This window comes from Polyodon spathula, chromosome 26, assembly GCF_017654505.1.
Source record: "Polyodon spathula isolate WHYD16114869_AA chromosome 26, ASM1765450v1, whole genome shotgun sequence".
NCBI lineage: Eukaryota > Metazoa > Chordata > Actinopteri > Acipenseriformes > Polyodontidae > Polyodon > Polyodon spathula.
Window position 1 is genome coordinate 1 of NC_054559.1, and position 72089 is coordinate 72089.

The window sequence follows — 72089 nt, forward strand, 5'->3', positions numbered from 1 at the left end:
ATCTTAATCTTTATTTTGGGAGCACCAATACTTTACATGCACATAAAGTTTATACATTTGACACTTTTAATTAAATTATAAAAATCTACTCACACAATGTCTTGCTTTTGTAGCCAACAATTGAGACAAGTAGCAACAATAAATGCAAACATTCATATTGAGGAATTCAGTGGCAAAAACAAAAAGCCGCTACAATAAAGTCTTTTACCTTCCCATGGAAATCACATAGCGAGGCTCTGGCATCTGGTCATACACCTGCAGAAAACCAAGACCACCACAATAACACTGAAGTGAGAGCAATGTTCAAGATAGAAGATTCTTCTCAAAGACCAGAGGGCACTGACAGAAGTTAAATACAAAACCTAATTCAACTAAAGTAGCGTTTACACCTGATATAAAACATTAAAGAAGCATGACTCAGCTAGAACTAACCAGTCCACTGTAAGATCCATTGCTTTCTAATGCACTACCCAATACATTGCATGCTGCCAGCCAGAATTTTCATTTTGTGTTTGGCACGAGGAATGGGGTCTAGTTTTAGCATAATCTTTCTCCATACAACATACTTGGGCATTACACGGTTTAAATGGGCAGTTTCTTAGTCAAGTTGCCTCTGTCATCAAGGAGATGTTAACACAGATTTTCCTGGACTTGGTTTCTACGTTTGGAAACATATCCGGAATCCCATAAGTGACGTACCTTCCTCAGAGCGGGGGCCATCTTGTTGGTGAGGGTCCCGGCGACGATCATGACGTCAGACTGGCGGGGGCTGGCTCGGAACACCACGCCAAAGCGGTCCATGTCATAGCGCGGAGCGGCCATGTGCATCATCTCCACCGCGCAACACGCCAGCCCGAAGGTCATGGGCCACAGTGAGCTCTGCAGAGACACACATAGGCCTAGCACCTTGCTCTACTGACCCTTGATCCTTTGAGCACTGTTCCAGGATTAGACACTGACACTAACCTCATTACTACCCTACTCACACTCACTAAACAGTGAATGCAGCGAATGGCAATCATGTGGTGTCAATGCATTTTCAATTATTAAGGATGTGTGGATGGCTCTTCGATAAACTGTAAATGACCTGATTTCTGGAATTTAAGCAATCCGGCCCCTGCAGAATCTGCCCAGCACAGATCCCTCTTATCACAGGGATGATAGTAGCGTCTCTGTAGGTCATTAAGTGGTAAATCATTAAGGAGGAGTCTGTCATACCCTGCGGGCCCAGTTGACGAGGTCATCGAGCTTGGTGATCACGTACTCTCCTTTGCTGCTCGGCAGGGACGGATTCTTTGCAGCCACGGCTGTGCTCTTCTGTCTGGCAGGAACCACGCTGGGAGGACAGCACATGCACTCATTAACATTAACATGCGCAGTTTCATTAGAACCACCTTCCTCTGAACAGAACAAAAAGCAGAACCCTGCTCAAACTGAGCAAAGTGACATTTCTGATACAAGAGACACACAATGTAATAACACAGTGTAAGAGCCTGTCCTGACCTATTGAAAACACCAGACCTAAACACAGTGTGAGGGTAAAGTCCAGGTTGGGCACTTTCTCCTTTTCTTTACCTGTTGCCATCGTCAGCGGCTGAGCTCTGATGGAGGGTCCGAGTCTGGATTGCGAGTGCTGAGCTGGTCCTGCGAGTGCAAAAACACCCAATTAAAAAATACACACAAGGAGCTGCTCATCTCCAGCGACTTCACAATGTTTAAACACACACTGGTGTTGGACACCATCTACTTACAGAAAAAGAACTTACAACTGCCATATTCCTTCAAATTTAAGACATTAAGATGCAGCCCAAATTTCCCAACCACAATTTGACGAAAAAAATAAAAGATATGAAATAAATATGAATTTACAAAGATACAACTTCAATTATGCGTACTGAGGCAGTTTGTGGTCGTCTGCTATCATGCAGAGCATTACCATTATGTGCTGCTTCTCATTTCTAGTTGTGATTACTCTCACCTGTTTTTCTCTCAATTTTCTGGACTGTGGTATTGCTTGGTATGTCAAAAAATACAGGGGTCTGATCAGCAGTTCTAATCTGTCCAAGCTGGTCCTGTTTCTTAGAAATGTAAATACTTCTCTTTGAATTCCTCAGGAAGCTAATGACGCTTCTTTGAAAACAGCTGCCTGTGTGTCATGAATGATTCGAGATCGGGCAGTAATGTTTTGGTTTGTCTTTTCTCGGTAGTCAGTCACGTTGCTGTCTGTATACTCGGGAAGTCACGTCTTTTGTTGGCGTTTTTAATACACACATCACTAATGCACTGGAATTTAAGACGCTGGATCTTTTTGAGAAGAAAAAACAGTTTAAAAAGTGCGTCTTAAATTCAAAGGAATACGTTCGTTTACTCCAACAAACCATGAGCGATCTTACCCCCTTTATCATGCTCTTTCTGTAGTAATGTAATGTTTAAGATTAGTTTCCATGAATTGGAAATACGATTGGATGGTTTCACAGACCCCAATTAGCAATAGCCTTGGGCTTCTTTACCTAAAATAACAATAGCTGGTCCAAGAATAGTTATGATCAGGGTCTGTGAAACCAGCCATGAAAGGGCATGGTTAAATATACTGGAAATGAGCAGCAAAAAAGAAATACAGTGTTTTTCCCAAATAGAATTTACTTGCAAAGTACACACCCCTCCAAGCTTTAAATTCAGGTTTGCATTTTTCTTACCTTAGAGACAAGGCACCAAACCTAGCCAAGCGGGGAACTGAAATGAAAAAGACGAGCAATTTAGGATTTCCTGGAGAATTACTTTGGGGTCTAGGTTGCATAGAGAGCGAAGTCCTTCACCTCTGAGTCAAATAAGATTGGATATCTTCCGGGGACGTCACACAACTGATCTCAACCAACAATCTCTGCTAAAGAGAAGCAGGTTGCATACAATACTTCCAGTGCTAAGTAAATAACACTTAGGGAGACATTTTCCCTCATGTTAAGCCCCTTTCACACTGGCATGCTCTGTCCGGGTCGGAACCTATCTGGGCCAGGACTCTGTGTCATGTGGATCGGCTACGCGATCTCACACTGCTTTTGATAAAGCAGGGTTGACCTGGGTGACAGACGCAAGAACACAACCCGCGTATCAATGCCCCGGAAGCAGCTTGTTACAGACGCTTCCATCCAAACTTCTCCGGATTGAACCATCTGCCCAAATGTTGATTAGAGCAAATGTTTCTTCATCCCTGCTGCAATCTGGCTCCTGGTGTGTCTCAAGCAACAAAAATCTGGCTAAACAGAAAAAACAAAAACATTCCTTATGGAAGTGAAACCTTCACGCAGGCGTGGCTGTTTGCTATTTCATTGGCTTACGAACGGCCGTCATGCATTTTGTCTCTCGCAACCCGGGTCAAGGTACGACCCAGCTACGTGGTTTCACACTAAGCGGGATTGTGACCTGGGTAGCCAGAACCCGGGTCCGGACACGGGTAAGAGTTCCAGTGTGAAAGGGGCTTAAGGTAGTGACTTCAATGCTTTAGGTTTTTTATTCAATTGCACCCATGAACTCAAATAACACTTACAAGGAATTTTAACTCAATGTTTTTTTTTTTATTTGTTTTATATGCAACTAGTGACTAAACTGATTTGCGGGACTGCTGTGCTCTTGCATGTAGAGATGTGGCGAGAAGCTCTCATGATGCCTGAAACTTACCAGCAAGTTACCCTTCAGCAAATTCACAAGCATGAAGAAAAAAAAAAAAACAGTAAATGACCGTCTTGAAATAAGAATAGTACAGAACGTGTGACTTCACAAAACGGAAATAACATAATATCTTTATTTTTATATAGCGCCTTTCATAGTGGACCACCACCACAAAGCACTTTACAGAGGTTATACACAGAGAGTCAGTCAGTGGCAGAGATGGGTTGTGAACCGATGACCTTCTGGTGCAAGCCCTAGACTGTAACCACTGGACGACAGTTGTATTTAGATAACGTCAACATACTTGCTTCTAAAAGGTCATCTGATTTGTCTCCTATAGACAGACATCAGTATGCATACGACTGTGTAGCAGGTTTAGCTACCATCCTACCGAAACGATGTCAGAAGTTGTGTTGTTACGTAACCCCTTGTTGTGTGAGTTGTATATCTGTGTTTATCAAGGCACTGTTTCAATTGTACCGTGCTGTTTCATAAGCCATGCATGCATAACAGTATCGAAGACATCTGACAACAAACGCACATACATTAATTACCACTCCGGTGTTTACCCGAATCCCAGGCCTCATTGTTGTATAACCCCAGCTTATAACCAGACCGCGTTCATGTTGTGCAAGGTCAGAGACAACATGATGTACTTTTATGAAATAAAACAGAAATGGTGCTGCCTCAAAGAAAAAAAATATAGTACAATGTCATAAAATGAATTACATTGGCACCATAGGGAATTGTATATCTTATCGATTGACATTTGAAAACAAATAGTATCGCATTCGACTCACAACTTACCCATTAGCGCCGCCATCTTGGTAAGGGACTGGAAAAGCTTCCTGGAAGTGTGTCACATACAACGCAGTCCTCCCTTTTTGCCCCCAAAAGAAAGATCCGAAAAGATGCCAAGAATAAATGCTTAACCGTCTTAAAATAAAAATAAACTTAATTTCCCAATATGCAAACAACGATAGGACAATTTTTAAATATTGTAATATTTACATAAAAAAATTACTCCGTCCCTGGGTGGGCTTGAACCACCAACCTTTCGGTTAACAGCCGAACGCGCTAACCGATTGCGCCACAGAGACTCACAGATACAGCACTTCATTTAAAAAGAGTAGAGGCTGTCAATGAATAGCGCTTCGGTGTTGGTGTGTTATGTGTATAACTGCCTTAATAAAGACGTTTGATTGTGTACGGTTCCCTTTGTCAATATAATCTGAACGCAATAAAAATATGTAGTTTGACTACATTCTTTTAAATATGAATATAGTGTCGTAAGTGCCGAAATAGCTCAGTTGGGAGAGCGTTAGACTGAAGATCTAAAGGTCCCTGGTTCGATCCCGGGTTTCGGCAATTTTTGTGTATTTTGCTGTATAATTTTAAGAGAATATCTTTAATAATCCATTATTTATTTTAGAAAGCAAATAAATAAATAAATAAATAAATACCAATTCGACTACGTCACCAAGTCGTCTATTTGTATGAAAATTTGGTGTTCAATTTAAACAGTTTTACTAAATCATATCTTACTAACCTAATACAACACAAACCGCTATTGTTGTATATCATTAAGGATTCACTGAAATATAAATCTTGATTTAGCCTACAAAAAGCCATCACTTGTATTCTTTTAACTCGATATCCACCTGGGGGAAAGCTGTATGAAGAGGCTTTTGGTTGTAGGGTAATCTGGTCAATACATATGGACGTGATCCCATGAAAAAACGGTATTTTGAAGGCAAAGGTAATTTTACAAATACAGTAATATTATTTTATATATATATATATATATATATATATATATATATATATATATATATATATATACACACACACACACACACACACACACACATACTTTCAGATAAATACAGAGGCCCATCCTAAGACCCCAATATATATAAGTAAAACTGTCCTTAAAGATTGTAGTCTATACTACAACTGCATGTACATTCCCATATACACCAATTAGGACACAGATAGTATTCTGGCAGTTCTTATTATCTATGCATTGCACTTAATTAGCTTGATTAAATATGATTCTTTTTTTTTCTGACAAACTTCTAATCAGCTCTTTCATTAAACCTAATAATCTGTTAAATGATTCCAATGTAGACTATTGTATTACTAATTGTGGGACATCTACGATTGCTGACCAAAAACTGTCATTCAGGTACGTATATAACTGATATCAAGGACAATTGTGAGATGTTCTGATAAATTATGAATTTGCACACTACTGTGTTTCCACGCATAAGCATGTTTTACCAAACTGCACACTGATTAATCCTCTTAATGGATGTAGTTTAATTTTGTCCCAATCACAATCTAGTCTGCAATCCAGTCTGAACCCACACACTACAAGTAACTAAAAGATCATGGATCACATGTTTTTTGCAATTTAAAATTGCCATTAAAATACCCTTTTCATTGAACCACCATTAGGTAACTTCCCCCCTCAGTGTGGAGAGATGGAGTCCTGCCAGCCTGCAATCCTAACTGGGACTGATTGAAATGCATTTGATCTTGACCTGCTGTTGGAAATTGTCAAGTCAATCGGGGCAGAACTTAACACGATTGCACCCACCTTAGACTTACACTCTGCACAAAGGAATCAAAGTGGGGTAGTGTTATCTGTGACAGGAAGTGAATGGGGGGAAAAAACAAAACAAAAAACACATGCTTACAGCTGTGTCAGAGTAAATAGGACAATAAACACTCACAATATAACAGGGTTGTTACTTTAAACCAAACAAAAACAAATCTCACATCATGTTTGCAATTACATTTATTACAAAAATAATGAAAGAAAGAAAACCCCCCAGAAGCCCAGACCCATATACTTGCATATTTACATTTTTCACCTGAACCAATCCTTTAAGAGAGATAGGGGGTTTCTTGATTTAAAAACGAAAATATTTACAAAAGAATGAAGCACCATTACTCCCTGAAGTAAAACGTGCAGAGATTTGGTGTCATTTCAACCACTGCTGGAACATTCCCTGCCAGTCGGCGGGGTCATTCGGAGCCTGATTTACTTCAGTTCAGTGGAGCCCCACACTTGGAACCTGGGCTTAGCTGATTAATCATATTCAAATCTTGGCTCACAGCAGAGAGGTACAGCTCTCTCATTATTGGTTGACACGTACACTCAATAACAATATCCATGCGTCTCTAAAAATACAGCAGAGGCTCATTAAGTGCTGGTTTGAATGAATGCAAGATTGATTTAAAAAAAATAATAAATCAAGGAAAAAATTAAAGCAAACCACTCAGCACTGTTAAACAGAAGTGTAGTTAACAGTAAGCAATCATATGTATTTCATTCACTTATGTCACAAGAATATCCCCTTGTTAGGCACAACTTTTATTGTCTACGTATCGTTTCTTACCTCTTCCCAAACACTGCACGAGCTTGCTAATAAAACATCATTGTAATACTATTGTAGCAGTAGGCTGTGCAATTCATTTTTTTCAGTGGATGCGTTAGGAAGGACATAAAACGGTCTTTGACTAGGGGAGCGATGAAAAAGAACATTCCGACTACACAACACACAATTAAAACAGAGATCAGAAAATATTCCCAAATTAAGGCTGTAGATCCGCACTCACCGATTAAACGTTTAAAGCTGTGCGTTTACTGTCTACACTGTTCATTTCCAATATTAAACACAGACTTGATTTACTGTTCAGTCATAACCTTTATATTTCTTTTGCATTTCAAATTTTACACTTAATTTCACGTTTCCATTACAGTGTTTTACAACGTATCATGACTATATAAATATATATGTTTCTCTTCGTAAAAAGCCTGCCGCCAACTACACCAGCTTTATTTAATGATAAAATAGTAACATGTCTATTTTTACACTGTGAAGTGCTGTGAAAAAAGGCATTTTTTACCATTAAAAAAACCACAGCCCAGATGACCAGTACATCTATTTCAGCGGCTCATTCGAGAAGAAAACTTTTCAGTGACAGTACGAGGTCAATGAAATGAACTGTACTACCCAACACTGACGGAAGCATTTGAAGAAAACCAAAATGTGTGATAATAGTAGTTTCAGGGTTTACTTTGTATCACTGCTGGATGTAATAATTGCTGTTGTGATGGAATATTAAAACAGGCCAACAACATGCATCATATGTTTTATATTTAGGTTATTGAAGCTTTGCACCCACAAGCTACAAATGGGTTCTGAAAGCCGCTCGGTAACAATACAAAAGGCAGAGGATACACTCTGAACAGCCATGGAGTTATGTATTTATTCCATGAGCACAACCTAATATGTTCACACAGCAGCAGTATGTACAGAAAAATTACCTAGTTTCTGATAAGCGATTCTTCAGATAAATGCTAAATAAATGTTCACAATGACTGGATAAGCAGTTTTCTAGATAGATGCTGAAAACGTGGCATACAGATTGACGTCTGTACGGACAGACACCCCCCTATATGCAGAGAATGATAAACAACTTATGCTAAAGAATGCGAATACCAAGTTTCATGACAATGGGATAAATCGCCTTTTCAGATACGTCGAGAACCCTGTCAAGTGTGACATACGTATGTATCGACGTACCACTGCCTCCGCGTCACGGGGGATGAAATATACAACAAACATCTGAAATGTGCGATTGCCTTGACTCGTTCCAGCTATCACAACTGCAGGGCACTGATACCGAGTTTTGTCTATTTTAACACTCCTCTCTCAAACTCGACTGTATGGTGTGTATACTTAGAGTTGAACTTTCAGCTGCACTACAACGTCATTTTCCAGTAGGACTCTGGGAAGGTTTAATGCTGTTCATACATTTACACAAACCAACAGAATGAAATGTGGAATAAAAAGTCTAGAGTTAACCAGGGGTGTAGAATTCTGGTAAGACCAATACAATTTGAATGAGACCCCCTCTCCCGCTATTAGGAATGAATACTTTGACACAATAATCCCAGGTGTCAGGACAGGGTCCCTTGTGCATGAAGGGTGGTGCTCGGTCTTTCTCTCCTCAGTCTCCCAAGCAGATAGATGCCAGTAAGAGAAAGGCACTCCTCCATTCACTGCGGTGTGACTAGTGTTGCTGGACGCCAAGCGATCGGTTCTTCACCTTGACCTCCTTCTCAATCTGCCTGTTGAATTCTTCTATTTCCCTGAAAAGGAGGACAGCAGCATGACAAGCTGGAACCATTTGGTTTTATTTAACCCACTCTCATGTCCTGTTCACAATTAATACACATTTTCACCACATTTAGAAAAACAAATATATACCGCTAGAATACTTTTTAATGGTAACATTAAGCAAAAGTTGAAATCCCACAAAAGAACCTGAAATCGTGGTATATCAGGTTGTTACAGGACAGCCCTCAATTTGATAGAGACAATATTAGATTGTTATAAAAAAGTGGTGGTACGCTACCCAAAACCAACATCCATTTGCCTACATTATAAGCTCTATGAACATATTATTGGTCCCCCTTTCATTGTACCGAGAACCTTCAGTAGCCCAAGCTTTTAAAAATTCTCTTAAGAGAGTTTTTCAACCCAAGATCTATTGTGAATGTTACACAATGCTCCCTGTTAAAGTGTTTTCTGTTTGATCTGTTTCCTTACCGTTCACTGAAGACAGGGCCCTTCATATACTTCTCCTCGGCCTTTTCCAGCGAGATCTTGTCAACAGCAGCAATGGCTCCAATCACAGCCTGAGAAAGGGAGACAGTTCACAGTAACAACACTGCTGTGCAGGTTGAGAGACAACTCACAGCAACAAAACAAAAAAAAGCCTTATTTAGATGGCTGTCAGAAACTAACGTGATTACCGCTGGCGGTTTTCAGTTCAATCAGTAAACAAGGCCCACCTCTGGCAGCAGCACGTCCAGTATGAAGCGGATGCGGTCCAGCTCGACTGAGAGTTGTGTGTTCTGCACGCTCTTGCAGACGGACTGCAGGTAGTTCACCAACACCTCCAGCTGGGCGTCGTCCTCCAGGTAGGTGTCCACCCACTTGAGGAAGCGGCTGCGATGCAGGAACTCCGTCAGCCAGCGCGACGGCTTCCTGCCCGCGATGATCTCCTGCAGGAGGGAAGGAGGCAGAGCGCACCGGTCAGTAAAGCTCACACAGCCACAATATGATCAAATGAACTGAATCATTTTAAACTAGAACAAAAACAAAGCATCCCCGGGAATATTACAAAGCGGACTGAGCTCGCCGATAGAGAACGGTTTGGAAGAATGCGTAGCGGAGGCCTGCTTTACTTTGCTCTTACATGGCTTCGCTGTATATGATGCAAGGGATACTCACAAGCCCATAAAACAGATTGTTAGCAATGTACCGGCAAGAATGCCCGAATGCCTTGATCTACAGAAAAACAAAGGCGCGAGTACGCCAAGTGGTGTTTTACCTTCATTGCTCTTTGCCTGCACCGTCTTCATTATTTTGTTTAGTTCATTTTCTAATAATGATTTTGCTTCTACAAGGTTATTTTGTTATCTGCAGACAAAACTCCTTAACAGAACTTGCTTTAACTGCTTGGGTCAGCTGGTCACACTATTCATTTGAAGATATGCTTGTATCGTTCTGCATCTGCAAGAGTTCACGTGGCTTCAGATTACACTAAATGTTGCCAGAAAGGGATTAAATTTATTGGCAATAGGGGAATTTTATTTACAATACAACTCAAGGTACGCAATACATTTAAGAGAACACATCTACTCATTTGATCTATATTATCAAACTAGAAGACAACTGTGTATCACTTTCAAAGACACTATATAGCCAAAAGTGAAAACAAGACAGATGGAAAACTAATTTTATTGGACAAAACCAGTAATAGAACTTACCTGAGAAAACCACAGTACAAAACAGTGTACCAAATAAGCGCAGAACCCAAAGTGTGCTATCTTTATACAATGTAAACCTAAAAAGACACAAGCCCTCAACTAGTCAGGCAATGTTCAGCATGCAGTATTTATATAAATCGTGCAAAGACACAGTCACTTCCTCAAATGGTTTCTGAGATAAGAGGCTTTATACTTTATAATAGCGGCAGCTGCAGTTTTATAAAAAAAAAAAAAATACTGCTCCATAGCTCCCCTAACGCAGACACCAGCCAGGACAGAGTTGATTCTTGCTAGTTGTAGACAGTTAAAATGGTTTAAGTCACAATACTGCTCTCTCAAAGTGCATTCCTTCAGCTTTAACACTTGAGGGGATGGCACAGATTACTTTTCTACGTTGTCCCTGGGATCCTTTAAGACTTCGCCTGCTTGGTAAATACTCTCCTGCTCCTATGTCCGCTATGGGCTCTGGCTCCCGCTCACCTGCAGGTGCTTCTCCACGCCGCGGGTCTTGACGATGTACTGCACCAGCTTCTCGTTGGCCTTGTCCCGGGCCGCACGAGAGCGGTCGGGCAGCAGCTTCTTGGAGGCGGCTGGGCGACAGTGGGGGCTGTCAATCTGGCAGTCCAGGGTGTCCTTCTCCAGCATCAGCAGGTTACTGGGGAACGTCATTCTGGAGGGGCCCTGGAGGAACTCCCTTCTGACTGGGTAGCCTGGAGCAAGCAAAAGGACTCCATCACAGGGAAGGGCAGAAGGATTCTCCGTTGGTGAAATCAATTCCAGCCCACCTAATAGCTGAAGCCACCTCTAGGGGTGCAATCAGCAAGCCGTTTCCTGATCGGATATCCGCCAGGTATCATCAGCAAATCGATGCACTGACAACAGTACTGTTCAAAAAGCTAATTGTGCACACTATTTACAACACCCTTCCAATACAACTGAAAGCATGCAGGTGCAGAATAGGATTATACAAACACAGGTGCATTAACTGCATCACAGTGACAGAGTTGGTTGCTAAGCACAAGATTTAAATGTCAGTTATTGCTGGCTGCAGTGTAACTACTTGTATAAAATGCTATTACATTTTTTTTTTTTTTTTTTTTTTTTTAATTCTAAATTAATTTCCAGTTTCACATGATATTTACTGTAGATACAATGTCGTAGATTGAAAGTTGTTGGGGATTCCTATGCTGCACTCAGACCATGTGACCAACAGCAAAGAAACTCATTCGATACCAAGCAGCTCATGTATTACTCTATTTTAACACTGCACATGGAACATCTGTGTCACCCAAATTTAAAGTAGAAAAACAAATACATCATAATGGGGGGAAAAAAAAAAAAAAAAAAAAAAAACACGGATCGACAAAACTCAACCTCTGCCTCCAAACAATAAAATGGCTTACTGATATCGTCCACACAGTATTCCACAAGAGAGCCAGAGAAGGAACCACAGGCTGTTTAAAAAGAAAAATCGGAACAGGAATCAAAACATGCTCTTTTACATTTAATTTCATTCTAGAGTCAACTGATCGAAGCAGTGTCTGAGCTAAACACTGTCCCTGTTTCAATCTCAAAATAGGACTAAACCTGGTAATTTACTGACTTTAAAGTCAAAACTACATAAACAGAGTCCCACATTATCGTATCATCTTAGTCGCAAATATTTTTAAGATGTCAAATTGCATGTAAGTAAATATGTATACTAAACAATATCAGACATTATGAAACATCTGCAGTAAATAGCATTACGATAATACTTTACATTCTTTGCAATTGTCTTTTTAATATCACTAGCAAACAGGTGTGATTAATCAATCGGCTGATTAAATAGATGAATAGAAAATGTGAGGATTAAACCCTAGTTTAAATTGAGAGACAGCACACAGCACAAAATCTGACATTGAAAGACATGCCCACCTATTCGAATGCTGTAGTCGTCAATCAACGCCACACACCAGTCAATGGCACGGTGATAGGTTTCTCGAGCAGTTGTCTACAGACAGAAAGAAAAAACCATTGACATTCACACAGGTGAACCATTACAAGCATAATTTTCCACCATTCAAAGGAGCCGCGCCGGGGTGGTACCAAGCCCTCATGGTGTGGTGAAGGGGAGCCTGGGTTGTTTATTCACTGCAGAGCAGAGCAGTGCTACTGACGTCACACGCAATGGGAGACAGTTGTTAATTATTGTTTTTAATTCACTGTTTGCCAAAAGATGCGGAAACAAATGGTGTTCAAAAATGAATAGACCAACGGTACAGCTGTATCTTGTATTTTATTTCTAGTTGTTTTTGTTTGGGTGCTTAAAAAAATAAGTTGCTAAAGCCTCAGTTATACACATGGTACAGCATGTCGTTTGTCTTTGTGGTGTATTGACTGACGCAACGTAATGATGAAAATCCTTAACCCCGCCCCTGGCCGGACTCGCAGATTCAGATGTGAGGCTGGAGTTTCACGGTTTGGTTCTCGCTTGGCTTGACAAATAGCCAGTGGAGAACCCCCCATACCTGAAGCCGAAAAAAAAAAGGCGTATCCGATAGCCCCATGCACCACATAGATAACACGGACATAAACAAAGGAGACCGCTGCTTCTGCATCCAGCGCTCAAAGAATATCAAGGGCATTTGCAGAGCTTTTTGAGATGTTATAATAATAAAATAATCAATTGAGGAGTTTGGTGATAAAATGAGTGATCAAGAGAGGATTTATCAGTATGCACGTCTATAAAGAGGCATGTGAAAAACACAGCGAACAAGGGGTTTGACTTGGCTGGAGATACAGTACTGAGTGTCCTTTTGCAATTCAATGCCTTTTAAACCTCTTTTACTCTTGGGGGGGAAAAATAAATAAAATTAAAACAGCGTGTGTGAAAATAAGTTGGACCTGATGCGCCTGACAAGTGTTGAATAAATGGACTGCAAAGGTTTAATATTAAAAGTGCTTTGATTACAAGTTTGTTTGTTGTGGTTGTTTTGTTTTAATATTGCTATTTTACGCATTGGACCCTATTCTATTAAATCCCGCTAATAATTGTTGGTCCTAGCTTACTGGTGGACTGCAGAGCCCGTTGAGATCCACCAGAATGGATGGCAGTGTTTGGTGTACTGGTCACCACTGCAGGAATGCAAAATTAGGAAAACAATTCTCCAAGGCAAACCAGATTGTGGTTTGATTCAGCATGCAAAACAGCATGCTGCAGTCCAAGGATTGTTTCACTGGCTTTATGTAGTGATCCCATTGTCTTGGAGGACAGAGTATGCATGCTGAGCAAACCACAGAAACAAGGAGAACACTGTGCAAAAACATAGAGAGGAAATAAATGCACTTACTATATACTGCTCCCTCTCTTCACAATCAAAAGGTTTCAGTGTTCTTAAAGACACACACATGCTGAAAAAGACCAAAATATACGATGTAACTCAGAACAATAAAGGTGGATCCTACATTCAAACTCTCCCCGTTCAGAGGTGTGGGTCAAGCACACCCCCTTTCAACTCACACCCCCTTTCACAAACAGTAACACCCTTACCCCTTTCGAAACTTGTTCTTGTCCAACAGAAAATCATCAACAAAGATAATGCTCGCCTTCTTATTCTTGTGGTTCACACTTTTTACCTTGTTAATGACAGGGAAACAAAAGCTCATAAGATGCAGACTCATCAAAACACTGATGCATTCAGTGTGGAGTAATGCAAGGCTGTATTGGTGAACCAACTAGCAATAATAAACAAAACATGCCTACCTGCGCAGTACCTGCTTAATGATCACAAATCCAATGTGTACTCACCAGCGCTGGCCAGAAGGGGTACTTCTGGAACTTACACCACACACACATTCCTTCTGTTATGGAACATGGCTCTGCAGACAGATAGACCCTGTTACAGATGGCTCTTTTTCAGATGGATTCCTGTTATTTATGCATTGCCTTAGTATTCTTCTAACCCACTTTCTCTTCTGACTGCTAGGCTTTACTGCCCTCTCCCTCAGTTCAATCAATTATGCCACATTGCCTCCTCCCAGTCCCTTCGCTCTAACCACTATGCCACACTGCCTCCTAGCCCTAACCATAAAGCCACATTGTTTTTGTAAACCTACACAATCATAGACCACAGAAGAAATCATACAAAGCAAAAACAGGACTTTGCATTTCGATCTGCTGCTGCTGAGCTATTTCCGGTAAGACAGTCAAACCAGCAAGCCCATTCTCAGTATCCACCCTTTCTGCGAGCCTGTGTGCTAGGGCTGATCCTCACCCTTGTCCTTCATGAAGCTGGGCAGCTCTAGCTCGTCGTCCTCCTCCTCCTCCTCCTCCTCCTGCAGAGAGCTCTCCAGGGTGGACTCGTTCAGTAAACTCATCTCTATGGACAGGTCCGAGGACAGCGACCCCCTCCCTGCCAACACCACACAATGGCACATTATACATGTGGATAGCACACAACGTACTTGTTTAAATGTAAAGTGTGAAATGCAAACTACAGAGATGTCTTGATTACTGGGGGAAATCAACTGCCACTTATTCAAGATGGGCATCAGCCAACAAAAAAAATAAGAAAGTGAAAGTGGAAGCTACTTGTTCATTGCCATCCGGTTTTATAAAGAAAGCAAACATTTCTTTCACCTGCAACCAACTTGAAAAACTTCTCCATACAGATGGCAAAACAATAAGATGTAAGATGTAACAGAGATGTACAGCGAGTGTGCAACTCAGCATTCACAGCCACACTGCTGCCATACCATTTTCTTCCAGTTCGAACTGCGGCAGCTCAAATGTGACTGTGCGGCGTGGCGGCTCCTCTGTACGGTCTGCTTCCTTCTGCAGTGCTTGTGGGATGAGGGTCCGCCCCTGTCCTCTCTCTGAGTTTACAGCCAGGTCCGGGCAGCTCCTGTTCAATCTGCGTGGATTTACCACTGGGGGCTGCTCCAGAGCCACGCCGACACAGCCACGGTCCGTCTCTAGCACCCCACGCTGTGTGTTCAAACCAGCACCAGTCACCTGACCCGTCTCCTGTCTCTTCCTGCTTATTATGGAGGCTTGTCCTTGTTCACACTTGGACTGCAGGTGTTTCAGACAAAACAATGTCAGCCTGGTGCTTCTCAACACCCATTTCTATTATGAAAAACAAGCGCTATAATGCCTATTTTAAAATTAAATAAGGGGCAAGAAACCATGCTATAAATCATACTGCTATTACACCCGCTTCATATTTTCATATCACTTACATCCACAAACCGACAGCCTGGGAACAATCCCACATTGTCTTTATTTTCACCAATGCTGGCCAGTTGTAAACATTCCCTCGTTAACCAGACTGCTTGTTGATTATTCCATATACAGGGTGATTAGTAAGTAAGTTTACCACATCAACACACCCTATCATTGATGTGGTAAGCTTACTTACTAATCACCCTGTATATTGCACCTGTAACCATATGTATATTTTTTCAAAAAGGCGAAAATTCCACACACACGTACCAAGTCACCATTACAATAAGACAACAAGATGGTCGGTTTCATTCCTACCTTTGGACCACAACTCTCCCAGGAAAGTTTCCGCAAGTGTCTAGACGGCGGCCTTCCTACTTTCCTCTTGGGCGTTCCCTGTGGAGATTTCCAAGGGCTCCCAATTGCACTGCATCCCAAATCTGTTCTCAAGAGGTTGTCTGGCGTGGAACTGTGAATTGGAGGGTGAAAACCAGGAGTCTGCTCCAATTCTATTTCTCCAGAGTCTGTCTGGGGAGAGCCAAGCAAACAGTTTCTCTTGCTGTTCTGCTTTTTAGATGATATGGCTTTTACTCTTGGTGCACATGGGCTTAGTGTCTCTGGAGGGGTCTGGGTAACATCTTTGGGGTCTGTCTCGCTCCTGCCCCTTAGAATCCCTCTTTCCTCTTTCAAACTACTTGTGGTTTGTAGTTCTGTTGTCGAGTCACTGGGGCCCTTGATCTTCTTCGGCCTACCCCTCTTTCTTGGTGTCACGGCTTCACAGTGCTGTAGAGTGCCACTCCCACCAGGAGGCAGTGCCGAGGGACATCTCCTGTCCCTCGGAATCCCTTTCTCCTCTTTCAAACTACTTCTGGTTTTAAGTTCTGTTGTCGAGTCACTGGGCCCCTTCACCTTCTTCGGTTTGCCCCTCTTTTCTGGTGTAACGGCTTCACAGTGCTGTTGCGTGTCACTACCACCAGGGGGCAGTGTTAGGGGACAGCCCCTTGTTTTGATGTCAAAATCAGGTTCTAAGGGGCCGGTAGCCGTTTGTTGTTTTGGTCTTCCTCGTTTTCTCTTCCCAGGGCTGACCGGAGAGGGGCAGGAAGCGATTTCGGATAAAACATTCAGCGCTAGGCGGAGAGCTTTCCTGTACAGCAACTCTTTTACAGGGTCAGGTTGGCTGGTTTCCAGTTTTTGATCTGGCACACAAATAAAAAGCAAACATTAACCACAGTTTTTGTACTTTTCATTTTCAACAACATGAAATATGTGCTACGGTATTGCCATGGATATAGGAATATTCCTATTTCCACATTAGTTTTTTGGAGGGGTTAGTGGGATAGTAACAGAAGTTAATGTGAAACAAAAAAAAGGCTATATCTGTTGCTTGACTTGTGAACCGTATCGCAGTGTGAATGATCGATTTCAGGTTTAATATCTCACAAGACTATGTGAAAATGAAATTCTCAACACTACTGCTGGAAATAATGTACCGTCTGTTCTTAACACTGTCATATTTAACCAAAACAGGAATTGCCAAATTTCAGCCACCTTCTAAGAAAAGAAAGCCTCTGTGTCACAAATACAATCCAGAATATTTAGCACAGGTATTTACATCTACTGGATCGGAGGATAACCCAAAACCCAGTGTGTTATTTGTCAGGAGGTTTTGTCAAATGAAGCTCTTAAACCTGCAAAACTGAGACGGCATTTATCTACAAAGCATTCAGAATGTGAAAGAAAAAAAAACATCTTTTTTTAACAAAAGAAACTGAAACTTTACCATCACTTCAATGTGCAAAATGCCAACCTTGCTTGATGAACTGGTAGTGGTAGCGAAGATTCCATCCCAGGGATCTCATTAAGTTAGGGGAGTTATAGAAATAACTTAGTTTCTAAATGTACTTACACATATACACATAAAAATGTGTTTAAAAATGCTGTTGTAAAAAAATGCATGGCAAGCGGTCTGTGGGAAAAATCCAAACATCACAGTGGTCCCTACATTGAAAAGGTTTCAGAATCACTGCTCTACAGATGGAAGTGTAGCTCTAGTGTTTGCTGTTTTCATACATACCAGTCCTGTGGTTCTCACTGGGGAAACCCCAAAACTCTTCATCGCTGTCATCTTCGTTAGTAAATATGTCTAAAACATGCTGCCGATTGGAATCCAAGTCTGTAAAGCCAGAAGCACGAGAAGAGTGACACCCCATTCTAACCAGCATGCAAGTGCATGCAGCCCCATTCTAACCAGCATGTGAATGCATTCACTCCCGCCACAGCTGTCTATGAAACAGCTGATTACTATTAGGGGTGGGAATGTCAAATAAGATATTCAAGTACATCAAGAATAAAAGTTTTGAATACCCGAATACTCCTCTATTTACTCAAAAGAGTGACAGGTCCTTCAAAAGTATCAGCAGCAACCACACATAGGGATGCATAGATAAATACATCAACAGTAACAGTGAAGAAACATCTAAGGCATCTAATGTACTAGAAGTAAAAAAAAATGATTTAAACTAGAAGCAAGAAATAAGAATACACAGCAGAGGGGTTTTAATTATAAAAATGACCTTCAAAACTTTCAACTGCATTTAACACCCTTTGACAACTCATATAAAACACAACATGACTGTTTACTAACAAAGCACAACAAAATATACTTGCTTGATAACATCTATTAACATAACAAAAAAAGACACGTACTGTACCCGTACTTGCTGATTCTATCATATAATAATGTTAACTTTTAACAAACAAGAAACTAAAAACGAAAAACATGAAATGCTTTTTGTTTCCTGCCCGAGACACATCACATCGCCCACCACTGCGCACAGTAAAAGATGCAACGCTTGTTTGTAAGCAGATGGGCGATTGCATTTTAGATGATTGAAAATTGAGGTCGTTGAATTATGATACGAAATTACACTGCACGGTGGTCTTGTTTTTCAAAATACTTCCATGTGTTGCTTTTTTAAAAACTTTTTTTTTTTTTTTTTTTTACTGCTCATGTACTCTCTTAGCCAATAGCGGATCTAGGCAATGAAGAACCCCACCTCCCTGCAGTGAGGTGACAATTGTAGTGGCTTATAACTTAACTTCCTCTTCTCTTAAAAGGTGTGTAGTTGGTTCATTTCTCCATTTGTTTTAAAAATGGAATAGAGTATTCAAAACTTGAGTATTAGAGTGGTAATTTTATTTAGAATACTTGATTACTCGAATATTTGGTTTCACCCCTAATCACTACATGACCTCTGTCCACGGTATGTACATTTAAAAATGTAAGTTTGACATCACACAGACAGACAGACACGGTGTCCCCATTAGGGATGAGTCGGTATAGCGGTTTAGGTACGTTACGTTACTGACACCATTCTTTTTGTGCTATACTGCAAGTATCGCAATTTCAATGCACAGTTAAAGCTATGTTTGTGTTCCTATGAACACAGTGAAGTAAGCTTTAATTTTAAATCTTGTGTATACCATGATATTAAGGTTACCGTGGTATTTGTTTTATTTTTACAGTTATCATACCATGGACCTTTTTGACCGGCCCAGCCCTAGTTCCCATAGACACCTAGATTCTGATTCTAAATAACCAGAACAATACAAAAGGTAAGATAACTAATACTTAAGACCAGTGCTGAGTTGCTCTTTAGAACCAGCATTGCTTCCTCCTGGGTCTCAATCATTCCAACAGAAGCCAGTATCTTGGATGTACTGGAAAGCACACCAAGGAGCAGATTAACAGCGAGTTCCTGATTCTACTCACCAAGATGTCGGGAGATGTCTTCAATATTTTGTCGGGACAGTGGGGCCGTGTCAGCCTGACTTATCAACACCCTGGCGAAACAAAGGTTACATCTCATTCGTCATTCATGAGATTTATCTGTTTCCTGACGAAACAGTCCAGTCCCTGTCCCATCCCATCCCGTCCCCCAGACACACTCCAGGAGGGCTCCTATACTTGAAGACAAACACTGCAACCTTAACCTTAATCAGACTTCTAGAATATTTTAAAGGAAAATACCACAATCCAGGGATGAGTGATAAATGATGAAAAAATATCAACTTTAAATTACCAAAAACAAAATGGGAAACAATGTAGCGTTTATCTTTGTACTGCTATACTGATTGCCACATTCAGAAATAGTGTTCACGCTCACTAGCCATACCGAGAAAACACAGCGAAGTGAGTACTAACACTCAAAAGGTTGTTTCTGAACATGCCTGTAAACCACTTACAAGCAGATGGCATAGTTACCGTTTTTCCTTGCAAAATATTTCCACTTCAATATTATCTTTGCTGGTTTTTGAGCAGACAGCAGCCCGTTGCAAAAGCTAGAGAAAAAAAAAAAACATGTATTTAGGACTTGAATCTGTGAATCCATGACTATGACATACTACAGAAAAGCAGACCATTCCATTCATTTAGGAGATACTGCTACATCAGTACCAGTTCAAATGAAAAGTAAAACTAACAGTCAAGAGTATGTGTGATTATAGTCTACACTGCTGCACCTATCCCATTTAGCAGCAATAAAGAACGTACAAAAAATATGCTTTGAATGGACTGAGCAAGGCTTCATCTCAGCACTTCTCCAGTCAAGCTCAAAGCAGAGTAAAGGCAGATAGAGAAAAAAAATTGTAACTTTATATTGGTACAGCAGAACCCTGAATCACTCTGAATGACTATGAACCCCTTTAATTAGTAAGGGGAATATAAAAAAAAAAAACAATCAAAATGACATCTGAAGCTTCTCAAAGTTTAAAACTACACACCTACAAAATCACCTCTTTTAGGAGGCGTACTTTCATTCTGAACTTTTATATTTCTCCATCGGATCTCTGAACACACAGCTTGTCATTTACCATTCTCCAAACCACCCACCTGCACATCAATTTAGCGCTGACTCCCACCCCAGGGATGGAAATACGACTCCTGTTGCAGAGCAGTTTCACCCATTCCAGGTTTTACTATGTGCTTGATTAGCCACAGTGCACAGGTAGTAAGCTTGGATGTGTCTTACTAAACTAAAGTAAAAGCAGGAATGGATCAAACTGCTATGCAATGGGAGCGTTATTTCCAGCACTCTACCCATCCTTAAACTTAAAGATAAAGGGCCAATCTACTCACCTTTGCTGGCCAAAGGCGCCCTTCCCACAGGCACAAGAGGTAGGTCGGCTCTGCCATCCCTGTCCCTCATGTGGACCTGCTGAGGTGCCAGTGCCAACGCGAGACTGCCAAGGAGAACTGCCAGCTGCACAAGACAGACAAGAAACCTTCGGCTACACGGAAGTCTGTAAATCTACCTTTAACACATTAAACACTGTGTGTAAACGGCTGTTGAACATTTCTTTAAACAATCTCATGCATTTTCAACAGAAAACTAGACTATATAGTCAGAATTACATTTTACTTTTGCATTTTCAAATTTGACACAAAGTATCCAATTTCCATAGTTTACAATATACCAGATTATTAAAATCAGGCAAGATCCACATAAACAGCTTTTGGTTAAACGCTCAGTAAAATGCCTTTCTGTTTTTACACACATACAACTAATATTTAAACTAATTACACGAATATTACCACATAAAATGTGTGCTATTATTGTATGTTAGCATACATAACAAACTATAGGACTGCTTTTGTTTTTAAAAGTTAATATGAATATGTGCTTACACATTTATACAAAAGGGTATTAAAATACATTAAAATATCATATTCTTTTGAGAAAAGACACTTTAATTTTTCATTCATTTTAAACATGCAAATAAAAGTACAAATGACTATACTTAAAACAGGGACTATTCAACCCTACTTCAATATCAGTAAAGTTCTATTCAAATGTACAGTTACAATAGACTAAAATACAGAATTAATTTGGCTTACCGTGAGAAGTACCGAGTATATTTTTGGAGAGTCCAGTCTTAAAGAGAAAAGCTTCTGCAGAAACGGTCAAAGTCCTGTAAAGGGGGATATTAGCTGAAGTACAGTACAGGCCTAAACAAAATCTTCGCTTCAGATACACGGGGGATATTAGCTGAAGTACAGTACAGGCCCAAACAAAATCTTCGCTTCAGATACACGAGGGCTGGTAACGATAATGACAAGCTTCAATTTTTTACATCACCCCAAAAGTTCTGCCAAGACTGACCTTAAACAGAATCTTTGGTTTGACTTTGCGGGTGTACAATGATAATCGCAGGTATGCGTGTCTTAATGTCAATTTGCGGGTCACTTTGGGGGTCTGTAATTTGAAGATGTATTATTATTATTATTATTATTATTATTATTACTACCACGGCAGACCCACATTACTTCAGGGTGCACAGTAATAGATCGTCTGAGAACTCGAGCGAGCGTTTTTTTTTATCTCAAAATTTAACGTTAAAACTGTAAAGGATTTTGTTGCGTTAAAGCATTCTAATAAATCACAATTTATCACGGCTTGATTACTGGGTGCCCTTCGTGTAGTTTCCCGGACTCCCGTCAGCTTGTCTGTTGGACACAGCCCTCTGCTTACCTGTTTATAGTTATTTTGATAATAAACAAGCAACGTTGTTAACACGTCATAGAAAACCTGTAGATAGTTTGTTTTCAAACTCCAGCCCCTGATAATAACAACAACGACATTATGTATATAATAGCAGTCCTTCAATAATATAATATACACACCCCGGGGAAGCTGGAGGGCTCGTCTGTTTATTTTTGCCCCAACAGACCAGGGCTCAGGTGTGTGTTTATTTGTAATGATCGCGTATGCATCAAAACGTGGCGGAGGTTTTGACCACTTTTATGAGGCATTTTTGAATCCCCCAAATTCCCTCAAGTGTACTCTAATTTGAATCTGAACCCCACGACTCCTGTCCGTTACATAATCTATTTTTATTTCCGAGTCAGTGCACACGCCCGGAACAAAACACAGGGGCGACTGCCGGACGTGCGATTATAAAAAAAACACCCTTTACTGCGCCATCCAAAGCTACAATCATAAACAGCAGAGCGACACAGATAACTTCATAATACAAAATACATTTAAAAAAAAACAGCAACAAAAAAAAAACATGCATAGCGTATACAATCGTTGTTTTCATATACTGTTCTAAAAAAGCCCACATTTGGGACGGGAACTGTCTGTGTTGCAAACGGCAATTTAACACCAAGAGAAAAAAAAAGGCTGGATGAAGTGGCCCTTTCTAATTCTTTACAAAACAGGTTCTGTGCAAAGTTTACTGAGCAATGTTGAACCCGCACGCCTCTGAACCTCACTCTCACCTTCCACATTGGTATCCCCGCCTTATTTACTTCACGATCACGAACATCTTTCAACACACTTCTTCCGGTATTAACGTTTTTGGGGAAAAAAGACGCGAGGCTTTTTCGGTACTGGAAGGTTGTGCGAGCCATCGGGCGTCTCCCATCGCCCTCGCTTGGTATTATGGGAACTGTAGTTTTTTTTTTTTTTCCCCCATAATGTGGGGAACAAAATGATTCTGTTGTGGTCGTGACCTTGTAGCTTTATTCTGGTTTAATCAGACGTATGTAAAAATAATAATTTGGGCATGATTAAAACACTGAGTATGAAGATTTTTTTAGTATTTCTACAATATTAAATGATAAAAATATATATATAATTACTTATTTACAGTTTGACTATTTATTATTATTATTATTATTATTATTATTATTATTATTATATTTATTATTATTATTATTATTATCTAGTACATGTGTAAAGCCCCTAGCATGCACTGACAAACTACACTGATTACAGTTCCTATAGGAAGTACTCACCCCCCTTGTATGTTTTCACAGTTAATTGTGTTACAATATGAAATCTTGATGCATTTAAATGGGATTTTTTTTTTCCTTTGATTTACACAAACTTCTCAACACTTCTCAAAAGTCTTCATTAGATAAGTATTCACCCCCTTTGCTATGACACACCTAAATAAGCTCAGATGCAACCAATTACCTTCAGAATTCACACAATAAGTTAAATGGAATCCATCTGTGTGCAATAAAAGTGGTTCACATGACTTCAGATTAAATACACCTGTCTCTGTAAGGTCCCTACAGTTGGGTAGTGCATTCAAAACAAAGATACTACCATGAAGACCAAGGAGCTTTTAGAACAACTCCATGGAAAGGCACAGATCAGGGGAGGGGTATAAAAAGATTTCAAAGGTATTGAATATCCCTTGGAGCACAGTCAAATCGATCATTAAGAAGTGGAAGGTATACGGCACCACCCAGAATCGGGGTTGCCAGATTTTGGCAAAGTTTATAGCCCAAAGTCACTTCAAAAATAGCCCAATTGTTTGTTTTAACTGAAAGCAAGCTTATTATTAACATGCAGGCCTGTGCATTAAAAAAAAAAACCAAAAGCTTTTGTAAGAAAATATACCTGGTATAAATTTGATAAAAACTACAAGCCCCAGTATAGCTCATTCACACGTCAATATCAACAAATTCGTACAAGGCTCTGAAGGGACAAATCAGCATTCATACCAGACCAGCAACCGAATTACAGCGTGATCCCTTTATTGAAATACTAATGCTGGTACGGTATCCCAAACAACATTGCAAACATGAAAACAGTTTAATCCTTTAAAGTTATACCACTAATCTAACTACATTACCAACCCGCAACTCCTTAATATTTCCTGTGGCTGTGTTTTTAAAGTAGTCCAATTCCGCGGGAAAGCCCTGGACCTGGCAACACTGCTCAGAATCTGCTTAGAGCCGGCCCTCTTCCCAAACTGAGCAGCCGGGTAAGAAGGGCATTGGTCAGAGAAGCCACCAAGAGGCCAATGACAACTCTGAAAGACCTACAGCATTCCATGGCTGAGATGAGAGAAACTGAGGTACTCCACAAATCTGGCCTATATGGAAGAGTGGCAAGAAGGAAGCCATTTATGAAAAACAAACCCATATAAAATCCAGCTTAGAATTTGCAAAAAGGCATGTGGGAGATTCTGAAAAGATGTGGCAAAAGATTTTGGTCTGATGAAACAAAAATTGAACTATTTGGCCTAAATGCAATGCGTTATGTCTGGCAAAAACCCAACACAAAACATCACCCAGGTAACACCATCCCTACTGTGAAGCAAGGTGGTGGCAGCATCATGCTGTGGGGATGCTTTTCATCGGCAGGGACTGGGATGCTTGTCAGGGTAGAGGGCAAAATGGATGGAGCTAAATACAAGCAAATCCTTGAGGAAAACCTGCTTCAATCTGCAAAAGACCTAAGACTGGGACCTAGATTCACCTTTCAGCAGGATAATGACCCCAAGAACACAGCCAAAGCGACACTGGAGTGGCTTAAAAACAAGAAAGTGAATGTCCTATAGTGGCCCAGTCAAAGCCCTGACTTGAATCCGATTGAGAATCTGTGGCAAGACTTGAAGATTGCTGTTCACCAATGATCCCCACTCAACTTGACAGAGCTTGAACAATTTTGCCAAAAAGAATGGGCAAATATTGCACAATCCTGATGTGCAAACCTGGTAGAGACTTAACCCAAAAGACTCACAGCTGTAATTGCTGCCAAAGGTGGTTGTTTCACAATAAAAATTATCTTGCCTCTTTAAAGTGCTGAGTAGGTTGTGCAAATCAAAGGAAAAAAAATTACATTTAAATGCATCAAGATTTCAGGTTGTAACACAACAAACTGTGAAAACATCCAAGGGGGGTGAATACTTACTACAGGCCCTGTAAACTAGGTTGACTTTGTGAAGTTCTGATTCCATCTCATCTACTATCATTTGATGAATGGGCTTCAAAGATTGAGTATTTCTAAAATATGTCATAGTTAACAAAAAGTCACTTTTTACAATGTAATTACCAAAGGATCTTCAATTGCAAAGCAGTGACAACCCAACGATGGGGGTGTGCTAAAGGGGTCAATGGTTGGGTAAGAGCAGTGTGGACGGTGCCAGGGTACAATAATATCACAATGGTATCATTGTCATCAATACGTTCTGCACTACTATGATTCTTTATCAGGACTGATGTGCTATATTGGACCCATTGTGCTGTCATTGCTAGTTACCATGGTGATTGCTAATCCACAGGTCCCAGTATTCAGCAGCTGGAATGCTGTGGACTTTGGGGTTCCCCGCTTGCTCAAGAACTTTTTGGACAATGACTGATCTGACCTAAATTATTCAAATAACATTGCGAATCAATACAATTAAAATAAAATCACATTTGGTTCATTTAAAATTGCATTTGTAACTGGAATTAAGAACCCATCGATGAACGAATTAAGTGTAAATACAATCCTATGTTGATCAGAACAGGCTTCAGTGCTTTGCATCACCCAAATAGTGATCTTATTATAAGTTGTATTTTGCACAATGATTGCCATGGGTTTTAATGTCAATTTACGGGTCACTTGAGTGCTCTGCTCTTGGATTTGAAAGGGTTTATAGAGGTATCCTTCAAACTTTTCCAAAAATCAAACAACACACATGGTTTCTTCTATGACACTTTATTATCCAAAACATATAACATTTAAAACATGCTGACGTGATACCTACCTGTTGCTATAAACCACTGTAAAACAACCATATCACAGTTGATCTTCATTTGCATAACTGATGACACAAGGACATCCTGTAAAGTTATTGATGCATGCAAGTGTTTAGCAGCACAGTCTGCTCTGACAAAGGGGACCCTGTTTTACTGTAGAGTGAACTGTACCTACTCACACTGATAAAGACACAAGGATTAAGCTTGGATCAAGCAAACAAACATAACAGCTAATAATCTGCTATCAATGCTGTGTACAGTATATAAAATATATAGTGCTGAATATGCAGGACAAAATGGTCCAAGCTAACATTGGAATAGTAAACGCATAGCTCGGTAAAGTGCAGGTAAATCATAGTGAAAGAATGGGAGATTCAATAATAATAATAATAATAATAATAATAATAATAATAATAATAATAAATACAGCAGAGTTTCCCTGCTTATGGTGCTTTCAATGTGTGTCATTTTTCCATAAGCAGTGAAACCTGAATTAGCCTGCCTGACATGTTTGCTTTTTTCTGACGGTTTCTGAAGCCTCAGTTTCACAGATAAGGATGCTCGGCTGACAAACAGCTTAAAGAACAACTATGCATGGGCAAGGAATAGCGGGGGTATTTTAACTAGCATATCCTCCTTGTTTAGATTCCCTTTGTGTCACTGTAAAATTTGAAAGAACCATGTCTGTCTCCTAAGTACATCTGGTGGCCTGGGGCCTGTTTCACAAAGCGCTTCTAAAATTAGAAGCTAGAAGGGAGCTAAATTAAGATATAGCAGGTCTGGAAGCTCTTCTATCTGGCTCTGTCCTGCTGGTATGTGAATGATAATTACCATGGTAATGTACAATTGTTCATCGTGTCTTCTTGTACTTTTTATTACACATTTTGTTCGCCGGTGTTGCAGGACTAAGATTTTTTCTCTTGGAAAGGCTGCGGGAAACACAGGCATCAGTTTGCGAAGCCGTTGCCTTACTAATCTTACTAATACCATGTCAATCACCAACATTTGTTTGAAATTCGCAAGATGCATAAAAGGTCAAAGCTACAGACACTTAGATTTCTGTTGGCAGACCGTGGCTTTTCAAGATCTGTCACAATTCTAGCATTACATTTCGAGTCCATCTGTAATGTTTCAATACACGGTCATTATATTTACTCTAGTGGATTTGTTGTGTCCCAAAAGTTTCTTCTTACAAAATTTCTGTCGGCTAAAAACAGCAGCAAAGCCACGATTAAAGGTTTGCTGTAAAGTTGTATTTTGCACAATGACTGCCGTGGGTTTTAATGTCAATTTACGGGTCACTTGAGTGCTCTGCTCTTGGATTTGAGAAGGGTTTATAGTGGTATCCTTCAAACTTTTCCAAAAATCAAACAACACACATGGTTTCTTCTATGACACTTTATTATCCAAAACATATAACATTTAAAACACGTTGATGTGATACCTACCTGTTGCTATAAACCACTGTAAAACAACCATATCACAGTTGATCTTCATTTGCATAACTGATGACACAAGGACATCCTGTAAAGTTATTGATGCATGCAAGTGTTTAGCAGCACAGTCTGCTCTGACAAAGGGGACCCTGTTTTACTGTAGAGTGAACTGTACCTACTCACACTGATAAAGACACAAGGATTAAGCTTGGATCAAGCAAACAAACATAACAGCTAATAATCTGCTATCAATGCTGTGTACAGTATATAAAATATATAGTGCTGAATATGCAGGACAAAATGGTCCAAGCTAACATTGGAATAGTAAACGCATAGCTCGGTAAAGTGCAGGTAAATCATAGTGAAAGAATGGGAGATTCAATAATAATAATAATAATAATAATAATAATAATAATAATAATAATAATAATAATAAATACAGCAGAGTTTCCCTGCTTATGGTGCTTTCAATGTGTGTCATTTTTCCATAAGCAGTGAAACCTGAATTAGCCTGCCTGACATGTTTGCTTTTTTCTGACGGTTTCTGAAGCCTCAGTTTCACAGATAAGGATGCTCGGCTGACAAACAGCTTAAAGAACAACTATGCATGGGCAAGGAATAGCGGGGGTATTTTAACTAGCATATCCTCCTTGTTTAGATTCCCTTTGTGTCACTGTAAAATTTGAAAGAACCATGTCTGTCTCCTAAGTACATCTGGTGGCCTGGGGCCTGTTTCACAAAGCGCTTCTAAAATTAGAAGCTAGAAGGGAGCTAAATTAAGATATAGCAGGTCTGGAAGCTCTTCTATCTGGCTCTGTCCTGCTGGTATGTGAATGATAATTACCATGGTAATGTACAATTGTTCATCGTGTCTTCTTGTACTTTTTATTACACATTTTGTTCGCCGGTGTTGCAGGACTAAGACTTTTTCTCTTGGAAAGGCTGCGGGAAACACAGGCATCAGTTTGCGAAGCCGTTGCCTTACTAATCTTACTAATACCATGTCAATCACCAACATTTGTTTGAAATTCGCAAGATACATAAAAGGTCAAAGCTACAGACACTTAGATTTCTATTGGCAGACCGTGGCTTTTCAAGATCTGTCACAATTCTAGCATTACATTTCGAGTCCATCTGTGATGTTTCAATACACGGTCTTTATATTTACGCTAGCGGATTTGTTGTGTCCCAAAAGTTTCTTCTTACAAAATTTCTGTCGGCTAAAAACAGCAGCAAAGCCACAATTAAAGGTTTGCTGTGATCTGTAAGTGTAACGTGGTATTTATTCAGATTCATTGACTCTCCCGTTTGAGGTAAAGAACATTTAACATCGCTTTGTGAGACTGTCTGGAAAGCCACTAGATGTTTATTAGCTGCTTTCTAAATATTTAGCAGGTCTTTCTAAAGTTATTGATACCTAGAATTCTGTGAAACAGATAGAAGGATGCCAACTAGATATAAGCTTGCTAAATGCTTATTGTGATACAGGCTCCTGTTCCCTGGCCCCAGTGGATTTACAAAATACCACATTTCTTATATGCTGTATTTCTTTATTATTATTATTGTTATTAATAATAATAATAATAATAATAATAATAATAATAATAATAATAATAATAATAATAATAATAATAATAATAATTTCTCAACAGATCCTTATTCAACGCTCTTACTGATGTATTTCCTAATTTCAGAGGCTGTTTCAAGTATACCTGATTTAATTGGAAGTTAGTCATGATTCTGAGAGCTCTACTGAGTTTTAAACAACTCCCAGGGATGTGATGATTGAAGCAGAATCTGAACAGAAGAGTACATTGGTTAAGTAACTCTGATTATTAACACACACAGAGAGCTGGTCTTTCCAATAGTATACAATGGTACTCATCCCAGTGTAAACTCACACATTCAGGAATGGATGGGAGCTCAGCCACAGTAAACTGCACTCTCTCACCCTCCTAATGTGCTGATGGGAAAGGTGGCAGAACAATACATAGAGTGACAATAAAAGCAATCTGGTACATGCATAGTCTAACCATAGGAAACTCAAGGGAAAAATACAACATCACTGTGCAAAATGACATTGGTATAGGGGAAAGCTTGTTTAAAAAAGAAAATATAATAGCAATCTTTAAATAAAAGTTTAGTGCCTTGGGCTAAAAGGGAAAAAATGTCATTCACTATATATATATATATATATATATATATATATATATATATATATATATATATATATATATAAATATAATAAAACAAAACATTTGCACCATTTATTTTGTAAAAGGAAGATAGCAATATAACATTCCTAGAGAGAAACAATTTCCTGTAACTTGATAATGAACATACTCTGCTATTTACGCTGCTTAACAAAACTTTACCCAGCCATGAAGCCTGAGCTAGTCCATTTCAAAGCAGTCAGAGGGGGGTCATTTTATTAATTTAAATGGACTGTCTCAAAGCTCTGCTTGTGTGTTTCCTGCAGCACTGCAAAGCTGTGGGAGAAACAGAACTGCAAACAGCCTCCCAGAAATGGGAAAAGATCTAACAGCATTTGAAAGAGGCATGATAGTGGGTGCACACTAGCAAAGACAGTCCTGTTGGATCGGCTGCTCCACGTGTCAGAGTGGATCAGCAGCAGCAAAACCAAGGGAAAGGGGTCGCCAAGAGAGACAGCTGTAACCGCAGACAGTGACAGAGAGAGGGGCGAGACTGTCGGAGGCTGGACTCAATGGATCACTTGAGACTCCTTCCAGCACACTTGTGAAATCTATGCCATTCATAATAAGTTTTTAATCAGGGTTGTAAACGGTGCTCCAACTTGATATTCGGTACAGGTCCTAATAAAGTGGTCAGACGGTGTAGGTTTAACAAGGTATAAAGCTTAGTGAATGCAGACCAGTGTTCTGGATCATTGGAATGGGACCCCCCCCCTCCCATCCCCCCCCTCCCTCCCCTCCCCCCTCTTCCCGGGCAGGTCTTTGGCAGGCCGCTATTTGCAGTGGGCCTTCTTGTTGTGGGACTCCATCACGAATCCATTGCTGATGTTTTTTGGACTAGGAGGAGCTGGGGAAACAGATGGAAGTTTGTTTGTGGATCCTAAAGAACAGCACTTTTTGGGGGTCCGCGGCCGGACAATGGCAGTTTTGGGGGCAGTGGTAGGCTGAGGGTGCTTGCTGTGGTCTGAGCTGGCGGAGGGAGGTTCAGGGTCGTTGCTGGTAGCCCGAGGGATGCTGATGGGGGGCTCTAGCTGTGTGTTGGGTTCTCTGGTTTTGGGGCTGCCCTGGGGGGGCTGGGGGGCTGGGGTTGAAGGAGTATTGATTGGTAGCAGCTTGCTCTCGGAACTGCAGTGTGCTCTGGCGTGCCTTGGGGAATTCTTAGTGGGTTGTCCATCTGTCTGTCTGTCTGCGCTCTCTGGCTGCCGGTTCCCTCGGGAGGTCTCGTGATGGCTGTGGTTGCCGATGCGGCTGGTAGCCACCACTGCCTTCATGGCTGCCTGTGGAGGCACAGACAGAGCTGAATACATGTAGTTCTATTACTCAATATAGGCCAAGGTAAAAGGTAGAAACCCCTGGGCTAATGCCTATTAAACATTAATGCAAAGTCTACAACTTCACTGGGTTTTTTAGTGCATTTTACAGCACTAAGAAATCACCCTGGATTACTACTTATTTTTTAGGCTAATCCTGGCATGCAACCCAGTGTGGTGATGTAGTGCTGTAAAATAGTATAACAATAAAACAACCTTGTAAATTTCCTAAAATGTAATGTAATGAATGGCCCATAGTAGTTCAGGGGTCATTTCCCTTTAGCGAAACTGTAGCATGTCTGCCTTCAGTGCCAAGGTTCAGCAGTTCAAATCTGGACCATGGTGAGTGTAAAAATAAAAATATATAATAAATAAAAAAAAACATTACAAGTCTAAACAATGATTAACTTTAAACAGATGTTTTGTAAAACTTGTAATCAAGTAGCTTTTTTTTCAATTTGTAAAAGAATTCAACAAAACAATTTCAAACCTATAAAACTGTATCCATTTCAAGAAATGTAGGCGATTTAATCATGGTAAACCACATCTTTTTTTAGAGCACTTTACAGCACTGTGGAATCCCTTGGATTGTATAATCACCTATCTGTGATTATCACTGGATTCCAAGCCAATTCCCTGGTTGTATAAATATACTCCAGCAGGACACAGGTTGATGAAACCAGCCCCTTAGTTGCATGTGAGTTACATTATATCCCTGCAATCATTGCTAAATACATGCAGGTTATAATAATGACCTGCGATCTGTACAGACCAGCTCCAGTCACGGAGGACCAGAAAGGAGGGCTCCAGGACAGAGTGGGAGCCCCAGGGTCAGCCCTCACCTTGAGCTTGCGTCGGGCGTTGAACTCCTGCAGCTTCCTCTGCGTGGTGTCCATGTGGGAGAAGCGGGCTGCCTTGCCAGAGACCCAGGGGTGCTGCAGGGCCTGCTGGACGGACAGCCTCCTCTGGGGGTCCAGGACGATAAGCTTACACACCTGGGGGGGGGTGGCAGGGGGGGGTGTACAGCACAGGAACTGCACTCAGCAACACAACACAGCTGAACATGTGTGCAGGACAAATCAGACACTGGGGCTAAAAAGTGGGGCTTTCAATTAAACACGTTATAACGTTTCACATTTGTAAGCAATCACCATGAAAAGCCCACCTGGTGTGCTGGAGTGCTGGAGCTTTTACAATTTGTACTATAAGATTATTTAAAATGTTCCTAGTTTAGGCACTGCATTTAAGTGGTTAACATTTTTTGGTCAGTTTAACCATTCTATATTTACTTTTCTTTTATGCAAATTGTTATAATTTACTGTTTCGGTTTCTAATAGTTTTGTTTTTATCAAAATTAAATATGCAATAAAAAAAAAAAAAAAAAAAAAAGGGCTGGTAGTTTAAATGTTCTGTTTTTTTAAATCTTATTAAGTCATTAAAAGAGGTTTGATATGTTTGAGGGCTGCAAATTGTGGCTGTAATATTGAATACAGGGGTGACATTATTACTGGGGTCTTTATATTGGTATTAATTTTTTACTGACATGACCTTCTTATGGCAAAGTTTGACTATATATGGTATGTCTGACCAGCATTTATTTGATAGTGGTTGCTTTTAACACCCTTGGCTAAAATCAGTTTTGCATTTTTGTTTTCTGTTATTCTGGTGTTATATATCAACATTTGGTAGCTCTAGAGTCATTCAAATATTGTGTCTGACAGCTGCTTACCAGATCCTTGGCGTTGAGGGACACTTCATCCCACCAGGGGGATATAAACTCGTAATCACAGCTAAGGATGCGGCTGTACATGTACTGATCCCCCCGCGGGTCAAAGAATGGTTCGAACCCACAAAGCCTGAGGAAAAACAGAGAGCTCCAACTTACCCAAGAATTCAATTAGTAATTATACTGCTGCTCCTCTTCGAGCTGGATATAAAAAGTAACAGCGACAAAGCAGACAACAAGCACCGTACAGACCACTGGCTTGTTTTGACATGTTATGCTAGCATTACGTTACTGCAGACAGTTATTATACTTTTTGTTATATGGTGCTTTTAAAAGCTGCTGCATATTTAAATGCAATACTAGCGTTAGTTATTCAGATGCTGTTTAAATATCTCACATTCAATTGTTAAATCTTAACATGATATTGACTTATAGCTGTTTTCTTTTTAAACGATTACTCTTAAATGTTAAAATCATCAAAGTTTACTGTGTACGAGCGGGGTGGTTATAAAACACCTGAACACTGAACCTCCTGTGAGGCCCATAGGGGGCGCTGCGTTTCATTTTATTCTAAATCAGCGATGCACCTGTGACAGCTCTACAGGTATGTGGCTAATGTCTTTCCATCCTTTTGCAATCTTCCAGTTACAACCAGTAGCAAGAGGCACTTACAGAATGTATGTTATCACCCCGACCGACCACATGTCCACTTCCGGCCCGTAAGCATTCCCACGCAAGATTTCTGGTGCTGGAAAAAAAAAAAAAAGTAGTAGTGTACAAATCTATTAGAACACCTCAAGATTTGACCTTTATGTCCTTTATACACCTTTAGACCACTCTGTACTTTAATTAGGTACAACTTCTAAAAAGTCTCATGCATTTTACCATTTGTGGCTCTGTGTTCCTTTTCTCTTACTGTTTTAAATGACTTGTGTGTGTGGCCTATTAAAGTCATCAATTAAATCAGATAATCACTAACTTACCTAGTTTGACAATTTTCCAAGATTTTCAGTTAGTCGTTTGATTTCATATGCACAACAAATCAAAACAGAAGCAAAGGGGTGCGTTAATGAATGTGCACACTGCTGTATATACAATATACATATGCATGTACATACTTTTATTTGATGTGTAAATCTAAATGGGAAACTGCAACTGCAATTTTTTTTTCCCATGCTACCAACAAGTTAGAATTACCCGTCACTCACCACAGTACCCAGGAGTCCCACACACCGTCTTCATGGCACCCTGCTCATCCACGATCTTCGACAGCCCGAAGTCCGCTGCACAGACAACAACCCCAAGGGCTCAGCTACAGACATGCAGGGCAAGTGGGCAGGACTACAAACTTTATTTGTGAATTGAAGAGCGCGACGCTTCTTGTGTCTTTTCACATTCCCCTTCCTGTTTTCTACAGTGCAGTTGTGTTTGTCATCATATTGAGTGGGTCTGGGTTTGCTTTGAACCTTTTTTTTTCGGGAGAATCCTAAGTGCTGGGATTCCACTGAAAACTCAACTCAACTCCTCCAAGCTCAGCTACTCTCCACAAATACAGGGAGCACTTGGAGCTGGGAGAGCTCGGTATGGGAGCAATGTAACCCAGGCCACTCTGAATGACTGCAACATGATGAAGGGGGATACAAGAAGAAACTGCAATGACATCTGCAACTACTTCCCTCTATAATTAAAGACTGAATATATTTCTGAGTTGGCTACTCCCCAGACCGTTTGAGACCGCTCTTTGCATCTTCACCAGGATTCTAATCATTTAATACCAGACTACACTGAATTCATCGACTCAGATTTAAAGCTCTATGAAAAGGGTGGTACTGAAAAATGATTATCGATAATTATGGTCTAATAATCTAAATGGACAAGCATGACAGCTACTGTTTTGGTTCCATTGGTTCTACTTAGTTTAATTTTACCTTTAATTCAGTCTCTATAGTGGGACTGAAAGTGGTGTGACTATTTTAAAAAGCCAGTGTGGAACAAGCTGGCAGAAAAAGAAAACGGTGTGCGTGAGAGAAAGAAATGTAGCTGATAATCAACAACTGATGTTATAGCCCAACCCTGACAGAGACCTGTATGGTCCAGGAGTAACGGATGACTGGTAATTGTGAGCTGTACCTATTTTCAAAGTTGCATCCGGAGAAAGGTCAGCATAGAGCAGATTCTCCGGCTTCAGGTCCCGGTGCACCACCCCATTCTCATGCAAATACTGCAACACAATTCAGAGAGCCGGGGTTAACACAAGGGGCTGCTAGTGTCCAGTCACTCAGCTCCCCAACCAGCCTCAACACAGTGCTCTGGCAGGTCTGCATTTTAATCATCTGGATGTTTTTCATGCTTCATATATTCCAATCAGCCAGGACTTCATTATGTGAGATTAGGTGTTACTGTAAATTAAAAGCTTCCAGTACAGTGGAGATGGCAGGTGGGGATTTCAGTGATGGTTCATGCAGAGCTGTTTGCACAAAACATCCTTCCGTTATGCCTGATTTCTATTGAGCAGGTTGTTTTTTTCTAATTAAAACTTCAGCTGCAAGTCCATCACTGGGATGTAAAATGTCTCTGTCCGATCCCCATTGAATGAATTGCACAGCAGTAAAATACCCTGCCAGCAATACATTACTCTCTATGCATGTTGTGCTTTCCAGTGAATGGTTATGTCAAAGCCCACACTGTCCCTTCAAGCAGTGGCCACTTCTGTTATTTCATCCAGACATGCATGAGCAAAAGTCGAGGGAGACAGGCAGAGGGAATCACAGCTACATTAGCTGCAACAACAGGCTGCGAGGCAGGCTGTGAGCTATTAGCAGCAATAGGAAATAACTGGATGTGTGCTGATGAGATGGATGATAGAACAGGGGAAGAGAGAGAGAGAGAGAGAGAGAGAGAGAGAGAGAGAGACAGAGATGGATAGAGAAGCTCTGTTCTGGGAAATTCTGAAGATTAATATACCCTATGAAAAAAAATCCATATGATAAGTTAACCACCAGTTCTTATAGTGGTACACAGTTTACTGGGGCTATTTCAAACCATAAAGTAAAGGTGGCCAGAAATCTTTTTAAAGGCAATGCAAAACTAGTTGGCTGCTAATGACGATGTATCATTTACTCACGGTAAACTACAAGTACATCAGCAGACACACACAGACAGACAGACCCGTGCAAGCTTCCGGGGTTTTGTTTAATTAAATCATTCATGTATCTTTAATACATCAATGACTTAGATTGAGGGATAATTAGCAAAGTTGTCAAATTTGCAGATGACACAAAGCTTGGGGGAGTGGCAGACACACTTACAGCCACCCAGGAAATCCCGATTCCCAGCCCCTGCATTCCTTTGTGGAATGGAATGACTGAGCCATATACATTTACAATCTTCCCTCTGGATTTGGATAGCATTTGTTTTTTAATCTTCTAATGTTCCTGCACTCATGTTTATTAACATCACCAGCATATTTTACACAGAGTGATGTGGATTTCTGGAATGAGGCCAGTTTAACAGTTCCCAGTTGGGGTATACTAGGGTGTGCACTAATACTTTTGTATCCCCAGAAACAGTGAGAGATTTTCCATTGAAAACAAGTATCATTTTTATACTGGCCTTATTCTTGCTTGCTCAGAGACTACCCCAGAGTGCAGAACACTAATAAACAATGAATAGGAACATATATGATAATAAATAAAATAATACAAAAAAAATATTAGGCAAAATTTTAATTGCCATCTGTTTTTTTTCATTACAGAACAAAACTGTGAAACAGCCCCTTGTTTGTGGTGTGTGGGAGTGAGCAGCAGACCTTACCGCCACAGCTTCCAGGATCTGCTTGATGACATGGGCTGCGTCCCTCTCACTGTAGTATCCACGCTGCACGATCCTGGGGAGACACACAGCAGCACATACCAAGGAAGAGCCAGGCTAACGTAGTGATTCATCGATATCATACATCCTGATCTCGAATTTACAAATTCAAACAAACCCGCAAACCACTCAGAGGACTAGATCATGTTCTAACACACTCACCAGAAGAATCCACTGTGATTTATATACATGTTTTAGGTTGCCTAGCCAAGTTTCAAGTAGAGCGGTACAGAAACTGATATGTTTTTTATTTTCTATGATGATTCTCCAATGTGCCAGAATTGTGCAAGAACAGTTTGAGGGGCACGACAGAGCCTTCAGACATCTTCCACGTGCAACAACAGTTTGAGGGGCATGGCAGTCTTCAGACATCTTCCATGTGCAAGACCGGTTTGAGGAGCATGGCAGAATCTTCAGACATCTTCCATGTGCAAGACCGGTTTGAGGAGCATGGCAGAATCTTCAGACATCTTCCATGTGCAAGACCGGTTTGAGGAGCATGGCATTTCCATGGACACCACAATCCACTGGTCTCAATCCAGCTGAGCATGTTTGGGATGAACTTGAACGATGCATTCGTTCTGCACCAACTGCGTAAAATACTAATGACTGAATGAATTAACATCACTCGAGACATGTTAGAGCACCTTGTGGCGTCACATTGCGTCAAGGTTGCGATCAGGGCAGACAATGGTACAATATAAGGTATAGGTAATAAAATAGCCAGCCAGTGTATATTTTGATGATTTTTAAGACTTGCAAATAGCAAGAAAACTTTATTGATTTTTTTTAAAGTATTCTTCTGCTGGGTGGAAGTAGTTCTGAAAAATAACGTCCTTTTCTACCACTTCCTGCTGCTGCTGATAAGGGTTCAGGCAGGTTACCAAGGATACAGATCAGCTTGGGAGCTTTTTTTGGCCATTGAGATATTGTACAGGTTAATCTGTGCAGCTGAACACTAATCATTTCATCTGTTCAATTCAACCTGTCTCAGCCCTTTGGCTTTGGTTTCCCATGCAATATATTGCTGTCACCCATCAGAAAATATGAGATGCTACTTATTGTGGTACATATATCAGGGTTCAAAATGGAGTGATTGAAACACTGAAATGAAGAAGACTACAAAGCCTACAGCCAAGATTGCGTAGTTTTTAGAAACACTACTAAAACTCCTTTCATTCATGCGCTGTATTATTTGTTGATGTATCTGTGTGGCAAAGTGCCTGCCCCTGTGTGTATTTTGTGTTGTATGCTGTGTGTTAATGTTGGTGTGTAGTCATTGGTACATGGGATATAAACGGGTCTGTGTAACATGAGTGTTTAAAATGTATATTTGTATTTAGGCACAAGGATTGCACAGCACTTCACATGCAAGTAAAATGTAATAATATGTGAGCACGGGGAATTGCACTTTATTAATTCATGTGCAGTTGTACCGAGACTCCAATTGAATGATTGATTAGCAATCGAGTCTCGGTACAGCTGCATAAAAGCTGCATGTTTCACTCACTCGGGGTTGTGTGTTTGGTGAGTGGAGAACAGGATTGGAGACGGAGGTAATAATAATAATAATAATAATAAGAAAAATGGTAATAGCTAAAAACATCAGCTCACCGTGTTTTGTAATAGAAATATTATAGAGAATAGGAATGGCTCAGCATGGAAAAGTGCTGGCATCTTGCTCGCATAACCTTGTATGCTTTGCTTAAGATAAAGTTTTGCCTACATTGCAGCTGCAGCTGTGAGACAATGGATAATAAGATGAGCCAGACTTGTCTTTCTTTTTTTGCTATACACACAAAACAGCCATTCTGTTATTTGCTTGCTTAGCTATATACCACGTATGCATAATTATAAATTGTTTCCCTTATATGCTAATATCTGAATCATCATTGGCTAGCCTTCTGCCTTACTGATAGTTTTAAGGTATATAAGAAACTGATCCAACTCTGTATGTTGGAACACTACTCTATGATTATCTAGCACCCTGTGTGCTGAGAGTGTTCTCAGTTTGCAAACTTAATAAAGGCCTGTGTGTTTGGAACTCGCAGTCTCTCTTCCTTTATTAGAATTTCCACGACAGTTTGTTTAGTGTTAGTCAGTTTTGTTTGTCTTTTTGTTTTGGCGACGAGTGCCATGTCCTGTGTCTTGTTTGTCTTTGCAACCTTTTATTTTCTTTTATTTTAAATTATTACAAGCCGAGCGGTACCAATCGCTTAGCTCCACCCAACTCCACCTCTCTGTCGTTTATTTCCTGGTTCCCGTTTCTGGCCTGATGTCCCCCACTTCAGCCGTCTTTGTGAGTGTTTTTACCTGAGTTCAGGAGCTGCTCTTCAGTTCTAGCTGCAACATCGGCAAGATCAGCCAAAAGTGTCTTTGTACAAGTATGATTCTCTATTGCTGTTTCTTTGCAAAAATGCATGTTATCTTACATTTCTTGAAATTTGCTCCCAAAAAAAAAAAACCTGTCTAAAGCGCTACACTCTATTAACAAATTGAAGAATTCATCTTTAAATCAGATTAAAATACAAATTCTAGTCTAAAAAAGTGCCGCTTTCTCCCCTCACCTGTCAAACAGCTCTCCCCCAGTCACCAGCTCCAGGACCAGGCTTATCTCTGTTGCCGTCTCAAAGATTTCCTTCAGTTTGATCTGCTGGCACAAGCAGGTCGGAGACACAGGGGTCAGGGCAGTCCGGAGCAAGCACATAATACTGTCAGTTCAGCCCGGAGCAAACATGCAATACTGTCAGGGCAGCCCGGAGCAAGCACGCAATACTGTCAGGGCAGCCCGGAGCAAGCACGCAATACTGTCAGGGCAGTCGGAGCAAGGCAATACTGTCAGGGCAGCTCGGAGCAAGCACGCAATACTGTCAGGGCAGCCCGGAGCAAGCACGCAATACTGTCAGGGCAGCCCGGAGCAAGCACGCAATACTGTCAGGGCAGCCCGGAGCAAGCACGCAATACTGTCAGGGCAGCCCGGAGCAAGCACGCAATACTGTCAGGGCAGCTCGGAGCAAGCACACAATACTGGGGCTCAAGAATCACGCACATGCACAGCTGCTTGTAAACTTGCTTTGATGTACAGATGAACTGACGAAGGTGTTAGTTTGCATCAATATTATTATTTAGTCGTTTTGCAGTCATTCTACAGAATCTGAAACAATCTCATCTCGCTCCAGTATCAAACTAGTGCTGCATATCTCATGTACAGATCCAATGTATACTGTTTTCCTGATAGTAGAAATTAAGCATTCATAGGAAATAGCAGGGAGTAGACAGTCAGCCTTCGTCACCGAGCGCCACATTGACAGGTACATTCCCCAGCAGTATACGTATTAAAAATGTTACTCATATAGAAATGAAGAAAAGTAATACTTACAATATTGGGGTGCGACAGCCGCAGCAGGACCCCGATTTCTGTCCTGACTATCTTCTTGTCAATCTGAAATGGGAAGGTTCAGCTGCACAGGTTAAATGGAACAGGATTTGGTTCTTCTGTTTGTTCAGTCCCACTTGCTCCACAAACACATTGCGAAAATAAATCACAGGTAAATGTATGACCCAACGGTAACATCATGTTTGCAAGCAGAATATTATAAAAAATATTCCAGCTGAGAGAACCTGGGGGATACAAGCTGAAAGATCTGCACACAGCTGCAGGTAACACCCCTCATCAGGGTTTACCACAGTAAATTTGCACATTCACTCAGCTGTTTTCCCATGCTTTTTCAAAATGCATTTTGAAACAGCCTAAAACAGACAGAACTGCCAAAAGCATGAGCCCCTTTGAAAGAAGCCGCTCTGTATTCCAGCAGTCTGCTGCCGGGGGCCTTTGTCATGTGCTTTCATGTACTCACGGTTTTCTTCAGGATTTTGGCTGCATATGGTTTCTGCGTTTGTTTTTCTTCACATCTGAAAACCACAGAAGTGGCGCCCCTAGTAAGGAGAAATGAAAGTCAACGAGGACTCCCCTGAAACTACACAGCCCAGTCACAAAGAGCTACTGCAAACATTGCGAAATACAGACATTGTATGCAAACTATTACATTATTAAACGCATTTATTAATTAAACTATTAATGCAACTTTCGACAACATGACCTGGACAATAACCTTGTTAACTATATGTTGCTATTGTATGGCATCCACAGTATTGTGTGTTGTGTACTTCATTCGCTATGCTGCTCCCAAATGCGCACAAAGAAACACACTGCATTTTCAAACATGACTCCTGGCACAGCGCCAGGTTAAAGACAGCTCTCAGTTTTCTTGCCTTACTATCAGGGAGCGTTACTGTTTCTCTCTGCAGGTGAAAAGACCAATGAAGTGGAAATACCTGTTTAGCTACAATGAGTTTCTTACAGAATTTCAAAATGTTGGAAAAATATATAGCGACTGGAAGGTTAAGATCTATTATTAAATCCCTTAAAAGAAAGATTTGTTTTGTGCTGTTTATACCACCGTGGTGTGACCGTGCACAGCAGGTGATTCAACGAAAATCTACATCTGCAAAGATTAAATCAATGGGAAGGCTCTTCCGCAATTTTAAGAGATTTGTCCCGTGTGACAAAATCTTACCATACGAATAGAGACACATTAAAAGACATCTGGCGACTAGCTCTCATTGCAAAGATTAAAACACAGAGAAAACAGTGGGCCTGGTCACGGATCAAACAAATATAATATCAGAATTGCTACAGATTTAGCTTGGCTGGGGTGGGGGAAGGTATCCTGTAATCTGGGTATGCTGCAGGTACTTCCAGGGGAGGGTAAAGAACACGACACAATACATCCACTTGCCCAGCCATCATAGTGGGAGGAGAAATCTGTTCTGACCTGATCATTACAATCAGTAATACGTCTCAGCTCAATCTGTTAGTCTAAAGGGTTACAGAACAGCGTTTATAATACATGCGGTGTTGTTGGTATGACTGCAGTACCTTCATTGTAATCACAATTGATTTGATATTTCTTAAACACTAGTGCCATTTCCCTTCAGTTTCTCCATAATTCCTGCTACACACCACAAGGTTCAATTTATAACTGCATCTCAAAAATAGTGCTGAGCTCCAATACAGAGGGACGTATTTCCAAAGCAACATCTTTAATGAAATCATAAACTGTTTGAAGTACAAAACTAGAAGCAGACCACTACAATAAGACAAGCACTCCCCACTGTTTTGCAACATCAAAGGTACGTAGCAACATTTTATTTGCATTTTGACCCCATACAGTTTTATCTTTACAGTCACTCTGAGAGGTTTTGAGATGGTTTTGATGCTCCAATATTATAGTAATATTTTTTTCACTATATCGTTATCTTTCTGAGCCATTAGAATTATAGTTGCTCTTTTTAAGTATTTCCGGATTTGAAAGAATCCACATGGTGCACAGACCTTCAAGCAGGTCTTATGTGATCTAAAGTTATAGCATGAAGCAGGGTGGGCTAGCACGACAACACGATCTAAATAACAGTGGTAAAGGCTATACTATAAAAGATAAATGCAAAGAAGAAAAAATGACCTAATCATGGGCAAAACTGCACATGGATTCATTACACATGAAAATATAACCTGTGATAGATCCATCAAACCTTACACACCACTTTTACTCAAAGAAGAACACAACACCAGGCTGAAAACCAAAGATAATTAAAAGTGTGCAGCCTTCATCTGTTGCAGAATACCAGTTACTCACTATAGACAGGGTTTCCTCTGTTGAGTATGGGCCCACGTAGGGCTTTCACACCGCTGCTGGACAATGGACATTTGTGGCCCTCTGAACCAGCATTCTAACCCCAGGGGACTAATCCGTTCTCAGTGCCCTATAATTAAATGCTGCCTCTGCTCCACAGCTCCCTCCCTCAGCAACTCAGGTACTGCTTGCTTCCTAGGCAACCAAGATGCATCCTTCACAACACCTGGCTGCTCTCATATTACTCTGTGTTACGTTAGTGTGTGAAACTCTACCCTGAAAAAAAAAAACTCACTGGCGTTTCCATGGGTAAAGGAAGTAAAGTGATAAAAAAGACATATAAAGATATGAAACTTGTGTTGTTGGCTTTTCATCAGTTAAGTGTATGAGTATAAGCCTTTCTTGCAGGATGGCAGTTCATTTCTATATACTGTGCTGCAATTCAATTACAGTGAAACCCCTCTACAAAGGCCAGTCAAGGGACCAACATGATGGCTTAATAGAGAGGTGTCCTTAATATTGAAGGTTTCACATCAAAGTCAGTGGAATCAGAACTGTACAAATATGCCTTAATTGCAGGGTGAGGTTTGCTGCACTGTACATTGATATTGAAGAGTAAATACTTTAGATTTAAATGGCATTTGATGATTCTTTTACAATCAGGTTAACAAGTTTTTTTTTTGTTTCCCCCTATATCCGCCCATAATCTTTTATAATTCCAGAAAGATATGTGACACAACACTGTGCACAACTCACATAACCTAAAAATCTAAAGCAATGGGCAGCTAGCTAGCATTCAGAACTCAGAATCACAAAAGGGTTAAAGGAGAGGCAAAAAAGAAAACAGACAGGCAAAAACAAACACATTACTGGCAATGGAAACAATTTCCACTATACTGCACAGCTCTGAGCTCTAAAGCCCTTTCACTGTCCACTAGACAGATTGCTGCAGCTGGGAGACTGAGATAAGTGTCGTGGCCTTTAAGTGCCTAGCTTCTGTCCTTATCCAGTGCGCTGACATCTGCCAAAGAGAGTACTCACTCATTCTGTGCATTAACAAGCTGTGGATCTTGTTTTTCACTGAGAACACACTCTGTTTTATTGGCAACTCATGTGTTCCTAAAATGGCATTAAACAGATGCATTTGGTCCTAGCTAACTGTTCTGAAAGTAAAAGGTTATCATATTGACTTACGACTAAGAGAGCAAACCTTTAAAAATATGTTTTCACCTCTTGTTAAAGCAGTCAACAAGACCTGGGGAAAGCCCATGTATCTTGCCACTATAACTTCCCTTCCTGTGCAACACATTTTAGGATCCCACCTGAATCATAACTGTCAGACTGTGAATGTGAGCCCGTCATAGAGCACATCAAAAACTTTTGTTCAAGAATATTTTTAAAGCTGATCCTCCCCACTTCAGAGGCTGAAAAAAGGCGTTATTTGCTTTCCCGTCAGCTCACATGTATCAAAATAAACATCTCAGCCGCTGTCCAAATTATTTCATTTTTTTCATCCGCTTTGCATAGTCACCTGGTGGTTGAGCCCAGTCTCTCGTGATTGGACAAAGGCCAAATGCTTCGGGAAATATGTTTCTCAAAGTTGAACCCAGGCACTCTGGGAAACATGCTTCCTTGTGTCTGGAAACACGAAAGCATCCAGCATAAAACAAATCTTGTGCAGTTTTAAAACCTGCTGCCCAGGGATTTAATCTACAGTGTGGGGGTGGCAGGAGACGTGGGGTGCACTTGAAAATGAATTGGCATGATACTGGGAGGTAAGAAAATAGGTGTGGTATTCCCTCTCAAAATAAACCATATACATTCAGGTGAGTTAGAACTGCTCCCCACCAATCTACACTACAGTTCAAATGATGCGCCAACAACGTGCAGCACTAGGGGGTTATATATTTCTGTTGTAGCTCCCCACTCTCTAATTAAATACAGTGTTAGATATGAACAGTTTTTACAACTTGTTTTCCTGTAAAATTAGCTAAAAAAAAAAAAAAAAAAAGTATCATTTAAAATTAGGTTTGTTAATCTGAGTTGTACACCTCTGAATACCCAACCCTAGCGCTCGCACACATATTAAGGCGACGCGATGTATTCATTCACCTTTAAACCGCTTGTACTGTACCTTCCTAATTCTGGGCCCTTAGTATAAAAATCTTCCAGCGCGGTGTCTCTACGAGAGCCGTCGACCCAGAACTCAACAGCACAGGCGCCAGACCGAGACGTAGGCATGCTTGCACTGCGGCAGCAATAACTCACAAGCAACGTGTCCCAATTAACTGAACCACTGCCGGCTGTGTTCCCAAACTGTTTCTTTTATGTAAAAAAAATAAATAAAAATAAATAATAATAATTAGGAATGTCAAATCAAATAATGAAACCAGATTGCACAAAATAGTGTAAATAATGACATTCCAAGTTACAGTATAAAAAATATGATGAATCATAAAATGTGTTACTGATACAAAAATATTGCTATTGTATTAAAAAGCCCTCTTTTTGGAGAAAAAAAAAAATCCAGTCGTAATTAAGGTGTTTGTCATTCCATTTGGCAATCAGGAAATGTCATGATGAATGTCAAACGTTTTAACCACAAAAGCCAGTCCACGACATCACTCAACTCTCTGTTCGAATGAAACATTAAAATCACGGCTTTTTCGGGGTGTTTTTTTTTTTCCAAGCAGCGACGGTGTGACCGTGTGTTTGTTTCGTGTTCATCCGTCGCCCAGTGTGGTGACACAATTTGACTCCCACATCAATATTTAAAATAAAAAAACACAGTTCTTCTTATTTCTTTCTAAATATTTTCGTTTCAAATTTAAAGCATCCGTTTCAGACAGCCGCGTTTACATGCTGATATTATTATGAATAATTGTATTCTGTTGCATAGCTGAGAACAGAAACCCAGGTCCTGAATTCAGAGTTAAATATCCACGGCTTTCTTCTTCGTTCCAGTATAAAGCATTGCAATATACCCAGCGTCATTAACAACAATAATAATAATAATAATAATAATAATAATAATAATAATAATTCAAGGCTAACGGTCGCTTGCTGGGACACAACATCCCCAGGCGTTATTATTGCGTGCACCCCACCTGCACGTAAGTCTGAATCTCCCCTGAAATGCTCTGAACCAGAGTGAATGAATCACGCCCACATCCACAGCCTGCAGTAACCGTTCCAATCAGAATCTTCCACTGGAAATCTGTGCTGGGCGGGTATTGGAGGGAATGGGTGTCAATCTCCAGACGGGCTCAAGAGTAAATAATGCCGCCTGCGTTCTGTTGATCCAATATTTAGTGATTTTGTGCTTGTCTGGAACGGTCTAGAAGGACTGCTGAAAGAATGCTCTTTTAACTGGCCCGGCACCTCCAGACAAGGTCAAAGCCAGGCAACAACCGATATAGAGCAGCGTGATACTGGATTAATAGTGGGGCATCAGAACCAGAACCCAGAACCGCGCTCAGCGACTGCCAGCGTCATGAACAGACAAGGGAAAGGAGGAGCAAGCAAGCAGCTGCTTGCTCTTGAATAGGAAATAAACCAACAAAGTTACCAAACTAATGAAAAACAACACATAAGTAGATTCCGATTTTTTTTTTCTTCTTTTCTCTGCACTTTGACCTTTTTATAATAATTCTGTGTGGCTCTTATGCAGTATGTTAGCATTACGTAATCCAAGATCCGTACTATTCAGGCTATGTGAATCCAGATGTTAATCTGCATGCCTGCCACAGATATAGGCTAGGTCAGGTGTCTTCATATTAATAAGCAGCAGCAATCTGGTGCACAGCAGTGTACTGCAAAACAAAAAAGGAAACTTGATTCAATGTGTCAGTTCACTAGGTGGCGCTGGCTCTTACTTTCATAAAGGCACTTTGGCTAATCTAGTCTGCAGTATGACAGACAATTAGACCTGAAAAGAAGCTTCTGAACTCAGAATCAAAGCAGCATAATACAGAATTAGGATAGAACCACAGAACCAAACAACACACTATTGGATACATTGCAAACATCCTGAAAAGTCACTGGGACAGCAAAACCAAATAAGAAAATAACACTTGAAGTTACTCTTTCCAGATTTGTGGATAGAGAAAAATGATATTGTTGTGCTAAAAATCATAGGTGTTGGGTTCTGACAGGCGAATAGCACTCAGGGTGCCAGGATATACAGCAATGTGCCAGGCCGCTCTATGTGTGTGTGTGTGTGTGTGTGTGTGTGTGTGTGTGTGTGTGTGTGTGTGTGTCAGTGTGTGTGAATGGGGCAATGCAGCTGGCAGTACTAGCACAAGTGCAACTACAAAGGCATGAGGCTGCCATTGGAAGAATGGGTGTGTTGGAAGGAATTATCAGCAGCAAGGCCAACAGAAAGGCCCGGGAGATATGCTGGAACCTAGGGCTCGGCTGACGTCAGAGCCCGAGGTGGAGAGCAGGCCCAGTGAGACAAAGAACAACCCTGCAAGGCGGTTTTAACATTTTCAGACTGCAATTCATATTAAGTACCAGTTATTATTATTTTTTTTTTTTTGCATAGCTTGTTGATTTCAAAACGTATAGAGAAATGTTATATATCAGAAATTAATTAATAGCTGATATCAAAATTACTATTATTAAATATAAAAAAATACTTATTGCTACCCTTTTTTAAACTTTTCAAGACATATTGAAAAAACTGCACTCTGATAATAAATTACCTTCTTTAGAATGACCACAAGATGGTGCTATTTCCTCACATTTGCTCCCCGCTTTGTCTGGCACTAAGGCCGCTTACATTCTACCATCGTTTCTTCCCTCACGTGACAGTGAGATACCAGAGATTTTCCATTGCTTAAAAAATGCTGAAAAAAAATGGTGAGCAAATTCAGAAGCATTCCTTTAAATGAATTGTAACATAACCATGTGCTTATTGCTGACAAACCTTAACTCTAAATACAATAAAGAGTTCCAGTTTATCAAAACATATTTTCCTTATTTTATTTACCCCTTACCATTTTATGACGTTAGCAATAATTCTGTGTCGTACATTTTGCAATTACCCAAATATTATGTTTTTTTTTTTATTTTTATAAGTCTGTGTTAAGGTGCTTTGATTTTGAGCTCAGGAGCTGCTCTTCAGTTCTAGTTGAATGTCACAGACATATGTAATTGAGGCTAGATAAGCCAAAGTGTCTATACAAGTAAACAGCAGAACCATCTAGTGCTCTGCAGTCTGTTAACAGCAAAGCAAAAGGAAGCTTGATTAAAAGTGGCAGACCACTGGATGGCGCTGGCTGTTATTCTAGAAAGACACATGTCTGATCTAGCAAAGGTTACACATAATTATGACTGCAGACTGGAACTGAAGAGCAGCTCCAGAGCGCAGTTTTAGTCACTGCAATAAGAAGCACTCAGAATGATTACAAACAGCATGAAAGACAGAAGACGATGGATGGAATAATCGCAAAAGGGTCCCAATTTTTTGAATGAGAACTAAACAATTGAAGCTACGTAAATACTGTGTGTGTGTGTGTGTGTGTGTGTGTGTGTGTGTGTGTGTGTGTGTGTGTGTGTGTCAGTGTGTGTGTGTGTGTGTGTGTGTGTGTGTGTGTGTGTGTGTGTGTGTGTGTTGTGTGTGTGTGTGTGTGTGTGTGTGTGTGTGTGTGTGTGTGTGTGTGTGTGTGTGTGTGTGTGTGTGTGTGTGTCAGTGTGTGTGTGTGTGTGTGTGTGTGTGTGTGTGTGTGTGTGTGTGTGTGTGTGTGTGTGTGTGTGTGTGTGTGTGTGTGTGTCAGTGTGTGTGTGTGTGTGTGTGTGTGTGTGTGTGTGTGTGTGTGTGTGTGTGTGTGTGTGTGTGTGTGTGTGTGTGTGTGTGTGTGTGTGTGTGTGTGTGTGTGTCAGTGTGTGTGTGTGTGTGTGTGTGTGTGTGTGTGTGTGTGTGTGTGTGTGTGTGTGTGTGTGTCAGTGTGTGTGTGTGTGTGTGTGTGTGTGTGTGTGTGTGTGTGTGTGTGTGTGTGTGTGTGTGTGTGTGTGTGTGTGTGTGTGTGTGTGTGTGTGTGTGTGTGTGTGTGTGTGTGTGTGTGTGTGTGTGTGTGTGTGTGTGTGTGTGTGTGTGTGTGTGTGTGTGTGTGTCAGTGTGTGTGTGTGTGTGTGTCAGTGTGTGTGTGTGTATGAGTGCATGTCGAAGGTTCTTTGATTCCAGTTTAGTAGTCTAGTTGAGGAGCCTGAACAGCAGGCAATACCCTCATAAAGCCTCAGGTCTCAGGCTCTTAAACCCTGTAATTCTCCTCTCCTCAGTACACAGCACACACTCAGCACTATCGATCCACACTGGAAGTGATCTGCAATGGCAATGCAGCTGGCAGCCCTAGCACAAGTGCAACTACAAAGGCACGAGGCTGCCATTGGAAGAATGGGACGCAGCTAATTATACACGTCCCAAATCCTCTTTGCTCTTTCGTCCACCAGTAGCTACAAAATTGCAGAAATCAGAGTGGAGTCAAAACCAATGGACTTTCAATTTTACAGAGACTTCAAAAACAGCAATAAACCTCTAAACCAGTATGACCAGTTGAAAACCAGTTCTGACCAGTAGGGTGGTGCAAGCTCATTATGAATGAACACAATGTATAATGTGTAATACATTTTCTTCCCCTTCCACTGTCCTAACACCGTTTTCTTATTATTTTGCTTTCCGCACTTATTTCTGCTTTGATGCCCCTTGTAAAAGTTTCCCATGGTAAGTTTGCTCAGTAATTTCCCATGTTTCCCTTGGTTTTGCTATACATTTACCAAAGTTAACCATGATTTGCCATGCTTTTAATATGCTTAACCATAACCTCACCGAGCTTTACAATGCTTCCCTTTGCTTTACCATGCTTTCACTATACTTTGTTACACTTTGCTGCAGCCGGCTGCAGCCCCAGTTTGATACTGGGAACGAGATGAGATTGAGTTTTACAAACCGATATCAAGGTGCAGATGGATAAGTGGCATGTAGGTTCACATCCAGGCTGCCTGTGTTTCAGGTAATAGACCCCACCTGAGTTTTACACTTTCTGTGCTGCAGCTATGTGGTGTCCTGTTTGCAATAAAACAGTGAGAGTGAGAGCTCTTAGTACAGACCCATGGACAGCACAGACCAGGAACAACACAGACCAGGAACAGCACAGACCCAGGAACAGCACAGACCTATGGACAGCACAGACCAGGAACAGCGCAGACCCAGGAACAGAGCAGACCAGGAACAGCGCAGACCCAGGAACAGAGCAGACCAGGAACAGCGCAGACCCAGGAACAGTCCAGACCAGGAACAGCGCAGACCCAGGAACAGCGCAGACCCAGGTTTGGGGCAGCGAGTGGAGGTTGAATAGATGCAAGTGATTCAAGCAGAGCGCTGATCTTCCTTTTCATTTTATAATCTCTCAAAGCCAATTAGTCACAACTTCACTTTTGACCTGCAGGACCCATTGAAGAGGTCTCCTATTGGTACAATAGGAGACCTACACAGCCCCACCAGGGACTAAATCCTCCCAGAGCACCAGGCACTGCACAATACACAGACCCCTGTCACCCTCTTTGACTGCCCAGACAATGGAGCAGAGAAGGGTGAGCGGACAAAGCAGGAGAGATCAACTACATACACAGAAACATAGACAGATATTGTGGATACATATTCAATAGATAGATACATTGATACTGCTGGGAGACCGTAAATAAAGTTATCTTTCGATTTATATATAGATTGATTGAATGATAATAAGAATAAAGAAAAGTTTGGGACAGAGTTGAGTACGGTTGACCCATCAAGGTTCGTTTCTTCTTGTATACCCTTCCAAAGGGATCTAATTTAATAGGACAGAATCAAATAGTTGTTTAATGTTCCCTGTGTTTTTAATACAGTGGCAAGAAGTCTGGATGAGAGAGCATTTCAGAACTGAAGGATGTCTGCATTTCGATCATTAAAATAGCCATCATAGGGCCTTACTGTAAAGCTAGTGTAAATAACAAACAGATTTGGTGAGCAGTGTACTGATGAAGGCACTTTCCAAAACATTTGTCCACTAACGTTCCCTAAACTCATTGTTTGGCTCATCATTTTCTGTAACATTAACTCCTATCCTTAACATTAATTTAAGACTGGACGAACACTTTCAAAAACAAGAAAAAAAAATACTTCAAGACATCGTGGTAAACTAGCAGCAAGTAGAATTTTATCAGTTTAAAACGAAAGTCTGGAACAGCACTTACCCCATAGCTAATAACGCTACACCACTTTACCACATTTGAATAGCTATGACACTACATGGGAAAAGCAGGAGCCAGAACACACCATTCCAAATGCAAAAAGTTTTAATAGTCCTGAGCAGCCTCTCCCTCCCCCCTCAATCTCTCTCGCAGGCCGGGGGCAGTCAAGCTTTGCGGTGACAAGTGGTGGAACAAAGCGGGATTGTGGGAAATGGAAGGCTGGCCAATGCGTTCTCACACGCTAGGCGAGCAGCGAACGTTCCACTTGAATCGGTTTTGGACACATTTTTAGCATAATCCCCCCGTCCTGCCCCCTCCGACCCCCATCACTGTCCTGCCTGTCAACCTGCGCCGGCTTCCCAGTTCTGAAGTAAGACTGACGGACAGTTCAGAGGGGAGCAGACACTGAAAGACTTTCAATACTCCCTTTCGAGCTGGTGATTAAAAGTCTTTTTTCCAAGCGCTATGGCTGGTAGATTTTTGGAACAAACGGCAAAGTTTGTGCATGTGTGTGTAGTGCTTTGTACCAGTGGCACTATCTTTGGAATGATTTCTACTGCAGTTTGACCCCGACACAGAAAGGAAGTCTTGAATGTCATTGTGTCACTACAACTGCCCCTGCCCCAGACCCTGCTGCTTCACAGAGCGGACTCGGGTTCGAGAATGTTGGAAATGAGTGAAATCTGAAACAAGTTAAAACTACAAGAAACTAAGTCAAGTAAAGAGAAGTTTCAGCTACTCTGAAGAAGGCACTAGCCAGAACGATTGTCTACTTGAAATTCCAAATCACGTACGAGAATTCAACCAAGCAATGTTGAGGATTTGTTGAAATTCTCATTACATCTAATCTAGTGCATTGAACAAACATCATACAATCCGTCAGTGTCATTATAAAAGTAAGAGTCGGCGCCATCTAGTGACCCGACACTGGATCAAGTTTGCTTTCATTTTTCAACCAATACCTTGTTGTGCACTAGATGGCGCTGCTGCTTACTAATATAAAGACACAAAGGCTGTTAAGTGCAAGTGGAATCAAAGAGCAGCTCCTGAACTCCTAGTCAAATCCCCTTAACACAGACACAATATTTAAATAACTGGAATAAAATACCAGTCAGAATGATCAAAAAAAGGTGACAGTAAAAAAAAAAAAAAAAGTGAAGGTACTATTTAATAATTCCTCATTTAAAACATTAAGATACGCAGAACATCTTTAAAACACCTGCTCCAATAACAAACTGGTAAAAAAATGTGAAGTGACCTCACATTTTTGATAATTGCGAAAGCCTTGCAATTCGCATGTTCACCACCGGGGGGCAGACCCGTTGCTCATTTCCAGGGAATGTTTTTCCATCCTTCCACGGCTACTGTATTACATACAGTGGAATCGCATCAGCCAGAAAAAAAGATAATTACTAAACTAAGTGGAAAAATTCTAAGCAATAACATAATATAGGACTTATTGTTCAATTCCCATAGCAATGGGGGGGGGGCATGTTCTTAAATCTTTATAGGGATAACATTGGGGGGGAAACCTTCTTACCAAAGAGTGCACCTCATCCAATGACACGCCATCTGCCTGGTACTGACATGGCACTATGCTGCGTGTGCTTGTGTGTGACAGCAAGGATAAGGGCACGAAGGTTCTCTATGATTGAGGTTCATTTGAAATGAAATTTGAATGTCTGGTTGACACCCATACCTTTGTTAATTGTTCATTACGCAGTGACTGCACATGAGATAGCTTTTGACATCAGACTGCAACATGATCAGTAAATTGTAACTCATTTAATGCGTTTCAGTCCCTGTGACCAGGATGGCTTGCAGTGGTGACGTCAGAATAAAGAAGTAATACAGAGATAACTGATGCTATGATGACGAATGCACTGCCGTGCGTTTACTTAAACAGAAATAAAAGTTTTGAACAGAAAACAGCACACCAAAACAGGACAAAATAAAAAGATAAACAAAAACGTACTAACAGACAAAACACAGACAAATGACTGGACGAACAAACACAAACAAGTACCGTGCTGGTTCTCCAGCACGTAGCAATTGTTATTTATTTTGTTTTGACCTCCTCTCTCTCCCGTTCTCCACTCACCGAACACACAACCCCGAGTGGGTGAAAACATGCTGCTTTTATGCTGCTGTACCGAGACTCGACTGCTAATCAATCATTCAATTGGAGTCTCAGTACAGCTGCACGTGAAGTAATAAAAGTGCAATTCCCCGTGCTCACATATTTCCCATCATCCTCCTGCTCATATATGTAACTGAGATGGATTTACCAGTGTGCAGATGGGATGATGATGGGAAATGTAGTTCTGCGAGGTCCACGCGGGTACACGTGAAGCCATTTTGAGGCAGGGAATGCAATTTAAAAGTCCAAACTATATATAAAAGAAATTAAAAAAAAAAATACCCACACCTTACATAGACAGTTGTAGCAACACATGGGAACATATAACACAATAAAAAAAAAAAAAAAAGGACAATGGACAAATTTAAAATGGACAAATGGCCCGGCTTAGGCCTTTAGCAAGGGGACAGACAGTGGATATAAAGTTGAAATTAGGGATAACGAGATGACCAGAGCGGTCAGGGCTGGATGTCTGAATACTGGTCAACAGCTCCTGAGCTTTCTGAAGAATTCGGCTGACAGCATTCTCCCTCATGTTGCAGCTGGTGTAACGAAAGCTAATTAAAACCTTGTGTGTTTCATGTTTTAATTCAGCACATTTAAGCTTGTTGGCTGGTGAATAATGAACAGCACAAGCGAGGAAATCAATTTTACAGTTATGGGAGCAGAATAAAAAAGCCACTGTGTTAAAATAAATGAAACACACTCACACCTGAGACCCCTCTATAATAGACACACAAAGCCACCGTTGACTCATTAGAAATGCTTTACGCACACCTGCCACCGCAAGGGGCAACACGCTGGCTCTGGTTTCTCTTTTGACTTCGGAGTTATGAAACCTTCCACTTAATGTTCACTCTGTTATTCTGACTCTCAACTGCGCCCTCTGATTTAAGAAGCATTGATCGTAGTTTAGACGCCCCACGCACGCTCGCTTCTGTAATTGTTTTAAAGCGCAGACTTCCAGGGTGCTTTGTTTGAACAGTTATTTACGCTTCAGAGAGCTTGCTGTATTATTTATAACAATGTGATTACCGATGACCCTCCCGCACTTGTACACTTTGCTGCAATCACTATTTTGAAACAGTTATTTATTTGCTTACTTGTTTGTTTATTAGAGTTTTAAACAGGTCAGGTGCCACCCCCACCTGGATTTGCACTTCCAATTGGGATGGTGTATTTTTCAAGCCAGAAGCATTTTAAATGGATCTGCAGGTATTTCATGCATTTTATTCCTAGCATTCCCTGAGCAGTTTCGAATTTGATTTTCTGTATTTTTATACAAGGAACACCAGCTTACTTAGAGTTATTCTGTTATTTTACCAGGTTCAATAAAGCATCCCAATTGAAGGACAGGTCAGAGGCACAGTTAAAATTACAAATAAATAATATTGTGCTGTAAAAGTGCCAGCTAAGATACATTGCTCAAACTCCTTCCAGCATCCCAGCAATGCAGAAATCCTGTGCAAATTGGCACCTGTGTACACAGTCTGTTAGTTTTTCCAATGTCCTCTTCCTCTTGGTTCCTGAAAACAATGGCCGCTACGATCATATACTTCACCTGGAAAACAGTCCCCCTACAGCCATCTACAGGTTAGTTCTGTTTAAGAGATCAGTTCCCTATACCTGCTACATGTTTCTTATGTTATTGCTGTGAACAATGTATCTTTGCATTAACAGATAGAAAGTGCTTCAATATTTTGAAAGTTTTAAACCATTTTAAAGTGCAGTTGAGGGTTGCTTGGTATTACGGATTCTAGAACTGTTACATTGGATTATAACGACCCTGGGTCTGTTCTAACCAGAAGGTTCTGTGACCCAGGGTCAGCAGTTCAATGCAGCAGGTGTTCAGGGATGTCAGAGATGGGAGAATCGCTACCAATCAGGGTCTCGGGTTTTCGCGCGAGTGATACCCAATTGCAACATTGTGGCACAAACCAAGGGACAAGATGTCGTTACCATCAGGGGATCGAGAGCAGGAAGCCGTGCATGCTTGGGATTGGTGGTTGGTGCTCCGGGGGCGTGGCCTGAACGTGGGAATAAGTAGTGGGCTGTTGCTGAGATGGAGAGACAAGCTGGAGTGAGCGAAAGAGCCCAGAAGAAACAGCCAAGGAGAGCTGACGAGAAGCAGGTCTACAGAAGCGAGGAACCAGAGACTGCATTTAGTGTCTGAGTAGCACTACTTTGCTCAGCTGTAGTTGTACCACTTGCTGGTAAAGCAACACGATTTACCTGCCCAGTGTAGAGACCTTGCTTAATAAACCGTGAATTCGAGAACCAGCAAATCCTGTGTGAGCCTCCTTAATTTTCCACACAATGCTACATTGGTGTACAGAAGTGGGATTATGGACTGGACGTTGCTGGAAATGAATACCGAAGAGGACACACAGCGGAACCCAAGGGAGGCAGGATCTCTGGAGGCTGACGAGCCAGTCGGGAACGGACAGTGGACACTGTTCTGGCTAAAAGCAACACCCATTGTGAAGTTTCCAGTCAGCCAGAGTTGGGATCCCCCTCACCGTCTACCCTGGAGAATCCTCGGCCCATGAGACGGGAAGTCCGCCTTCAGTCGATGGATAGCCTTGGACGTTTTTATGTGCAGCCTGCAACCACTGCCGCTGCGACACCAGGTCTGCCTCGCTGACCTATGGACGCTGGAGGAGGTGGTGAACCAGGCTGTGGTAATAGAGGCCGTGCTCCAGGATGAGATGCCCCTGTCACGTCAACTGGGACACCAATCCACAGTGCGGCAGGTCCAGCCCAGCAAAGATGAGATCAAAGCTCCTGTGGGGGACCGGTTTGAGGAACAAACCCAGAGGACAGACCCGCAGGGGCCAGCAGGCTCCGCCAAACAACCACCGGCACAAAATCACATAGCCTGAGACAGCACCACTCAGGCCCCACCCCGGGCCAAAGACAGCCAAGACCGGGACCCAACCAACCCAGCCAATGTGCTGGATCCCGAAACCACCACCCCCTTCCACCAGGATTTCGTCAGCCCAGCCCGGGCCGAGCAGACCCCCACCAGCCACTCCACCCCAGCCCAGCCAACGCAAGGAGACGATGTTACTCTATCCACAGTGACCGCCGTGGGAGCTGGTGTTGGACTGCCACGAAGGCTTCGCCATCGGCTCAGAAGGAGCAGGCCAGACTCACCTGGTACAGCATGACATTGAGATGGGGGTCAAGCTGCGACCTCGTTGCCTACCCCTGGCCTGAGAAGGAACTGAGAAAGATGTGGGAAGCTGGGCCTGACTGAGCTGTGAGCCCCTAGACTAATGGTAATGGTTCCCAAGAAGGACGGAGAGTTGTGCTTCTGCGTCAACTACAGACGGCTGAATGAGGAGGGTCTGTCTCCTGGGGTTAATGATGCATTCAGAAATAATAAAGAAACTTTTATCAAAGTCAACTCAAGTCAATGCAAGTCAAATAAGAATAGGTACTAGATTAAAACTTTTTTTGGTATTTATTTTGTGAGTTTTGTTTCTGGAAAACTAGAACTGTTGGAAGTTATTATTATTATTATTATTATTATTATTATTATTATACAGTATAGTTAATAATAATAATAATAATAATAATAATAATAATAATATGTATTTATTTGTCATACACCTTTATCTAAGGTGACTTATAGGTATTACAGGGTAGAACAGGGTTACAATGCAAGAGTTAAATTTAAATACAGTATAGTTTACAGTAAGTGCAATAAAATTAACAGAATAGGATGCAACAAATTAGGATTACAACAAAATATATCTACAATGTGTAGCGGGCGGGATGGTGTAATCCCGGGGACAAGTGGCTGCACCTTAATCAGAACATTGATTAAGCAATTCTTTATTGTCTTACCTATAAAATGCGCCACGCTTGTCAGGACAGAGATGGCTGGTTGTAGTCAGACGAGTTATTGTTGGTTTTAGTCCTCTCCTCCCCTGTGCAAGTTTCTGGTCGGCGTTCTAACTGCAGTTTGGTAAATTGGCTACACCACCTCACCCAGTGTGATTTCAGTCTACTTGGTGCATCTTCTCATTGTATTGGTTTTAAATGTTGTCTTGATGTATGTTTAGGACGGGCGAGTGTGCAATCTCTCCCGGTCAACTGAGGTACTGTTTTGTTTATTAATTGTATTTATGCTTTTTATATAAACGGTGGCTGACATTTGATAACCTTTCGTCTCTTTGGTTTGCAGGAATCCAGGAGTGCCAGCCACTGTTTCTTTTACCGGTTATTTTAGTGTCTTTATTAGGGTTTTCTTTCTTTGTGCCCTTGGTGGTGTTTAGGTTTCCTGATGTGTATCTGTTGCTAGACGATATTGCTTTCTGATTCTTTGCTTACTCGGGATCTGTTGTTTACAAGTATTCTGTAGCGGTTTACTACTGTCGAGCTGTGTTTGTTGGAACTTGGTTCCTCCGACCACACGGTCGATCGAGTAAATTTGCACTTTATTTGTATTTGACATTTTGAGCACTTTATGATTTGATCGGTATGGTTTAAGTATTGTTTTTTCTTTTGTTTTGTTGTTCGAGTTTGTTTACGTTATTATCTTTTCACTTTTGGTTCCTGTGCATGTTTATTTCCTATTATTCTTTTTGATATTTGCTTGATCGCCGTGTGATCAGAGGGAGTTCCTAACCATACTGTCGCTCAGTTCCGGCAACAACTGAAGATCCTGTTTTAATATTCATTTAACCTTATTGTTCGACGTGGTAATAAAAACTCTGTTATTTAACTGCACTACTGCCTCTCGTTCCGAAAGTTTATTTTCCTTTGTCTTTACAACCTCGAGCAGGGGTTACAAATGGCATAGTAGTGCAATAATACATTATATGAGGATCCAGTAAGGTGATGTTTAGGTCAGGCAAATCCAGTGGGTAGATCAAGAGATCTACTAGTGCAGTCTAAACAGGTGGGGAGTCCCTGATAAAGGCACGGCTGCGTGGCGTGCAGGGTGAGCCATTCAGTCTGGGGAGCGCTGGTTTGTGTCCTGGCTGTGGAAAGTTGCCTCTCAGGATTCCTCATAGAGTGCCACATTGGCTCTGTTGCTCTCACAGATTGGGGAGTCCAAATCAGCAGGATATGTTTCTCCTCATCACAGTTGTAAGATTATTTTATACTGTAATAACAGGTTTATATAAAAACCAATGAGTGGAGGATTTTTTTGATCAATTTCGGTCTTTTCTTATTCTTGTGTGTCAGGGGTGAGTGCAGTTTTTATAATATCTATTCTGAGCTCACTGTCAGGGGCATGGGATAAGCAGAGACAGAATCTCATAGTAACCCATAACATCGGTGAAAGCATATCGTGCAAGGACGAAAACAACTAGTCATGCCGTCCTGTCTTCTATTTTCACAATATATTATCTGTTTCTTATTTGCATATTACCTGCTTAATAATAACATAAGTGGTTTGTATGCCAAATGCTGTGCATGTCTTGTGCTTGAGGGATGAAACTCTGTTTAAAGGATGACTCAACCCAGCATCTGGATCTCGGGTGTACAGCCTACTGAGACCAGAACTAGCTACTCTGTTTGAATTCTGTTACTGTAATAAACTAGACCTTATTTTTTCTACCTTTACACGTTACTGGTGTGAGTTTTTCTACACCTGCAGGGCTGGTCTTTATCCTCCAGGGGCCAGCAGCTCGTTGACATTCGCTGTGGAGGTCCTGGGTGTAAAGAGGGACGTGAGGATCAGAAGATGCCCACTGACCACCTGCCCCCCTGAGCTGGGGACGTGCTGTAGTTAGGGAAGACCCCACCACTGGCCAATTACTGCAGTCTGAGGACTGCTATGGGTTTTTCGGACCCCTTAAACCCGTTCTACTTTTGTATCCCTTTGATAAGAGATACAGCAGAACCTCACTTCACAAATCAGTAAAAAGGCCATTTGTTTTCTCAATTTGCACCTTTTGACATCAATATCAAGCTGCCTTCTATATTAAGGCCACCTTCAGCAATCCAAAATCATGCCAATGCTAAATAGCTCTCTAATAAGACCACCATGCTGTAAAACTGTCAACCCAACCCCCCTCCTCCTTTTGCTCCCTCAGAATAATACAGTAATAATGAAGAAAGAAAATCAATTTAGTCGTCTAAATTGTTTACAAATCTGCCCACAACAGGCGGACTGACTGAAGCCTTCCTTCCCTGCCGCTTTGGGGAAAAAAGCCTTAGCGAGGATTTGCATTTATATAGTTTTTCAGCATAAATCGCACAAAGCATTTTTATCTTCATTAGGAGCTAATAAAGACAGGCCATCAACACAGATCCTGAATATTAATACCACTTTGGCAGTTATTGTACTGTGGGACTACAGTGCAGACCTTTGAATGGAGATACTGCTGTAGATTTTGAAGGCGGACCGGCTAATGCACTTTAAAAGATGGCCATAGGCTGGACCATATGCACTTATTATAATATATAAACATATTGAAGGGGCAATACCAGAGATAATATTACAGGTATAGGATATATTACAGGCACAAATAGAGGACGCACCATGAGTGATCATGGAGGCCTAAAGTTATTCCATGAAAGAGGTTGGGCGGTTGGAAATCTGACGCATATTCTACTGTTAGCATGCACCAGCTCTCACCTACTCAGGTAATATGGGGTCAATAGAGTCTGCATCTGAAAAGACTCCCAATAGCTCAATTTGATTCAGGTTGTGTTTTTTTATAAAGAAGCATTTGTGGTGTGCAACTATAATTTCAGTCTCCTTTTGCAACTATGTCAACCGTGAATTAGAAAATGGGGCTTAAGTATACGTGGTCACAGTTTCAGTAGGGACAGAAATTACTATTGCACACCCTTAGTGGACGACTCAAGAATTCCTTTTTCCCAGTGGTTGAAAAGGTGCCGGAGATAGTGACAGAGAACACACGTTATAGGGTATCAAACAAGAAGGAACTAAAATAGGATGCAGATCATATCCCTCTGATGAAAGAAAATTGGAAAGGGGCTTTTTTCCTCCCGAAGTTTTTGTTCTACTCTACTGATGACAAGAAAATTCCACAGAACAGATTGGCTGATACAGTATCAACCTTCAAAACTATGCAAACAATACATAAATCAAATGAGGTGAACCCATCACCAAAGAAAGATCAAAGCTTGTGCTGGGTCATTGAGAATTCCATAGCCTTCTTTCTCAGCTTACAAAAATGCAGCAACTTACTACTCCAGTTTGATCTAATCAGTGTTGGTTGACCATTGAGAATTGATCATGAAATCTTGTCTTATGGAATAACAGCGTTACTGAATAATAGAAACACCCGCCAAAACACTGTCAATAGCCAGAGCAGCAGTGATTCAGCGTGGCAGGTAGCGAGTCAACCCAGATCTGGTTAGCCTGACTGAAAGTTAATTCCCTGATTGAAAGTTAAGCAGGAAGATGCAGATTTTATATATTACACAATACATGTCAGTGATGCTACCTGCAGAAGTGAAACTGTCTGCTGTGCACATAGCACTGCTACAGTGATAGCAGGCATAAGCAGAATGGTAACATCATATTCTGAAGAATCAATGCAGACCAAACAAGTTATGTGCAAATTAACAATAAAACCCGCAGACCCGCGATTGTACACCCTACAAAATACAACTGCTAAGTAAGATCACTGTTTGGCTGGTGTAAAAAACTGAAGTTTGGCATTGACTCTCCATTCATTGATAAGTTCTTAATTCAAATAAATTAACCAATGTTGTTGTTTTCTTTTTCTTTTATTGATTCTAAACAGCACCTCATTTGATTACCTAATTACATCTACAGTGCCTGTAGGAAGTATTCACCCCCTTTGACGTTTTCACAGTTTGTTATGTTACAACCTGAAATCTTGATGCATTGAAATTTTCCTTTGATTTACATAACTTACTCAACACTTGCAATATGTGAAAAAATGGGGGGGGGGGGGGGGGGGGGGGGTGAAAAAACAAATCAATTAAAAATAAAAACCTGAAAAGGCTTCATTAGATAAGTATTCACCCCCTTTCCTATGACACTCCTAAATAAGATCAGGTGCAACCAGTTGCCTTCAGAATTCACACAATAAGTTAAATGGAGTCCATCTGTGTGCAATAAAAGTGGTTCACGTGCTTTCAGATTAAATGCACCTGTCTCTGAAAGGTCCCACAGTTGGGTAGTGCATTCAAAGCAAAGATACTACCATGAAGACCAAGGAGCTTTCAAAACAACTCCAGGATAAAGTTTTGGAAAGGCACAGATCAGGGGAGGGGTATAAAAAGATTTCAAAGGCATTGAATATCCCTTGGAGCACAGTCAAGTCGATCATTAAGAAGGTATACGGCACCACCCAGAATCTGCTTAGAGCAGGCCGTCCTCCCAAACTGAGCAGCCGGGTAAAAAGGGCATTGGTCAGAGAAGCCACCAAGAGGCCAATGACAACTCTGAAAGACCTACAGCGTTCCATGGCTGAGATGAGAGAAACTGAGGTACTCCACAAATCTGGCCTATATGGAAGAGTGGCAAGAAGAAAGCCATTTAGGAAAAAAAGCCCATGTAAAATCCCGCTTGGAATTGATAAAAAGGCATGTGGGAAACTGTGAAAAGATCTGGCAAAAGATTCTGTGGTCCGATGAAACAAAAATGGAACTATTTGGCCTGAATGCAAAGCGTTATGTCTGGCGCAAACCCAACACAGCACATCACCCAGGTAACACCATCCCTACTGTGAAGCAAGGTGGTGGCAGCATCATGCTATAGGGATGCTTGTCAGAGTAGAAGGCAAAATGGATGGAGTAAAATACAAGCAAATCCTTGAGGAAAACCTGCTTCAGTCTGCAAAAGACCTAAGGATGGGATGGAGATTCACCTTTCAGCAGGACAATGAAAGCACACAGCCAAAGCGACACTGGAGTGGCTTAAAAACAAGAAAGTGAATGTCCTAGAGTGGCCCAGTCAAAGCCCAGAATTGAATCCGATTGAGAATCTGTGGCAAGACTTGAAGATTGCTGTCCACCAATGATCCCCATCCAACTTGACAGAGCTTGAACAATTTTGCCAAGAAGAATTAGCGAATATTGCATGATCCAGATGTGCAAACCTGGTAGAGACTTAACCCAAAAGACTCACAGCTGTAATTGCTACCAAAGGTGGTTCTACCAAGTATTGACTCAGGGGGGTGAATAGATTTCAGTTTTTGTTGTTGTTTCACAAAACAAATTATCTTGCCTCTTCAAAGTGATGAGTAGGTTGCGTAAATCAAAGGGAAAAAAAATCCCATTTAAATGCATCACAATTTCAGGTTGTAACACAACAAGCTGTGAAAACGTCCAAGGGGGGGTGAATACTTACTATAGACACTGTAGGTCCAACTCCTAAATACCATTTTCATTACAGTTTTCTTTGCCATTTTATTCTGTGCTATTCTTGATATAAATCATGGTCATCAACTTATTTGTCATACTGCTAGCTCTGATGATGAATGAACAGCCCTGGTGGGAAAGTGAAGTTCCCAGCATACTGATCTGAGTTTCCAAATGGAACGTTCTGTAAAAGACCTTCTGCATTGCTCTAGAGCCATATAGAGGGTCTGCTTGCGATGTGGTCGCATCACTGTGCCCCCCGAGTTTTATAACCACGTGTTCTTCAAGGCAGTGCACTGACATTATATTGTGAAACTCTCTGAAATTCTTACAGTATCTGAAATGCAATCAAAAACAATCAGGCTACGTTTCAGATAATTTTATTTTTCATATAGGTAATCAGCCATGGCCCAAACTAATCCGCTCTGTCAACCGAAACAGGGCAGCCTCGGACATATATCGATCGCACTGGTGTGCGCCTCCTCTGCTATCATCTTTTTTTATTTTATTTGGTCCCCAAATGAGAGACTGGGCTTATGCCTGATGTGCTTTGCAATAGGCTTTGTGGAGGCATTTGCCACACATAATAATTGCGCCCAAAGCCTGTGGGAGAGCTTCACAGAGGCACTTTCGAAGAATTGAAATCATTTTTCTTCATCGCGCTTCTCACACGCAGCGCAGGAGAGTCTGACAAATAAAGAAAATAGCATTTCTCTCTTTTTCCTAAGAGGGTTGTTATTTATTTTTTTCTTTGGAAAAAAAGCTTTTTACTCCATTAGGTAGTGTCATTTCTATTTGAAAAGAGAATAGTGTCTCCAGTTAATGATAAATAAAACACTTACCCACCCACACCCGTCCCCATCTTTAATGTTACTGATTTCGAGTGTGGTAACTTTAATGGATATTTTTCTACTTTTATAAAAAATTTAATTGAAGCTTTGGAAATCGCCCCCTCCTGTGCAGTTGGGACCCAAGCCCCGTCCCCCCTCTGATATTACTGTAAAACTGTAGGTCTGTCTCAAGAGGTCCCTGTGACTCACACAGCGAGCACTTTGTCTCAATAGACCACCTAATGCATCATCCATTTAGAAAAAAACAAGAGAAAAATACAGGGCAACACTTTCAGGCAAAGGAAGCCGTGTTACATAGAAAGCGGGAAGGGATTGTTGTTTTTGTTTTGAATAAATTCTATTTTTTTTAAATTAATAATTGCAATCTGTTTTAAAAAATGTTTCCAGTTAGTTTTTTTTTTTTTTTTTGCTGTTGTGTTTTCTTTTTTAATCATGCAAACATTTATTTTGTTTTTCATATTTTCTGTGTTAAAGGTCTTTCACTTGAGTTCAGGAGCTGCTAGATGACTGCCATTTATATATACTTAATGTAAAGTGTTACCAAAAAAAACTGGCAACTGCTCCTGAAACCAGAGCTCCTGGCACATCTCAAAGAGAATAAAGCACAAACCATACTTACTTTTATGATCCCTGATATGCATTATATACATTGTAAGCTTAACATTACTTTAACATAAAAACAGGACTTCCTTAATTTCAGAGAACTAACTCACTATAAGATTTACATTTAAAAAAAAAATTATATTATATATAATAATATATATATATAATATATAATATATATATATATGAAACGTAACCCCCTACTTTGCATTGGGGGAATGTGTTGTGTGGCTGTTTTGCACAACAACAATGTCATTGTTTCATTGTTTTACTGAGTATATAGACAGGTCAAAAGGTTTAGTCTGTGTCAGTGTGAAGGCTAAGGCCTGTGTGAGACCTGGTATTGGTATTCATGAAAAACATGTGTTTTGTTACGGGTAAATGGTGTGGTTGTCTGGTGTTAGTTTAAGGACTTGTGAAGTTTAGTTTTAGCAATGCTTGAAGGAGTTAGGCTTTTGTTTTGTTTGTTTTTGTAAATACAAATAAATGTAGAGGCACCACCCTGTTTTACATCCTATTTGTTGTGGAAGTACTTCTTTTATACTAGAAAGACAGTGTGAATAGTCCCACAAGTGGCAAAGAACACCCCAAATATATATATATATATATATATATATATATATATATATATATATATATATATATATATATACAGTGCCGAGAAAAAGTTTGTGAACCCCTTAGGATCTTCACATATTTACAGAACTGATTCAACTCAGTGACTTTTGAGGGCTTCCTTACATGGACAGCTCGCTTCAGGTCCTGCCACAACATTTCGATGGGGTTTAGGTCCGGACTTTAACTTGACCATTCTAAAATGCGGAATGTCTTCTTCTGCAGCCATTCTTTTGTAGATCTGCATGTGTGTTTAGGATCATTGTCTTGCTGCATGATCCACTTTCAGTTCAGCTTCAGCTCACGGACGGATGGCCTGACATTCTGCTCTAGAATCTTCTGATACAATGCAGAATTCATGGTTGTGTCAATGATGCCAAGCCGTTCAGGTCCTGAGGCAGCAAAGCAGCCCCAAACCATCACACTCCCACCACCATGCTCGACGGTTGGGATGAGGTTCTTCTGTTTGACCAAACTCATAAAGTTTCTGATGTTTATATAGGGTGGGGCCTCCCAAATTCACACCTGAAGATCTACCTAATTATTTAAACACCTGATTCTAATTATCCCCTTAATTGAGCTGATAAAACCAGGGGTTCACTTAGTTTTTCACATACCCTGAATCTTAATTACTCATTGTTTGTCTAATTCATACATCATTTTGTTTCAAAAGACATGGAATTGGTTAATATAAACCCTATTGGATATTTAAGAAAAGACTGGTTTTGATTCAAGAAGGTTATCATGATAAAACTATGGAAATTCCGTAATTATCATTGGGGTTTACAAGCTTTTTCTCGGCAATGTATACAGTAAGTATATATACGTTTCTATATAAAGAAATGGTTAATTCAGGGTCAGACCATGTTGGCATTTGAATTTACTATATGAATACTGTGTAAGCACCCTTGACTAATTCACTTAATAGAATTCCGGTGGATCACAGTACATGCTATAAGATGCAGGCTGAGCTGAATCTCAGCTTTCCAGTGTCACTCGCTCCACAACATAAATAGTTTGGTTCAAATATTCAGTTTATTAACAAACCAGCTGCATTCAAAACAGGTGAATGTTCCAATACAGGCTGCAAAACGGTAGATAGCCCTTTTGTATAGAATAGCATTTCTTACCAATGCAAAAACAGAAGTTATATGTGTACAGAACCAGGTCCACTAAAGTCCCAGAGTGGCTAACCCAGTAAAAGAACGGCTGCCTGGTGTGCAGGGTGAGTCATAGAGTCAGGGGAGAGCAGGTTTACATCTTTGCTGTGCAGAGTCGCTTGTCTTAGCTGGGGAGTCCACGGGGAGAATTGCATTGGCTCTCCCACGAGTGAGAGCAGCAAAACTGTCAGGGACTATTCCTTCTCAACTCGTTACCCCTGTGACGCCCAGTGAGCTCAAAGCGGACACCTGCAGGGCTGGCCTGTCTTCCTGGGGCCATTAACTCTCTGACATCCACTGAGCTCCAGGCAGAAGAGAGGCACTTGGTTTGATTGTGGGATCAGAGGAAGCCTACTGACCATAACTCTTGATCTGTTGTGGGAAACTGTTGTCATTGAATCTAGAAAGTTTCTTTTAGTGTTTCTAAATTTAGCGCTGTTAAGTGTTTACTAGCTATGGATCACATACGGTAATAGAAAGACCATAGTACAATGCACAGTACTTTTGCTGCGCAATAGACCACAATAGCAGGTTACCTGTGGGTGAAATGAAAGGAGAGATAACCATGTAAAGTCATGTAACCATTGCAAGTGCTGTTAAGAGGTAAGGAAATGGATTGTAAAACCTTGGTTTGCTGTCCAACTCATGTAAGATTTCACAAAGTCAATATGCGTGTATTTAAAGGGAGCTGCTAGGAAAACTGAGTTTTACTTTTCTTCAGTATCTAGTGATTTGTTACGACTGAGCAAGCTGTTTAAAGTTGGCGAAAATGATCAAAATCACCCCTAAAATCGGGTCAAGGAGTTTGGCCATCCACTTGACAAAGACTAGGAGATAAACTAATATGAATGCTATTTTTTTAAAATGTTATTATTACTATACAGATGTATTTGTAATGTTTAAAGTAAAATGGTAAGTTTGTTTATATTATTGATTGATGGCACTGGTGAGCTTGTAACTTCCTTAGAACTTAAAAGTGTACCAATAAATACAGTGGCACTGGAACAATTTTTGGACAAAACTGTAACCCTTGTGGCAGGGCAGGGCCCTGTCTGTAAATAATAATATTGTTGTGTGGTGATTTGGTGGTGGTTGGCAGGGATGGGGTTAATTTCCTATCCCTGCCAAAATACATGTGAGAATGTGGCTGGAGCTAATTGAATAATTGATAATTAGGCTCCAGCCACATGGTATACAAAAGGGGAAATTCCTTTGTTTGGTGGAAGTGTTTTGGGGTGAGTGAACAGTGTGCTACTACATTTGTTTGGTGTGACAAAGTTCAGTGAAGGCTCTGCCCAGCCTGAACAGTTTTGTTTAAACTTTTGTTTTGGCCCACTTATTTTGTAAGTGTTTATTGTGTGCGAGATTTGTTTTTTTTTTACCTTTTTTTTTCGATCTGTGAGCAGTGTTTTTGTTTGACTTTTGTTTATTAAACAGCGCAGCAGCGCTTTAACTGCAGTTTTACTGTCTCAGAGTCTCTGTCCACCCAGCCATCCTGTCACACCACTATATCTGATGGAAGCTTCCACACCCCTAGTTCCAGCGCCCTTGAATAAATAATTCCTGTGTTAACTGTTAGCCTTTTATTTTAATTGTGGAATAATGCAGATTTTTATTTATTTTTTTATCAGAGAAGTTCGGTTTTTTTTATTGCGGAAAACTAGGATCCCTGGTCATCATCTTGCTCAATAATCGAAGAATTATTGGACAGCTTATGTATCTGTTGGCGTTTCTGTAGCAGTGGGTTTTTCTACGGGGAGGGGTCACTAGCCCCTCGCCCAACCCTCCTCCTTTCTCATCACGGGCTTGGGACCGGTAATAGCGGAGCACTGACACAGTTACAGGTCCTACAAGAGCTGCTAGAAGAAGAGACCATCGATGAGAAATGGCAAGGAGTAAAGGAGGCACTATCATCAACCTGTCAAGAAGTCCTGGGCCTCAAGAAACACAACCAAAAGGAATGGATGTCTGTAGAAACTTTGAAGGTGACAGAGAAGAGGAAAATGAAGAAGGCGGCAGTCAACAACAGTCGCATGCGAGCTGGAAAAGCCAAGGCACAGGAAGAGTATTCTAAAGTGAACAGGAGCGTCAAGAGAAGCATCAAGAAAGACAAGAGCAACTACATGGAGTCGCTGGCAACAGAAGCAGAGGAAGCAGCTCACCAGGGAAACATGCAGGACCTGTACGCCACCATCAAGAAGCTGTCAGGAAAGTTCAGCAAACCAGAAAGACCTGTGAAGGACAAGGAAGGGAGGACAATACCAGATGAAGGGGGGCAGAGGAACAGATGGGTGGAGCATTTTGAGGATCTGCTGACCAGTCCAGCTCCACAGGAACCACCGGATATCCAGCTGGCTGATAACGACCTGCCAATCGACTGCAGTATACCTACTAAGGAGGAGGTCCGCATGGCCATCAAGCAACTAAGGAACGGCAAGCCTGCAGGAACAGACAGCATTCCGGCGGAGGTGCTGAAGACTGACATAGAGACCAGCATGGAGATGCTTTACCCACTCTTCAGCCAGAGCTGGGAAGAGGAGCAAATTCCTTCAGAGTGGAAAGAGGGCTACCTCATCAAGCTCCCGAAAAAAGGCGACCTCAGCTCTTGCTCCAACTACAGAGGGATAACGCTGCTGTCCATCCCAGGAAAGGTGTTCAACTGAGTCCTACAGGATGAAGGATGCTGTTGACCACCAGCTCCAAGATCAGCAGGCTGGCTTTCGCAAGGATAGATCTTGCACTGACCAGATAGCAATGCTGCGCATCATCTTGGAACAGTCACTGGAGTGGAACTCGCCCCTCTACATCAACTTTATTGACTATGAAAAGGCATTCGACAGCGTAGACAGACAGACCCTCTGGAAGCTGCTGAGACACTACGGTGTGCCGGAGAAGATCATGAACATCATCTGAAACTCCTACGAGGGGATGACCTGCAGGGTGGTCCATGGCTGGCAACTCACCGACACCTTCCAAGTAAGGACAGGAGTGAGGCAAGGATGTTTGCTGTCGCCTTTCCTGTTCCTGCTCGCGATAGTCTGGGTTATGAAGTCATCAAAACCCAAAAGCAGAATGGCATCCAATGGACTCTCTGGACACAGTTGGATGACCTTGATTTCGCCGACGATCTGGCCCTTCTCTCCCACACCCAGCAACAGATGCAGGAAAAGACCAGCACCATTGTGGAAACCTCAGCTTGCTTGGGCCTTAACATCCACAGGGGGAAGAGCAAGATCCTCAAGGTCAACACAGCAAATACCACACCCATCAGGCTATAAGGTGCGGCTCTATAAGAGGTGGAGAGCTTCACCTACCTTGGCAGCATCATTGACAAAGAGGGTGGGACAGATGCTGATGTTAGAACCCGAATTAGCAAGGCAAGGGCAGCTTTCCAACAACTGAAGAACGTCTGGAGATCCACAGACCTGACAGTCAACATCAAGATCAGGATCTTTAACTCCATTGTGAAGCCTGTCTTACTTTACGGAGCCGAGACCTGGAGAACCACTGTCACCACCATGAAGAGAATCCAGACTTTCATCAACACCTACCTCAGAAGGATTCTGCGAATTCGCTGGCTAGACAGAATTAGTAATGAACAACTGTGGCAGCGGACAAGACAGCAGCCTGCAGAAGAAGAGATCCTCCAAAGATGCTGGAGATGGATCGGCCACACGCTCCACAAGCCTGTATCCAGCACCACAAGGCAAGCCCTCACCTGGAACCCACAGGAGAAAAGGAAGAGAGGTTGCCCAAGAAATACATGGCGCCATGACCTGGAGGCAGACATGAAGAGGACAGGCCACACCTGGGGACAGCTGGAGCGATTGGCTCAGGACCGGGATGGCTGGAGAGCTTTTGTTGGTGTCCTATGTCCCAGGCGGAGCAACAGGCGTGCGTGCGTAAGTAAGTATTGGACAGCTCTAATATATCTTATTTTAGGATCACAAGCCAAATACATTTCGGGTAACTAAATATGAACCTATTGGCTTGGAGCTGAGGTTAAGGAGTGAGTTAGGTAATGTTAATTTTGAACCTCAAGCCCATAGAGTCACATGTCTACTTAGGATCCTAACACTTACATATACAACGAAACATGTTAACTACTGTACGAGATCTATAAGAGTCTATTAGATTAAGTATGCAATTGAATTATATTCTGGTACCACAGTACTGTATCGACTGCTTGTTAAGGAATGTTGCCTGCCTGTCTCATGCTGCCTCAGGGCCCCCCAGCCCATGTATTTTGCATTATGCATGCTCTACATTGCATCAATAAATCAGAGAGGACATCAGATTTACTGGGACCGGTGATACAACAGCACTTTCCTTTAGCTGCTGAACAATCAGGACAGCAGCTATATTGCTCTGATCACCAGATCACAGGCATGAGGGGAGGGAGGGAGGAAGGGAGCAGCATCCAATCACCCCCACACTTACACTAGAGATGAGACGCACAACAATGTCACCCTACAAGAACACAACAACGTGTAGCCTGATGTGTGCCCAGCAAGAGGATAGGAAAAATACAGCAAGGGGAAAAAAAACTGATGACTGTGATATATATGAACAGGATGTGCAGAATATGAAATGGCAATCGCAATATATTGTGATATACAGACACACGGCCATACCGACACCCCAGAATCTGTCACTGTGAATTCACTTGTGCATGGAAAATAAGCAACAATCCACTTTTTTAAAAGGTTTGACAGTAAAATTCGAACTTGTTCATAAACTTGTATTGGTAGCGCTTTATATTAAGTGTCTCTAATTAAACATGTATTTACATGGCAGTAAATACATGTGCGCTTCCACATAATTACAATGTTGTTATGTTTAATGACAAGGTATTTATACAATTGTATCAGAAAAGGGTTAGGGTTGTATTGTGCACAAAGAGATTTATACATTAAGTACATTATAATTATGCATAATAAAATTGTAATGATGTGTAAATACAGATGTATTTATTAAATAACTATTATGCAGACACACAGTAATGAGAGACACTGCGTGTAAAGTGTTAGTGTGACCGGGGTGGCTTGTGAGTGATGTCAGACCAGGAAATGAATGGACAATGCACAGTACTACGGGTAAGAAGCGTGAGTTTTATTAAACAAATAAAAGATTTAAACAAAACACTGAACCCAAAACAAAAGGCAAGCCGGCCAAAACAGACGAACAAAATAGACGCAGAACAGACACTAAACAAAACAAGCATGCGCTGGTGTAGAACCAACATGCATAGCAGCTGTCATTATTATTGAGGTTTTTATACTAGCAAGAGAGAAATGATATCTGTTAGAAGAAGAGACACACAATGTATTATTATAAATCATAAAAAACAAATCTTTAATGGTTTTTAATATGGTAAATAGAGACAGCGTAAACGTACTGTATAGCTAATTCCACAGTCATTTTACTCCCCAATTCCAAGAGTGTGACCAGGCCTCTTTGGAAAGACACATTCTTGCTCCGTGACCCCCCCCATATTTCCTAAGTAAAATAAATAGGGGGGCAGGGTTAGGGCAGCAATGTGTTGATGAGCGCTCTTAATGTATTCATTCAGCACAGCTTCCAGGATGACAACTGACTAGCAATGAGCACCGACACACAGCACACCTTTGTCAGCCCTCCACCACGTGTGCATGTGCGTGTGTGCTAGTGCTCACTAAAGAATTCAAGATATGGTTAAAAAAAAAAAATTGGGGGTTATGGGGTCCCCCCCCAATTAAAATACAAAATAAATAAATTCTATGACATAATCCCTTAATACTAACATGGTTTAATTGCTAAAAACAGATAGGATATCAATAGCAGTTGGCAATGGCATTTTGAAAACAGAGTTAATATATGTGAGGAATCACATTTTTCTTGTATATTTTACCCTTGTTTTTCTCCCCAGTATAGGGTGTCCCATTTTGTTCCCTCCCCACAACAGCTCAGAAGAACTGAAGGTCAATAGGCGTCCTTCAATCCCATGAGCAAGCTAATTTACACCTGGTAGCTCGCCAGCTGATGTGGAGGAGTTACCGCCCCCTGGAGGACTTAGACCAGCCCTGCAGGCGTCCGCTTTGAACACACTGGTAGCCTGGCCAGTAGGGTGGGGGCGCTGTTGTGTAGTGGGAGATATAATGACGTAAAAGGGTACTGGGAATACCATTCTCTCAACAGATACCACTGTGCCCTTCAATACAAAACCATAGCAATGTCAGTGAAGATCATTTGGAGGGTGTCTGTTTCAGCAGCACACACTGCTGCATGTCTTTAGAACTCCATTGCTAAGCACAGCAGACAGGGGAGGTTAAACCTCAGGAACAGGAGTTTCCATTGCTTCTGATTGCCTATTAATATGCTGCGTGTCAGATGGAAGGTTACTGATGTCACTAATTTAGTGCAGATCGCTGCATTTTTCTTGTGCTCATCAGTGAGACACTTAAACAACATCTATCTGTGGAGCAGGTCTAAACTTGATACCCACGCGTCACCCCTCCTCTCCCACCTCGCTCTCTTCCCTGGCGCTTTGACAACAGATTGTAAAAAAGGCATTTGCTTGTCTTGAAACAGACAGCTCCTACTTTTCATCCTAGGAATCATAGCATAAGGTTTTCATAACCAGAAAACGCACATTATGGTAGTAATGTT

At 41.2% G+C, this 72089-nt stretch overlaps 3 protein-coding genes and 2 non-coding genes across 10 annotated transcripts; 1 reads left to right on the top strand and 4 right to left on the bottom strand.

Moving 5' to 3' along the window:
* Positions 1-166: 166 nt before the first annotated feature.
* LOC121300606 (NADH dehydrogenase [ubiquinone] iron-sulfur protein 7, mitochondrial-like) lies at positions 167-4543 on the bottom strand. Its single transcript, XM_041229216.1, has 6 exons — positions 4474-4543; positions 2697-2733; positions 1576-1644; positions 1219-1336; positions 700-879; positions 167-255 (listed from the first exon to the last, which is right to left on the bottom strand). The coding sequence occupies exons 1-6, from the start codon at positions 4487-4489 to the stop codon at positions 205-207; spliced, it is 471 nt and encodes a 156-aa protein (XP_041085150.1). The 5' UTR covers positions 4490-4543; the 3' UTR covers positions 167-204.
* A 149-nt stretch (positions 4544-4692) lies between these two features.
* On the bottom strand, positions 4693-4766 carry trnan-guu. Its single transcript has one exon. It is a non-coding gene; the product is annotated as a tRNA-Asn (tRNA).
* A 195-nt stretch (positions 4767-4961) lies between these two features.
* trnaf-gaa lies at positions 4962-5034 on the top strand. Its single transcript has one exon. It is a non-coding gene; the product is annotated as a tRNA-Phe (tRNA).
* Positions 5035-6451: 1417 nt separating this feature from the next.
* LOC121300726 (PWWP domain-containing DNA repair factor 3A-like) lies at positions 6452-23150 on the bottom strand. Of its 5 annotated transcripts, none has more exons than XM_041229470.1 (18): positions 23008-23150; positions 21622-21695; positions 20863-20986; positions 19990-20066; positions 19498-19568; positions 17800-17898; positions 16044-16921; positions 15257-15488; positions 14776-14913; positions 14310-14380; positions 14052-14137; positions 13852-13912; positions 12437-12512; positions 11923-11973; positions 11000-11229; positions 9539-9751; positions 9294-9382; positions 6452-8833 (listed from the first exon to the last, which is right to left on the bottom strand). In XM_041229470.1, the coding sequence occupies exons 3-18, from the start codon at positions 20917-20919 to the stop codon at positions 8755-8757; spliced, it is 2508 nt and encodes an 835-aa protein (XP_041085404.1). In that variant the 5' UTR covers positions 20920-20986; positions 21622-21695; positions 23008-23150; the 3' UTR covers positions 6452-8754. The 5 variants fall into 5 exon arrangements, with proteins under 5 accessions (XP_041085404.1, XP_041085400.1, XP_041085402.1 ...); XM_041229466.1 differs by having other exon boundaries at positions 15257-15575; XM_041229468.1 differs by having other exon boundaries at positions 15257-15575; positions 20863-21034.
* Positions 23151-30672: 7522 nt separating this feature from the next.
* On the bottom strand, positions 30673-45634 carry LOC121300614 (calcium/calmodulin-dependent protein kinase type IV-like). Of its 2 annotated transcripts, none has more exons than XM_041229226.1 (11): positions 44651-45634; positions 40681-40759; positions 40203-40265; positions 39391-39473; positions 36767-36839; positions 35084-35174; positions 34162-34236; positions 33626-33701; positions 32957-33083; positions 32070-32222; positions 30673-31194 (listed from the first exon to the last, which is right to left on the bottom strand). In XM_041229226.1, the coding sequence occupies exons 1-11, from the start codon at positions 44755-44757 to the stop codon at positions 30691-30693; spliced, it is 1431 nt and encodes a 476-aa protein (XP_041085160.1). In that variant the 5' UTR covers positions 44758-45634; the 3' UTR covers positions 30673-30690. The 2 variants fall into 2 exon arrangements, with proteins under 2 accessions (XP_041085160.1, XP_041085159.1); XM_041229225.1 differs by having other exon boundaries at positions 39391-39476.
* Positions 45635-72089: the final 26455 nt, after the last annotated feature.

Excerpts from the sequence above, each read along its gene's own strand:
- LOC121300614 (XM_041229225.1), bottom strand. The coding sequence starts at position 44,757 with ATGCCTACGTCTCGGTCTGGCGCCTGTGCTGTTGAGTTCTGGGTCGAC. Across the intron at positions 39,477-40,202 it reads GGCTGTCGCACCCCAATATT|CAGATCAAACTGAAGGAAAT; the intron begins GTAAGTATTACT and ends TGCTTGTGCCAG. Across the intron at positions 34,237-35,083 it reads GGATGCAACTTTGAAAATAG|CGGACTTCGGGCTGTCGAAG; the intron begins GTACAGCTCACA and ends TTGTCTGTGCAG.
- LOC121300606 (XM_041229216.1), bottom strand. Across the intron at positions 1,337-1,575 it reads GCCGCTGACGATGGCAACAG|CGTGGTTCCTGCCAGACAGA; the intron begins GTAAAGAAAAGG and ends CTGTCCTCCCAG. Across the intron at positions 880-1,218 it reads TCGTCAACTGGGCCCGCAGG|AGCTCACTGTGGCCCATGAC; the intron begins GTATGACAGACT and ends GTGTCTCTGCAG.
- LOC121300726 (XM_041229466.1), bottom strand. The coding sequence starts at position 20,919 with ATGGCAGAGCCGACCTACCTCTTGTGCCTGTGGGAAGGGCGCCTTTGG. Across the intron at positions 14,138-14,309 it reads ACCCCTTCTGGCCAGCGCTG|GTAAAAAGTGTGAACCACAA; the intron begins GTGAGTACACAT and ends GTCATTAACAAG. Across the intron at positions 9,383-9,538 it reads TGGACGTGCTGCTGCCAGAG|GCTGTGATTGGAGCCATTGC; the intron begins GTGGGCCTTGTT and ends TCCCTTTCTCAG.